Consider the following 72,089-nt stretch of genomic DNA (forward strand, 5'->3'; position numbering starts at 1 on the left):
AAATTAGGAACTAAAAGGTGTTAGCATAAATTCAAACTACAGTAAGTTTCGGATTGTAGCATCGGTAAATTGTAATCAAATAAAAAAGAAATTGTAAAAAGCAAAAAATGTTGGGTGTAAATTTCTTTTACAGAGGGACCCAAAAGAAAAAGGGTAAAAGTTTTATAAGGAGCCCACACGTATGTTGAATAGTGAAAAGGTCACAGATGGCCCTACTGACAGTTGGGGAAAAGATACAGTCACACGTCTTTTCAAAGATTGTGTCTTAAACAAACCAATTAGAAACCGGCCAAGTGTCCCCTCCAAAACACCAATCATTCTCCACTCGCAGTCACTGAGGACCTATCAAATACGTGGGCTGTTAACACACTCACCACTTGTGCAAACAACATATGTCTAATTAAATTTAATTATGATAATTTTTAAAAATAAATAAATAAATAAATATATATATATATATCTCGTAATATTATTTATTTATTGTATAAATGAATACGGTTTTAAAATTTCTTCCCGGTCACTCGCTGTCACTCATTCATCGTTTTACCGGTGCGCTTATCATCACCCATTCAGCACTTATCATCACTCACGAGTCACGGTCGCCGTTACCTTTCCCTTCCAGTACGTTCTCGCAAAATGGACCCCGCAGGGATCCAAACAAATCTAAAAGTTTTTGCTGTCACCTGATTTTGCCACGTATAAAGTGCTTTAACACGTTTCACGCTCCCCTTCTCGCCTTCACTCGTGTCAGCTCGTACGTGCGGTCCAATGAGACTTAAGGAAAATTTAAAATGTGAAAAAGGTGAATTAACAATGAGCCCCTATATTTTGACCAAATTGTAAGAATAAGGTTTGCGCTTTTCTTTTCTCTGGAATCATCGGTAACTAGGAGTGATAATTGTAAAGTAGAGATGATCTAAAATTTTAAGTGAGGAGTTCAACTATAACGCGATTAAATATTGAAGTAATTATGACCTATTAACTTATTAATAATATATTAGAATTATCATATTTTCTAAAAAATATTTAGTTTTGTTGGAATAAAAATTGATCCAAATTTAATCACATAACATTATGAAATAGTTTTAAAAAAGTATATTAATGTAGCGATAATTGGTGACACACTAATGACTCTATTTAATTTATTTAAAAGCGATGTTACGCTCACAAAGTTAGGATCCAAAGTTTATGTTTTGGATAATATAATAGTATTGAGATGAGTTGATAATTACTCCTTATTATTGTATTGAGTTTATATTTTAATTTCGATCCTACTAATAAACATGTCATATATGTTTTGACACATCATGCTAACTTGAATTATCACTTTTATTATTGTCAAATTTTATTATTTTATTACTAATTAATACTTTAAATGTTATATTTCTGAAATTAGCTTATTCAGAGGTCCATTTGTTTTAAAACTTTTAGGAGTATAACAGTTAAATCTTCAATTTTATTGATAGAATATAGATTCGTCTTTTGGAGACTCATATGAAAGAAACGTATAAACCATGTCTTTACCTTGTGGTTCCATTACAAATTAGGGAGCCAAATACAATTACTCCAAACAAAAGCAGTCCCTTGGTCTATTATTTTGCATGGTCAAGCTTCACTAGGAACCTAGCACCAATAATAGCATTGAGCGGGGGCCACAGCCCACTCTCTTCTCGCCACGTGTCGCTCCAACTTCCCATTTTCTCTATATATACATGCCATTGGTGCGGAGAAATCATGCACAGATTACCAAGCTAGTTTCGAAAGTTAAAAGAGTGTTGAGTCGAGTGGGAAGTGAGAATTGAGAAGGAGAGTCGAGTTCGGAGACAGCAAGACGAAACAGCTCTTCTTCCAATAAATCTCAAAGCATTTGTTTGGTTTTATTTAAAGCAATTTTCTCAGCAAACTCTTCTTCTAATAAATTTTAAAGCATTTGTTTGGTTTTTATTTAAAGCAATTTTCTCAGCGAAGTTTTCAATTTTTTCTCTAAAATTTTCCTGGGAAAATGTTTATCGAAAATTTCAAGGTTGAGAGCCCAAATGTGAAGTACACAGATAATGAGATTCACTCTGTGTACGATTATGAAACCACTGAGCTTGTTCATGAGAACAGAAATGGCACTTATCAGTGGATTGTCAAGCCCAAAACTGTCAAATATGAGTTCAAAACCGATGTTCATGTCCCTAAACTTGGGTATGTTAGAGAAAAAAAAAAAAATCTAATTTTTTAATGTAAAAGATTTTTTGTTTTCGTTATCATGCGGTTTATTTTGGTGGGTCAATTTCAAAACTAATTTTTTTCATACATTTTTTTATGATTTTGATAGGGTTATGCTTGTGGGTTGGGGTGGAAACAACGGCTCAACTCTCACGGGTGGTGTTATCGCGAATCGAGAGTGAGTTTATTCTTAAATTTTTTTTACCTATTCTTAATAGCTTTTGCATGTCAACATTTTTATCGATGTAATTGTTGTTCTCAGGGGAATCTCCTGGGCCACAAAGGACACAGTGCAACAAGCCAATTATTTTGGTTCACTTACCCAAGCATCAGCAATTAGAGTTGGGTCTTACAATGGAGAGGAGATTTATGCTCCATTCAAGAGCATTCTCCCTATGGTAATTTTGTGAAAATGAACTGTGTTTGCTGTTATTTTTTCATAATTGGTTATAGATTAAGTTAAAATTTCTATTTTAATTTGCTTGTAAATTCAGGTGAACCCAGATGACATTGTGTTTGGAGGATGGGACATTAGTGACATGAACTTGGCTGATGCCATGGCCAGGGCTAGAGTGTTTGATATTGATCTTCAAAAGCAACTTAGGCCTTACATGGAATCAATGGTCCCACTTCCTGGAATCTATGACCTTGATTTCATTGCTGCCAATCAAGGGTCCCGTGCCAACAACGTGATCAAAGGAACCAAGAAAGAACAAATGCTACAAATCATCAAAGATATTAGGTACACGTAGTTAGTGAATTACTTGTTTTGGCTACAAGGGCTTTAATTGATTTTAAGGCATTGATTTGTGTTTGTTTGCGTTGATTAGAGAGTTTAAGGAGAAAAACAAGGTGGATAGGGTTGTTGTACTGTGGACTGCTAACACTGAGAGGTACAGTAATGTGATTGTTGGGCTAAATGACACAGTGGAGAACCTTCTTGCTTCACTGGACAAAAACGAAGCTGAGATTTCTCCTTCCACCTTGTATGCTATTGCTTGTGTTCTTGAAAATATCCCTTTCATCAATGGAAGCCCCCAAAACACCTTTGTACCAGGTTCTAAAGCTTTGTGATCTTTGGTTGGTTCAGTTAGTTTCATAGGGAAGTATGAGGTTATGCTTTAGTTTGTTATCCTAAATTGGGTTGTGTTTGCAGGGCTTATTGACTTGGCTATTAGGAGGAACTGTTTGATTGGTGGAGATGACTTCAAGAGTGGGCAGACTAAGATGAAATCTGTTTTGGTTGATTTCCTTGTTGGGGCAGGAATCAAGGTATATAAGGAGATTTCATTCTAATGCCCCTGTTAATTTAATATTGCTTTAACTTTATTGAAAAGCTACCTAGGAAAGTGATTTCTTAGTGATTTTTCTGTATGATGATGATATTGACTGGTTGCTTTGTCTGATTAATGTTGATATGGTACACAGCCAACATCAATTGTTAGCTACAACCACTTGGGAAACAATGATGGAATGAATCTTTCAGCCCCTCAAACCTTCCGCTCCAAGGAGATTTCCAAAAGTAATGTTGTTGATGACATGGTCTCCAGCAATGGTATCCTTTATGGGCCTGGTGAACACCCCGACCACGTTGTGGTCATCAAGGTAATTTCACCTTGATTAATAAGTGAAATGTTTATTGCAGTCATGTATATGCATGTCCTTAAATATTGTGACCAAGTGTGGCCAGCAGAGTTCTTGTCACATTGTATTGTAAATACTTCATTACTTTGTTAGTTGGTGGGTCTGACTGTTGTGTGGTGGGGTATTTGTGTTTCTATAGTATGTGCCATATGTTGGCGATAGCAAGAGAGCCATGGATGAGTACACATCAGAAATTTTCATGGGTGGCAAGAACACCATTGTGCTGCACAACACGTGTGAGGACTCTCTTTTGGCTGCTCCAATCGTTCTAGATTTGGTTCTGCTGGCTGAACTCAGCACCAGGATCCAGCTCAAAGCTGAAGGAGAGGTTTGTTTATTGCATACTTCAATTTTTTGTTTCCTCAACATTAGAATTGTATAGTATCATGGATCTTTGCTTTCGGATTGTTACTGGTTGTGATGAAGTAATAAAAGAAAATATATTATAATTTGGTGTTGAATTTTTTCAGGGCAAATTCCACTCTTTCCACCCTGTGGCTACAATTCTCAGCTACCTCACCAAGGCTCCTCTGGTAGGTGTTCGATCACCCTTCTTGGAAGAATTACATAATGCTCTTTTCTTTATATTAGTCATAAAACTTGATGAGTAATTAGTAAGCAAACTTCATTTCTTCTGGGAATTCAGGTCCCTCCAGGCACACCAGTGGTGAATGCGCTGTCGAAGCAGCGTGCAATGCTTGAGAACATTCTGAGGGCTTGCGTTGGCTTGGCTCCTGAGAACAACATGATTTTGGAATACAAGTGAAGAACTTGCAGGGGAGAAAAGTGGAAGAACCGGTTTTCCCTTTCTCTGTCACCAATCAAAGCTGTGGTGGTCCATTTAATTACTGATTGTAATGTCTTGTGTCATGAAATTGTGGTTAATATTAGTGTGTCCTGTATGTTTGCTCTTTTATTTTTTTAATGAAGGTGCTGGAGTGTAGCCCATTGCCTTTGTAGCTCATTTCGGAGCATGAAATCTCTTGTATTGCAAGTAGATAATATATGGAAGTTCATAAATAACTGTATTGCGGCAAATTTGAATCTCATCTAAATCCTTACTTCTTAACTGAATGATCAGCCAACATAATGTTCATCATTCATCAGCCTCTAGTCTTGATGACGATCAATCACTTGAGTAGAATAGACTGAACTATTTGATGATGATTTTGATTGATCAACTTTGAATGGTCTCTAATTGAAAAGGGAAAGCGCACTACAATGGTCCCATCATATCTCTTCCTCCATTTCCTGCAAGCATGTGGGGAGCTCATTATTTTTTGTAAGTGGACAAAACTGAAGAGGGGCCATAAATCTGTTCGCAAGCATGCTGATGACAAATTTAAGACAGTGCCCTACATTATTAATTTATTGAGTGTAGGACAGTGGTCCCTTGGAAATTTTGGAGTCTGATGTCGTTACATGGTTATTATGATCGGTAAATTTTGATAATCAGGTGCCACAGTATTCCCATATAATTTTCAGCCAATACTCCCAGACCAAAAAGTACCCGAATATGGTCCAGCTTCTTGTTTGCTTCCGCTTCAGGTTACACGAGCTAAATTATGGAGCCACAATAATTGAAGTGTTGTTTGGTCAGTGTTGAATAGTACATTATTGTATTGCTGTAAAACCTGCTGTATTTCTATGTATTACTGCAAGACAAATACTACGTTATTCCAGTCAAAATATGGATGCCTGTGGGACACAACTTTGTATAAACCCCATAGCTTTTTTTTAATGGCCAGAATACATTTTTTATATTCACTTCTGTCAAACTGTGCACATAAATTGAATGTGGCAATCATGGACTTCTAGATCTTTCCTGTTAAGTGAAATTTTCGGATACAGAACAGTGGCTGTTCAGGATTCTACGTTCTGATTGGAACCGTATGCATAACTATAGGATTACATTTTGGCCATACGCGGCACACTTGTGGATGTAAATTTTCTGCCACTATTTTGAGTATGAAAATTATTTGCTTTAATTCAAAACTTCGGGCCTGCTACTGGCTTCTGCTTCAGATGAGAGCTTGCATTTTTGCTTGGGGTTGCATAGTGTAAGCTGATTGGGATGGATCGGGCACAAGCTGGGCTCGAAAATGTTTGGATTTGTACAGCCTAAAATGGACAGACTTGCCCATTGGTTGGGCTGGGCTATACCGTTGGAAAAAGAAGATTTATGTACAAGTGCAATCTCTGAATTATTTAATATTTTACTTGCACCCCTTCCACCATAAGTAATGAATATTAAATGTTTTGGGACAATGATTTTTACAATCAAACATCAAATAGGATTACCAGGTAATATTATGGTATAGTCCATATTTCTATCTTCATTATTAGAAGGATATCTATCTCTACAAATTTTTTTATGGAGAGAGAAATAATAGAGTTCCCAAGCCTTTCGACCAAGGTTTTGCGGGTGAATAAAATAATGTTTATATATATATAAATCCTTTTAGCAAATTAAATTTTTTGGTAATTATTTCTTCATGTGAATTTTCATTAATTAATTAGTTAATTGTGGGAGATTTGTATTTTTTATCTTAAAACAAAATAATTTTATTTGTAGTTTTATTGAAACAAGTGACAGAATGACAAATAAGCGACGACACTACTTGATGAATTATTTAATTGTCTTTAATGTTCAAATTTTAGTCTTTTTTTTTTTACTTTTTTCATAAATGATCATGCTAGAGCGAGAAATTTATTGAAAATAAAATAACACAAAAAACAACAATTTACTGTTTCTTGATATTATTTTTTTCTTTAGAATGGTTTGGTTTGCCAAATTTAAATTAATTTTTAACGCTTTACATCATCTAACGTCCAAACTCTAGTGGCCAATTAAAAAAAAAAAAAAAAACTCAATCCCATGGGGACTTGTTTGCTTTATTGTTGCATTTGTTATTAATTTAGCAACTTCGTTAACATAAACATTGACAAACGATTGTTGAAAGATACCTTTTTATTAGTTCTGAACTGATACAATTCTAAGAAGGAGATGATAGTAGAATTGGTATGAAACAAAGAGGATATGAAATAGGAAGAAAATCGGGGGCCATCTTCTTCTTCATTAATGTGAATTATATATAGACACTATAAAGAAGGGGGGATGATAGTGGAGCATTACTGGATAGTGCAATGGGCGTCAAGTTGGAATTCCAGGTTGGAATCCACAAATGGTGGAATCCATCAAAACTTGCATTTATAACACTCCTCATTGGATTCACTATTTAGGTATTATTATATGTGTTTAATATTGTCTCGTTAAAACCTTGCCAATAAAACACAGTGGAACAAAACTTGGTTGAAGGAAAAATAGTATAATGCACAATTATCTCACATGGCTGCATAGTTCTTCTCTTCAAAATATACTCCTCCTAATGATGTTTGACGTGACTTTAAATTACCTCATTAAAAAACATTACCAGTAAAAACCCAATGAGAAAACCTGGTAAAAAAAAAAAGAGTATAGTGCACATGTGTCCAATATTACTGTGATTCTTCCCTTGTAAGATTGCACTTTTCTTGATAAATGCTCTTTCTGATGAGTATTCCTCCTGATCACAATATTTATTAGTTTGATAATTTGTTGAAGTAATGCATGCCGGTGCCATATACAATTTTTTCAAAAATAACGTAGGTAAAGCTTTTATAAATATGTTAGCTAAGTTATCTGTGGAGCGTAATTGTCTGATATCAATCTTCTTGTTTTGTTGGAGCTCATGAGTGTAGATTTGGGTGAAATATATTTTGTGCTGTCCCCTTTAATGTATCATCTTCTGAGTTGAGCTATACATGCAACATTATCTTCATATATCACTATTGGGATGTTTGAACTTAAAGATATTCTACAAGACTTTGAATATGATAGATTATAAATCGCAACCATATGCATTCTCGACTAGTTTCATATAGTGCAAGAATTTCAAAGTGGTTGGAGGATGTTGTGACAAGAGTATGTTTTGTAGACTTTCAAGAAATTGATGTGCCATTAAAAGTAAAAACATATCCTGTTTATGAACAAGCTTTATGGGAATTAGACAAATAACCTGCGTAAGGCTAACCAACTAGACCTAAATTTTTTGTTAGTTCATTAGAATAAAATAAACCTAATCAATTGTTCCTTGAAGATAACGAAAAATGTGTTTAACATCATCTTATTGTTTTCTACTTGGTTAGGAGCTGAATCGAGCTAACATGTTAATAGAAAATGCTATGTTTGGTCTAGTACATTGTGTTAAATACATTAAAGCACTAATTATATTTAGATATGATATTTCAGGATCAAATATCTATTCATTATCCTCTTTAGGATGGAAAGGATCCTTTTTAGGATCAAGTGACCACACTATCATTAGAGTACTCCATGGGTAAGTTTTATCCATATTAAAACGTTTCAAAAATTTTTAAGTATAAGTTGACTGATGGATAAAAATATCATTAAGTCTGTGCTCGATCTGTAACTTGAGACAATACCTAGTTTTCTCAAATTTTTTATTTATTCATTTTCAGACAGTCAATAGTCTTTTGTAGCCCGGATAGTGGAGGGGGTGTCAAGTTGAAATTCCAATTTGGAATCCACAAATGGTGGAATCCATCAAAGCTTGCATTTATAACGGCATTTGTTTAATATTGGCTTATTGTTGAATTTGTTGAGAGAATTATAGAAAATTAGAGATAATACAAAAATATTTGCTGTCAATTTTTGTGTTTTAATTTCTTTTTTCATAAAAATAAATCTATATTTTTACATATTTGTGAAAATATAAAACAATAATATTTTCATGAAAGTATTAAATTATATAATTTTAATTTTGATTATTTTCTTTTTACTATTTAACAAATAGGAGCAACAACAATTATTGCACTAACATTTTACTACTAATGAATTACAAAATCTTGTATTTTACTACTTTCCGTTAGTTGACATACAAAATATCAAATTTTCCCTAACTTTAAGGAAAAAATTATTAATTATCTATAAAAATAAATTATTAGTTAAGTATAAATCACCATACTAAACAATTTTTCATTGAATTAAATAAATTTAAATTTAATTATTAATTATCAATAAAAATTAAAAAATAAAAAACTATAATTTGTATGTTATCAATTAAATATAAACTTTATTATTTAATATTTGAAATGTCTGTGAGTTTATATATTTATGTATGCATGTGTTTGTATATATGTTTGTTTGTTAATTTTATTGATAATTAATAATTAAAAACTAAGTTGACATTTAATTAAATGAAAAATTATTGTAATGTATTACAATAAACCTTAGGTTACCGGTTATTTTTTTGTTGTTGGTATAAATATAAACTTTTATTTTATATTTTAGACTTTTGATACAATAGTGAAAATTGTTAGTTTTTATTAGAATTTGTGTATTTTTTTCTTAAAGTAAAGGAAAAATTATTATTTTATAGGTCAACTAATAATCAACTAACAAAAAAAAAATGTAGCAAAATGTAATATTTTATAACTGTTTAGTACTAAAGTATTGTGGTGCAATATTCATTGTACTTAATTGTTGTTTCACAATAATTTAAGTAGTAAAATAAAATAATCTTTTTAGTCATAATTAAATTTTCAATGCATTTAAAATGACAGTAGTTGTAGATATGTCCTTGTTATGAGGGTAAATGTTCTTTTCTTCTCTATTGTAAGAATAAATTACTTCCTTGTATTTTCAATCTAAAATGTTGCAAATCTATTAATTTCCAATTAAAATTCACTTAATTATTCACCACTCTTCACATGCTGCATTGAATTACAAGTAATATAATATCAAATTAATTATATAGTTTTAAAGGTAGAATGATGCCGTCATTCTGATAATTTTTCTAGACATATATATATAGTACTCTTAAGAATATATATTCACAACTTTATTAGCATTTCCACATTAATTAACTCTTCAATAATTTCTCTCCTCTTTTGTCTTTCACAATGGTTGATGCGATCATTTCCGTTGTATTGGAGCAGCTGATTTCGATGCTGAAGAGGCAAAAGAATAATTGAGGCTTGTAACTGGTGTCGTAAAACAAGTGAAAAAGGTTACCAGGAATCTTCGAGTCATTCAAACTGCGCTGGTTGATGCTGAGCAAGAGTGTCGGATTCTATCTGGATCAGCTCAAAGACGCCTTATACGACATGGATGATATGTTGGATGAGTGGATCACTACTAGGCTCAAATTGCTGTAAAGACAGGGAGTTTATGATGTCAGTGCTGCTGCTCCCAAGAAGCCGGTATGTTCGTTCTTTCTCTCCCCTTGCTCTGGTTTCAAACAAGTCGTTTAGGGTCGGGATACATAGTACTGCCCTGATTAATATATCTGATACACGTGGCTGATACGAAGAGAAGACTGTTCTAAAGAGCAAGTTGTTATGTGATAACAGTCAACAACAAAATGCCATTCATATCATCTCTCCTGTCAGGATGGGTGGTATCGACAAGGCGATTCTTGCTCAATTTGCTTACAATGATAATGATATGTAATAAATAATTTCGAGAAAAGAATTGTGGGTGTCTATATCAAACTTTTTGATGAGTTTAGGATTGCAAAAACGATCATTGAAGTTTTATCTCCCAAATTTAGGTGAATTAAATTCACTTATAGAACACATACACATCTATATGAAGAATTTGATTGATTTGCAACTATCGTTTGAAAAGGAAAAGCAAATATCTTATACGCTTGCAAGGCTGCAGTGGATGGATGATGAAATTGAAGCAAGCTATGAAGCAATGGGTGAAGCTGGAGGAAAACCTCAAAATCTAGGGTCATTACAAATAGATTTCTATAACGGCAAGTTCTCCAGTTGGATAATGTCATTAAACAAGAAGCTAAGTCTTGAAGATTGTAGACCTAAGATTATACCTCCTTTGGGAAAATAGTGAGATATGTACATTCTGCAAATAGTGGGTGACGAATTTTTGGCATACAGAGTAATCATATTCAGGCCACATCTTTATGTTCATCAATTACTCTATTTCTTGAATTGAAAAAACTCAAACTTATGTGTATTTGTTTTCATTTGAGAGCAGTGAGATTGTCGAAAAAGAAGATGTTACAATCATGCTCAATTGAAGTGTCATCACCCAATTCGGACTTGGCAAGATATTGCCCGCTTTGAACCTTATTAAGGCCCGCACGATTTTATTCCTGGGGCGCCCATACACCCTAAAACGCGTCTTACCAATTAAGGTGCGGATCACCCCTTATAAACCTAGCATCTCTCCTGTAGTTTGCCAATTTGGGATTCGCCTAGGGTGTTACATACACCCTCCTTAGAGATTCAACATCGTCGCTGAGGTTTGCCCTACTATTGCTCAAGAGGACACGTAGAGCCGCTCTGATACCATCTGTCATGACTAAACCCAGACCTGACAAGATATTGTCCGCTTTGGGCCTTAACAAGGCCTGCACAGTTTTATTTCTACAGCGCCCATACACTCCAAAATGCTATAAAATCAGTCTCGTGCTTTATTGATGTGGTATTTGCTTAGGGTGTTATATACACCATCCTTAAGGACTCAGCATTCTTGATGAGGTTTGCCCCATCATCGCTTAAAAAGACACGTGGAGCCACTCTAATACCATCTGTCATGACCCAACTCCGACCTGGGAAGATATTGTCTGCTTTGGGCTTTAACAATACCCGCACGATTTTGTTTTTAGGGCGCTCATGCACCCTAAAACGCATCTTTTCAATTAAGGTGTGGACCACCTCTTATAAACCCAACATCTCTCTCGTGCTTTGTCAATGTGAGATTTGGTTAGGGTGTTACATACACCCCTCTTAGGGTCTCAACATCCTCGCTGAAATTTGCCCAACTATCGCTTAAAAGGACACACGGAGCCGCTTTGATATCATCTGTCATGAACCAACCCTGACCTGGCATGATATTGTCCGCTTTGGACCTTAACAAGGCCCTCACGGTTTTGTTCCTTGGGTGCCCTTACATTATAAAGCGTGTCTTGCCAATTAATGTGTGGATCATCTCTTATAAACCTAGCATCTCTTTTGTACTTTGCTAATATGGGATTCACCTAGGGTGTTATATACACCCTCCTTAGGGACTCGTTGTCCTCGCTGAGGTTTGCCCCACCATCGCTCAAGAGGATATGCTAAGCCACTCTGATACTATCTGTCATGACTTAACCCAGACCTAGCAATATATTGTCAGTTTTACGCACGAGATTTTGTTTCTAGGGTGATGGTACACCCAAAACGTGTCTTGCTAATTAAGGTGTGGATAACCTCTTATAAACCTAGCATCTCTCCCATGTTTTGTTGATGTGGGATTTGCCTAGGGTGTTACATACACCCCTTTTAAGGACTCAGTATCCTCATTGAGGTTTATCTCACCATTACTTAAGAGGAGATGTGGAGCCGTTTTGATACCATCTGTCGTGACCTAACCTAAACCTGATAAAATATTGTATGCTTTGGGCATTTAACAAGGCCCGTACGATTTTAAAATTTATATTTTTCTTTGAAGGAAAGAAGTAAATAAGAAGGGCTCCTTATAGAATTGATAGTGCACTAATATTGAAAGATATATGGTGCTATTGTGATCAAGCAACAAAATGGGGTTGAAAAAGCCATTAAACCTATCAAGTCAACCCACAACTTGTTCTGATCAAGCCCCAAAAGTCTCTCGACAATTTTTTTTTTCAAATCTTTATTAGATATGAAGAATTGTCTCCACTTTATGCTGGCCATTTGCAACTGTTTATATTAAGTAATATCAGGACCAATTTCAGGATTTCGGGAAGGTTTATCTAGCTGATGATGAAACCTTGAAGATAATGGAAAGGGAGACATCCGATTAAAATTGCCAAATTAGACTATATGAAAGCTACAAGGAGTGAGACACATTCTTGGCCTTAAAAAGGAATTTGATCTCCTTGGGATCACTTGATGAAGAGAGTTACTATACAACCTTCTCAGGTTGTGAATGGAAGATTATGTTAGTTAGTTGCACTTAAGACTGCAAAGCTATTCATGTTTTGAATAATTGTTTTATGTTTCAGTTGTTATTAAATTAAGTTTTTCCTAGTCTTTAGGAAGTTGTTAGTTTGCTCAACACGTATCAGCTCATGGCTTGATTCTCGGTCACTTAGTTTGTCAATTTTTATTATATATTGTAAGCTTAATGCATTAAAGAAATATAAATTTCCAGTTTCGTATTCCCGCATATCTTTCACAAGAATTATATCCTTTAAGACAACCAAGTCTATATGGAATATGCAGGAGATGAAAAGATAAAAGGAATACAAAATTGGAAATTCATATTTCGTTTATGCATTAAGCTTACAATATATAATAAAAATTGACAAACTAAGTGACCGAGAATCAAGCCATGAGCCGATACATGTTGAACAAACTAACAACTTCCTAAAGACTAGGACAAACTTAATTTAATAACAACTGAAACATAAAACAATTATCCAAAACGTGAATAGCTTTGCAGTCCTAAGTACAGCTAAATAACACTCCTTGATGCACTAGGAGCTGCAAACTCCAAATCTTTGTGAATCTTCATCCTCTTAATCTGCAACTTGGGCTTCAACTTCTTGTTGCTGAAGTTTTTCTTTGCAAATTGGTGCTTCATGTCCAGTCTGATTGCATTTGGAATATTTTACATCGGGTCTCCTCCAACATTTGAATGGAGGGTGGCCTTTTCTTCCACATTGATGGCAAGGAAGGTATTTACCCTTGAAATTTCCATTTTTGCTTTTGTTGTGAATTTCCCTCTTGGGCTTTCTTCTTGTTTTTGTCGGCTCCATGATGTTTTTCAAGTAGCAGTTCAACTGAAAATTGGTTAATTGACAGCGGCTGTACCAACCATATGACCAATGACAAGGAACTCTTTATAAATTTGAGGCTAACTGACATTACTAAAGTCAAAATCGGCAATGGTAATTATATTTCTGTCAAAGGGAAAAGAACAATCACCATAACTAGCGCTGAAGGTACAAAGAGAATCTCTGATGTCCTCTACGTACTAGAAATTGACCAAAATTTGTTGAGTGTAGGTCAATTGATTGAAAGGCTTTAAAGTGATATTTGAAGATAGTTTCTATCGCATTCAAGATGTCACTGGTCAGGAAATTCTCAAAATGAGAATGAAAGGAAAAAGTTTTTCTTTTGATCCCATCAAGGAAGAACTTGTTGCATTTTCCACCAAAGCTAGGAAGACCAAAATGTGGCATAAGAGACTTGGTCATTGTCACTTACAAAAGATGCAGTTGATGAAGACAAAGGAGCTCACAGTTGGCTTACCAACCTTTGAAGATCACTTACCAAATTGTCAAGCTTGTCCGTACGAAAAACAAAAAAGGAGGCCATTCCCGAAGACAACCTGGAGAGCTACTCGTAAGTTACAGCTTGTCCACACAGATGTATCGGGTCCTCAAAGAACTCCATCCTTAGTAGGTAGTCGGTATTATATTGTTTTCATTGATGATTTTACAAGATTGTGCTGGATTTTTTTTTTTTTCTAAAATTCAAGTCAGAAATAGCTGGAATGTTTTGGAAGTTCAAGAAAATAGTGGAAAACCAAAGCGACTGCAATATCCAAGTTCTAAAGTCCAATAATGGAAAAGAATACACCTTAGAAGAATTTAATTTGTTTTGCTAAAAAGCGGGCATAGAACACCAGCTTACTGCTCCCTACACTCCACAACAAAATGAAGTTAGTGAAAGGAGAAACAGATACATAATGGAGATGACCAGATGTATGCTTCATGACAAGGAGTTGCCAAAGAATTTTTGGGCTGAGGTGGCTAGTACTGCAATTTTTTTGCAAAACAGATTACTTACCAAGGCATTGAGGGATAAAATTCCATTTGAGGCATGGTATTGCTATAAACCTTCACCAAACTTTCTTAGAGTGTTCGGTTGTGTGTGTTTCTCTTACATTCCACAGGTTAAGCATGATAAACTTGATAAGAAGTCAGAATATTGCATCTTTGTCGGTTACAGTTCTTCTTCTAAAGCCTATAAAGTTTATCAACCTCAAACAAGGAAGATAATTGTCAGTAGAGACGTGTTCTTCAATGAAGATGAGAAGTGGAACTGGGAATTGAAAGAAAACTTAAGCCGTTTGTTTTGAAAGAAAAATTGCAGAGAAAAATTTTATTTCATTGAATCTGGACAATTATCAAAGTCACTTTACAACTGAATTAATCACAGCTTATATACTCATGAGTTAGTTATACACACAAGAATTATTAATAACAGACTTTAACACCTTGTGCTGACTTGCTATTTCATAACTAACTCTGATAACTTGGCACTGCTGAGCTGGCATGATTGACTAACTTCACTTGCTGAAACTAACGGCTTCTTCACCTTTCTATTCTTCATAAGCTCAGCACAATGAGCTTCCTTAACAGCCCCCCTCAAACTCAAGGGACACATCTGCACATTGAGTTTGTCTCTAAGGTAGTTAAAGTGAATAAATGAGAGAGGCTTGGTCATGATATCAGCTATCTGTTCTGCACTAGGAATATACTGAATTTGTAGCTCTCCAGCAATCACTTTGTCTCTGATGAAGTGTAAGTCAATCTCAATATGTTTAGTTCTTGAATGGATAACAGGATTGCGAGCTAATTCAGTGGCACTGATGTTGTCACACTAGACAGTAGGAGTTTCTGTACAGCTTAAACCAATTTAAGAAAACAGAGATTGTAACCAACTTATCTCTGCACTAGCTGAAGCTAAGGCTCTATATTCACTTTCAGCACTTGATCTGGCAATGACTAACTGCTTTTTAGATGACCATGATATTAGATTGTTTCCCAAGTAAATGCAGTAAGCACCCACAGACTTTCTGTCATCAAGATCACAGGCCCAATCTGCATCAGTGAATCCTGTGATCTTCATCTCTCCATGCTGAACAAATTTAAGTCCATAATCTTGAGTAGACTTCAAGTATATGAGCACTCTCTTACAAGCTACCAAATGCTGCAATGTAGGAGTGGAAACATACTAGCTTAACTTGTTGACAACAAATGCAATTTCTGGTCTTGTTAGGATCAGATACTGCATTCCCCCCACAATGCTTCTATAATGTGTAGGATCAGTGATATACTGACCAAGATGACCTGAAGTTTCCTTTGTAGCTTTATTTCAGTGCTCATAGGTGTATCAATTCATTTGCATTCAAGTAGTTGAACTTTGGATAATAAGTCTCTTATGTATTTCCTTTGTGACAGATAGATGCAACCTGCATCATACAAAACTTCAATGCCCAGAAAATAAGACAAATTACCCAAATCTTTCAAGGCAAAAACTTTGCTCAGTTCAGTTATAAAGGTTTCCAATGCTGCACTATCTAGTCCTGTAATTAAGATATCATCCACATAAATCAACACAATTATCATAAAGTTGCTTGTTTTCTTTATGAATAAAGAAGAGTCTGCTCTTGAGTTTATAAAACCCCACTGTAACAAGCAGCTTTTTAACTTCTCATACCAGGCCCTTGGAGCTTGTTTAAGGCCATAGAGAGACTTGTGGAGTTTGCACACAAAATCTGGTTTCTGATTATTGACAAAGTCTGCTGGTTGATCCATAAACACCTCTTCTGTCAGCTCTCCATTAAGAAAAGTATTATTTATATCAACTTGCCTTATCTCTCATTGTTTCATGATAGCTAGACTAATCACCACTTTGACAGTAGCTGACTTTACTACAGGGCTAAATGTCTTAAAATAATTAACCCCTTCAATCTACTGAAACCTCAAAGCTACTAGCCTGGCTTTATACTTGGCCAACCTTCCATCTGAATTTTGTTTGACCCTAAATACCCACTTGTTGCCAACAATTTTCTAACCAGCTGATCTTGGAACCAGAGACCATATTTTGTTACTCATTAGAGTATTGTACTCATCCTTCATGGCTGCAAACCATTTAGGATTCTCCATAGCTTCTTTGACAGATTCTGGTTCTTTATTAACAAGTGTGACATTGTAGAGTTTTGGTTTAAAAATCCCAGCTTTGCTTCTAGTGATCATGGAATGTGTGTTTACTGGTGTAGTAATGTGTTGTGTATGTTTTGGGGTTGAGATAGATGGAATAATGTTTAGTGATATTTGATCATGAGGAGAAATATAAGGCTCTGGCTCTGTATGTGGTTGAATTGTTTGTGAAGAAGAGTGAGGATCAATGTTGTATGCAGAATTACCTGAGTGATGAGAAGTGCTACTGGTAGGTCTTGCAGAATCATGATTATAGTAGTTGCTGTCATATGATATTGGAGATATTAACAAAGTGGATAGATGATACACTTGTTGAGGAGTAAATGGTAGGTTTGAACATGAATTTGATGAGTTTGAAGTGAAAGCAAAATCTGATGAGTAAGGAAACAAATTCTCATAAAAAACAACATGTCTAGCTATATAGGTTTGACCAGATGGATGTAAACACTTGTACCCTTTATGAGAAGGGTTGTAACCTATGAAAATACATTTACTAGAATGATATGCAAACTTATGCTTGTTGTAATCTCTCAAATAAGGATAGCATGCACAACCAAAGCATTTGAGTATATTGTAATCTGGTTTATGACTGAAAAGCTTTTCATATGGTGTAAGAAATTTCAAAGTTGCAGAAGGCAACCTGTTAATATAATAAACAGCAGTTTGGAAAGCTTCCCACCAAAATTGTAAGGGTAATTTAGTTTGACCTAAAAGTGTAAGACCTATCTCAACTACATGCCTATGCTTTCTCTCAACTACCCTTTTTTGATGATGTGTATAGTGACATGAGTGCCTGAAAATAATGCCATTTTGATTCAAGAATTCTGTAAATGCTCGGTACTCTCCCCCCCAGTCAGATTACAACTTCTTAATTGGACATTGAAACTGTTTTTCAACTTGCAATCTGAATAATTTGAAAATTTATAAGGCTTCTGATTTCAACTTTAATGGGTAAATCCAAGTATATCGGTTAAAATCATCAACAAAGCTGATATAATAGATATGACCAGCTCTAGAAGGTGTAGGTGAGGGTCCCCACAAATCAGTATGAATGAGTTCAAGTATGTGAGAAGTTTTGGTTTTAGTAATAGGAAAATGCAATCTATGAACCTTGCCCATTTGATATGCCTCACATATTTGCTGTGCAGATTGTTTGATAAGATTGGTAGAGAGATTGATAGTTTTATCATTCTTAAGCAAATGTATTAGTACATCATGATGAGGATGACCAAATCTTCTATTAAACAAACTGATTTTATTAACTGATGCATTACAAGGAGAGACAATAGTTTGATAACAAACCATAGAAGTTGAATAATTATTTTGAGCACCAATTGTAATAGGAAATGAAAGATGACAAGTAGATAGCATAGACAAAGGCTTATTTGAAGAAACTTGACTCAAGAAAGAAGAGGGTGATGTCTGAGATGACTTTAACAACAACTTGTATAATCCTTTTTCAGCAAGACCTTGCAAAAGCACCTGTCCCTTCAGTGAATTCTTTACATAACACACATTACCAACAAGGAAAGGTTATTATCAGTTGTCAACTTAAATATACTTTTTAAGTTCTTAGTAATTGAAGGAACTAATAAGATATCTTTAAGTGTTATAGGTGTGTGTTAGCAGGCAGTATGAAGACATTTATAGTTAAAGCAAGCATCACCAATATGAGTAATGATCAAACCTTGTCCATTTCCAATAGTAAGCTGGTCTAAACCTTTGAATTCTTCTCGTACATGCATGTTTGCCATGTTATTTGTAATGTGATGTGTGGCACCACTGTCCAGATACCACTTTTCATCTGATGAATCTTCCAGATTTGCAACATAAGCTTCAGGCAGAGTAAATGCTTCTGATGAATAAGAAGAAACAGGGGAGTAATAGATTGGTTAACAGTTGGAGTTGACACCAGACAATTCATAAGGATCTTCAATAGCTGACTGGTGGTATGAGAATGGCTCAAAATTAATCATATATGCTGCTTTAGGTCCCATAATTTTTCCTCTACCAAATTGTTTTGGAGAATGAGAGTAATTATCACCATATTTATACCAGCAAGCATTAGCAGTATGACCTTCTTTGTGACATATTTGACACACAGGTATTGACTCATTAGATTCACCAGTAGAAATGCTTGAGTTCATTCCAGGTAAAAATATATTCCTCACATGTGGTGACATAGGAGGATGTGTAAACTGTTGATTCCTTCCAAAGCTTGCAGCATGTCCTCTGCTAAAACCACCAGTAGTACTACTACCAGCTGGAAAACCTCTAAGATAAGAGTTAAAGAACATGCCTCGACAAAAATTTTGACTTCTTCCTCCAAATTGACCAAAGGATCCATTATCATAAGTATTTCTCTTAGGAATTCCCCTCATATGTGAATCGTTTGCATTCATCATACTGTGATTAGCATTAAACATGGCCTGAGAATTCTGAGAATTCTGATTTTGTTCCAATCTAGCCTCATGAGTCAACAAAAGTGCATATGCATCATCATGGCTTATTTTATTTGCTGTAATTATTGAAGCTAAATCCAGATAGCCAGATCCTAATCCATTAAGAGTTCTTATTAGCAGATCTTTTTCAGTTATATTATCACCAGCACAGGCAAGCTTATTAGCAAGTATCTTTATTTTTTAGCAATATTCTTCAATCGACATTGATTCTTTTCTTAAGGTATCTAATTCATATCGAAGTTGCATTACTTTGCTTTAGATTGAACTCCAAATTGCTTTTCAATCGATTTCCAGACATCAAATGAAGTATCATAATTGAGAACTGTGCTTAGAATACCTTCACTTATAGTTGAAAAGAGCCAGCTCAACAGAGTCTGATCCTGGGCTCTCCAATTGACATATGTTGGATTCTTAGTTCTCTCCACAGATCCCTCAGTTCGAGCTTGAGACAAATACTGTTATGGATTATTTTGATTTTCTGAGATAAATCCTTCAAGTCTATTTCCTCTAATCGAAGTCAGAACTTGCTTACGCCAGAGAAGAAAATTAGATCGATCAAGCTTGACGGTTGTAGCAAAAGTAAATGAAATTTGATGAGATTGAGTTTGATGAACAATCAAATGATTTTGAATGGTTGTACTGGAACTAGCCATTGTGGCTTTGATACTATGAAAGAAAACTTGAGCTGTTTGTTTTGAAAGAAAAGTTACAGAGAAAATTTTATTTCATTGAATCTGGACAATTATCAAAGTCACTTTACAACTGAATTAATCACAGCTTATATACTAACGAGTTAGTTATACACACAAGAGTTATTAATAACAGACTTTAACACCTTGTGCTGACTTGCTATTTCATAACTAACTTTGATGACTTGGCACTGCTGGGCTGGCATGATTGACTAACTTCACTTGCTGAAACTAACGGCTTCTTCACCTTTCTATTCTTCATAAGCTCAGCACAATGAGCTTCCTTAACAAGAACAAACAAAAAGTCCATCCTTCAGCAAGCAAAAATCACGTACTCCCTTTCAAACAATGGAAGAGCACGCATCAGAATAGTGGCAAGAAGAATTACAAGATGATCCACTAATCCGTGGAACAAGACTGCTCTCTAATATCTATCAAAGCTGCAATATGGCCATTTGTGAACCTGCAGGTTATGAACAAGCTATTAAAGATAAAAAATGGAAGAAGGCAATAGAGGGGGAGTTGTCAATGATAAAAAAAGAGCTAGACTTGGAAGCTAGTTGATAGACCGAAGGATAGAAAAATTATTGGAGTAAAATGGGTGTTTAGAACCAAGCTAAATCCACATGGAAGCATTAACAAACATAAAGCTAGGCTTGTTGTCAAGGGTTATGCTCAAGTTTTTGGAGTGGATTACTCGGATACATTTGCTCCTGTTGCTAGATTAGACATTATTCGGCTGGTGCTAGCTGTAGCAGCTCAAAATGTGTGGAAAGTGTTTCAACTAAATGAAAAATCTGCATTCTTGAATGGTACTTTGCAAGCAGAAATTTATGTTGAACAGCCCGAAGGATTCGTGGAACAAGGTCAAGAGGAGAAGGTTTACTTGCTTAAAAAGACTCTATACAGCTTGAAACAAGCACCTAGAGCATGGTATAGCAAGATAGATAAGTATATGTCAAGCCTAGGATTTGTAAAAAGCATGTCAGAGGCTACTCTTTATATGAAATGTAAAAGAGATGATCTACTTATAGTCTCTCTTTATGTTGATGATCTCTTAATCACAGGTGGTAACACCAAGCTTGTTGAAGAGTTTAAAAGGGAAATAATGCAGATCTTTGAAATGACAAAAAATTGGACTAATGACATACTTTCTGGGAATGGAGATTAAGCAGTTAGAAGGTGAAGTTTTTATTTGTCAAAAGAAGTACGCCAAGGAAATCCTTAAGAAGTTTCATATGGAGGATTGCAAGGTAATAACTACTCCAATGAATCACAAGGAAAGCTTAAATAAGGAGGACGGCACAGACAAAGTTGATGAAGGCTATTTTAGAAGCAATGGTTGGGTGTTTAATGTACCTAACTACAATCAGGCCAGATATTGTTTTTGCTGTGAGTATTCTCTCTCATTTCATGCATTGTGCCAGTGAAGTGCATCTTAGAGCAGCAAAAAGAGTCATTAGATACATCAAAGGAACTATTACTTTGGTGTAAAATTCAAGAAGTGTCAAAACTTCAAGTTGTTGGGATTTTCTGACAGTGATTGGGGTGGATTCGTAGATGACATGAAGAGTACATATGGCTATTGTTTCAGTCTTGGATCAGGAGTTTTCTCATGGTGCTGCAAGAAACAAGAGATTGTAGCTCAGTCTACTGCAGAGGCCGAATTTGTTGCTGCCACAACAGCAGTGAATCAGGCATTGTGGCTGAGGAAATTGTTATGTGATTTAAACTTGAAGCAATTGAATGATACAGAGGTATTTATGGACAATCAGGCAGCAATTGCAATCTCCCACAATCCAGTTTTTCATGGAAAAACTAAACATTTCAAGATCAAATTCTTCTTTTTAAGGGAAGTGCAGAAGGAAGGAGAAGTGAGCCTCATTTATTGCAGATCTGAAGATCAGCTCGCAGATATTTTTACAAAATCTTTGCCAGCAAACAAGTTCCAGCTTCTTAGGGAAAGACTTGGAGTTTGCAGCTCCTAGTGCATGGAGGAGTGTGTGTTAGCTGCACTTAGGACTGCAAAACTATTCAAGTTTTGGATAATTGTTTTATGTTTCAGTTGTTATTAAATTAAGTTTGTCCTAGTATTTAGGAAGTTGTTAGTTTGTTCAACATGTATCAGCTCATGGCTGATTCTCGGTCACTTAGTTTGTCAATTTTTATTATATATTGTAAGCTTAATGCATAAAAGAAATATGAATTTCCAGTTTTGCATTCCCGCATATCTTTCTTTGTTCTTCCTCAAAACTCTTTAATCCTCTGTTTTTATCTTTCAAAATTAACAGATTATTAAAGAAGCACTTGCAATTGCTCATGATAAAAAGACTGGTACTCTCTACATAACCTCAAACTTATGGAATATCATTACAGTAGCAGATGTTGATGGAAAATCAGACCTATAGCACCGAAGGCTTGGCTGTAAAAGCAAGAAAAGGATTATGACACTTCTGTCAAAAGGGACTGATGCTTTTCATCTAACCCTGCTGCATTCAATCCAGTGAGGATAGGGAAGATTGAGTGTGGTGGTTGGGACCATTGATTTTAACAGGTGTTGGCTTATAGATGAAGTTACAGAAAGGCAATTAATTTTATTTCTTAATTGAGTTCTTAGATTTTACACGGCTCAACTGTATTCAGTTTTTAAATTAGGAGTACTGTTATGTTGAAATTGTTTACTGTGAAGCCAAATAGTTAGTTATAATCTGTTATAAGTTTGCTGAGCTGGCTGATGAGCTGGATTTAGTGGGATCCAAATATTGATTAAGCAGTTAGTCAATTAGTGGAAACACACGTGTGAAAAAGCAATACATATATGCTATTTTCTGAAGCTCATTACAGAGAGAGAGAGAGATACGACTGCTGTATTACAAGAGAGAAAAGTTTAGCTTTGAGAGCTTGTAATCAGTATTGTGAAATCTTTGTAACCAGCCATTCTTGATCAAATAAATTCTCTGCCCTTGCTGGCATTTGCAGCCGTGGATGTAGGTTCCTTTGTGGAGCTGAACCACGTTAGATTCTTGGCTTGTTTGAGAGTTCTTGATTTTGCTCTGTGTTTTCTTGTGGTTTCGTATCTAATCTTGCATTTATCAATTCCGGTGTCTTGAGTTGCTTAGTTCTAAGACTCAAAGAAGTCTGGTCTAAGCACGTTTGCCATAACAAACTGGTATCAGAGCTTGGTGTTGGTTGGAATCAGACTCAAAGATGGCGAGCACCAGAGTTGATCTTGAAAAGTTCAATGGAGATAATGATTTCTATCTCTGGAGTCTGAAGATGAGAGCAATTCTCATTCAACAGGGGCTTGACAGTGCCCTTGATGATACAGAAGATACGATGGCCAAGAAAGAGAAGGCAGAAGGTTCTTCAAGCTTTGGTGCAGATCAGAGGATTATAAACAATAAAGCTCATAGCACCATTATCTTGCATCTCTCTGATGAAGTCTTGAGAGAAGTATCCAAAGAAAGATCTGCAGCTGGTTTGTGGGCCAAGTTAGAAGAAATGTTCTTGAGGAAATCATTGGCAAAGAGACTGTATATGAAGAGGAGGTTATACACATTCTCGATGAAAGATGGAGTAGCCATGAAAGATCATGTGGATGAGTTCAATAAGCTCATTCTTGATCTCGAGAATGTCAACATAATTCTTGAAGATGAAGACAGGGCACTCATCTTGTTAAGTTCCCTTCCAGAATCTCATGAGCACTTTGTAGATACTCTCCTCTATGGCAGACAAACCCTCTCATTGAAGGATGTCAAAGATGCTCTAGAATCCAAGGATTTGAAGAAAAGGGCAGAATTAAAAGATCAAAGCAATGCAGAAGGTCTAGTTGCCAAAGGAAAGCCAGAAAAGAAATACAACAAACAGAAGAAGAACAATAGCCAGAAAGATAAAGCTGAAAAGAAAAAGAAGAAGAGAAAGTGTTACTTCTGTTAAAAGGAGGGGCACTATATCAAGGATTGCTTCGAGAAAAAGAAACTAGAGGAACTGCAAAAGAAATCAAATGGAAAGGCTGCTGTTGCCTCTGAAGATGAATGTGACTATGATGAAGCAAATGTCCTGGTAGCTGCAGAAAGGCACCCAACTGGTGAGTGGATTCTGGACTCTGGTTGTTCATTCCACATGTGTCCAAATAAGAGTTTCTTTAAGACCTTTGAAAGTGTAAATGGAGGGAAGGTATTATTAGGAAATAACCTAGCTTGCAAGGTGGCTGGAATAGGAACCATTAGCTTGAAGTTACATGATGGTGTCACTAGAGACTTGCACCAAGTGAGATATGTCCCTGATCTGAAAAGAAACTTAATATCTCTAGGAATGGTTGACCAATCAGGCTGTACCATTAAGGCAGAAAATTAAGAAATATAGATCTTTGATCAAGGTAAAATTGTAATGAAAGGGGTTAGAAAGAATGAGCTGTACATACTGGTTGGCTCCTCATCTATGCAAGGAATCTCAGCTAGTGTGACCAGAGATAAAACCAAGCTCTGGCACATGAGACTAGCTCATATTAGTGAGAGGGGTCTCAAGGAGCTAAGCAATCAAGGTTTGCTTGGTAATGACAAAGTTACTTCTTTAAAATTCTGTGAGAAATGTGTGTTTGGGAAGGCCACAAGACTGAAATTCAGTTCAGGGAGAAAAGAAACCAAACATACTCTAGATTACATCCACTCAGACCTTTGGGGGCCATCACAAGTTCCATCTTTAGGTGGAGCTAGGTATTTTGTGTCCTTTATAGATGACTTCTCAAGGAAGGTTTGGATTTATGTCCTCAAACACAAAGGTGAAGCACTAGAGAGGTTTAAAGAGTGGATAACTCTCATAGAAAACCAAACTGATAAGAAAATCAAGAGACTTAGAACAGACAATGGGTTGGAGTATTGCAGCAAAGAATTTGAAGATTTCTGCAAATCAAAAGGCATTGCAAGGCATAGAACTGTCACTTACACTCCACAGCAAAATGGGATAGCAGAAAGGATGAACAAAACCATAATAGAAAGGGTAAGGTGTATGCTGCTGAATGCAAACTTATCAAAAGGTTTTTGGGCTGAAGTTGTAACTACAGCTGCTTATCTGACAAATAGAAGTCCATCCTCAGCTCTAGGTTTCAAGACACCTCAGGAGCTTTGGTCAAGGAAGCCTCCAGACTTGAGAAATCTGAGGATCTTTGGATGTCCAGCTTATGCTCACATAAAACAAGGAAAGCTTGAACCGAGGGCTATTAAAGGGTATTTTATGGGTTATCCAGAGGGCATAAAAGGATTCAAAATATGGACCCTCAGTGGGAAACCATCCAGAATACTAATCAGCAGGGATGTCACCTTTGATGAAGAGCATATGCTTCAGTCAAAGGTAGAAACTGAGATTGAAGCTACTGAAATAGAGGAAGAGGATAATGTTGGACAGAAGGTGGAGCATTCTGATAGTGGTAAGACTTCTGAGCAGCCATCGGACCATTCCAAGGAAAGAAAGAATCCATCAGAACTAGAAACATATCAGCTTGCTAGAGATAGAGAGAGGAGAGCTATCAAAATGCCAAAGAAGTATGGCATAGCTGACCTAATTTCCTATGCACTGACAGTAGCTGATGAGGTGAATGATGGAGAGCCTTTGAGCTATAAAGAAGCTATGAGATGTGGGGATAAGCTGAAATGGTATGCTGCAATGCAGGATGAAATAATCTCTTTAAAGAAGAATAATACCTGGATCTTGGTGGACAGACCATCTAACAAGAAACTAGTTGGCAGCAAGTGGATTTTCAAGTTGAAGGCTGGAGCTTCAGAGAATGAACCACCAAGACATAAAGCCAGACTTGTGGCAAAGGGATTCACACAGAGAGAGGGAGTGGACTTCAATGAAGTGTTCTCACCTGTAGTCAAATACAGCTCAATTAGGTTGCTGCTGGCCCTCTTTGCATTTCATGACCTGGAGCTGGAGCAAATGGATGTCAAGACTACCTTCTTACATGGCAGCCTTGATGAAGAAATTTTCATGGCACAACCAGAAGGGTTCATTGAGAAAGGGTCAGAGGACAAGGTGTGCCTATTGAAGAAGAGCTTGTATGGTCTCAAGCAATCCCCAAGGCAATGGTATTTGAAGTTTGATGAGTTTATGATAAGCCATGGGTACTGCAGAAGTAGATTTGATAACTGTGTGTATTATAAACTCTCTTCAAGTGGTGGAGGCATCTATTTGCTTCTTTATGTGGATGACATGCTTATTGCTTGCAGCCAAAAGGAAGAAATAAAGAAGCTTAAGGTAGAGCTTAGCACTGAATTTGAAATGAAAGATTTGGGTGCAGCTACAAAAATTCTAGGTATGCAGATAATAAGAGACAGGAAATTCAAAGTTCTGTCTCTATCACAAGCTGATTATGTGAAGAAGGTGTTAACCAGGTTTAACATGGAAGATTCAAAACCTGTTTCAACACCTTTGTCAGCTCACTTCCAATTATCTAAGTCACTGGAACCTACAACAGATGATGATTTTAACTACATGAGGGAGATACCTTACTCCAGTGCAGTTGGCAGCATCATGTATGCCATGGTATGCACCAGACCTGACTTAGCTCATGCAATTGGAGTCATCAGTAGGTTTATGGGAAATCCAGGGAAGGGTCACTGGAATGCAGTGAAATGGGTACTAAGATATCTTCAAGGGTCTACTGTCACTGCCATCATGTTTGGAAAAACAAGTGAAGCATCACCTGAAGTGGCTGGGTTTGTGGACTCAGACTATGCAGCAGACAAAGATAGAAGGAGGTCCATAACAGGTTTTGTGTTTACTATGTGTGGAGGTGCCATAAGCTGGAAGTCCTCTCTTCAATCAGTGGTTGCTCTCTCAACAACAGAAGCTGAGTATATAGCACTTACAGAAGCTATTAAAGAAGCAATATGGCTAAAGGGGCTGGTTACTGAATTGGGGTTTGAGCAAGAAATTGTTAGAGTTAGCTGTGATAGCTCTAGTGCCATTCAGCTAAGTAAAAATCCTAAGTACCATGAGAGAACTAAACATATTGATGTCAGAATGCATTTCATAGGGGATGAAATCAGCAAAGGAGTAGTGAATGTGGTTAAGGTGCCAACTGAAGTAAATCCAGCTGACATGTTAACCAAGCCTTTGCCATCAGTCAGATTGAGGAATTTACTGAGTCTGATTGGGTGTGTTAGCTTGTGAAACAAGCTTAATGATGCTGTAGCAGTGAAGGGAGAAGCATAAGCAGATTAGAACTAAGGTGGAGATTTGTGAAGCCAAATAGTTAGTTATAATCTGTTATAAGTTTGCTGAGCTGGCTGATGAGCTGGATTTAGTGGGATCCAAATATTGATTAAGCAGTTAGTCAATTAGTGGAAACACACGTGTGAAAAAGCAATACATATATGCTGTTTTCTGAAGCTCATTACAGAGAGAGAGAGAGATACGACTGCTGTATTACAAGAGAGAAAAGTTTAACTTTGAGAGCTTGTAATCAGTATTGTGAAATCTTTGTAACCAGCCATTCTTGATCAAATAAATTCTCTGCCCTTGCTGGCATTTGCAGCCGTGGATGTAGGTTCCTTTGTGGAGCTGAACCACGTTAGATTCTTGGCTTGTTTGAGAGTTCTTGATTTTGCTCTGTGTTTTCTTGTGGTTTCGTATCTAATCTTGCATTTATCAATTCTGGTGTCTTGAGTTGCTTAGTTCTAAGACTCAAAGAAGTCTGTTCTAAGCACGTTTGCCATAACATTTACATTTTCTTTGAACGAAAAGAAGTAAATAGGAAAGGGCTCCTACTAGAGTAGACACTGTATTACTGAAAGATGTGGCTGCTATTACGAAGCTATTAAGTTATTGCACAACTTGGTCAGATCAAGCCCAAGAGTCTCTTGACAATACTTCTTCTTCTTTTTAAATTTTTTTAAAATCTTTATTAAGTAAGAAGAAGTGTCTCCACTTTGCACTAGCTGTTTGCTGTTGTTTATATAAAGCAAGTAATGTTTCCCAGTTTTTGATTTTTTGGAGTAAATTTTTTTAGAGAGATGTGGAAGGTTGGATGATGAAATATAACTTTGGAGGCTCAAGTTGTATTTGAGTCAACAGGGGCTTGCTTTCAATGAGATCGCACTAACTTTGTAGAACAAGAAGTAATCCAGTTACTTTTGAGAATCCATCGAACAGAAAACTATTTGGCCTCTTATATTTTCCTTGAAGTATTTTTAAAATGACAGCTGAAAATGAGTAAATTTTCTGTTCCAACGAAGCTTAGGATAAGTGTTGATGCTGCGGATCAACTATGTATAAAGCAGAAAGTGCATATTGACCGACACTTAGAATGGGGCAGTACTTGAAATCTTAGCATTTGCTTGATGAAGCAAGGGAGGTGGCTAATGTATATGTATACACAAACGTTTAGGTGGATAAGTCAGCCCAAGGACCCTCTGCCTCCGATAAGCTTTAAACCCTCTTTCCAATTGTGTAAAAAGTTAAATTATTAAGTTGAATTTGTCAAATCATCAACGATTTTCAAGAATATGAGTTCAATGTGTTCATTCACAATAAAAGTGGGCAAGGAGGTGGATTTGGGTAGAAGTTTACATCCTTTTGCTCACAAGTTAATGTTACGCAACATGAATCATGATTTCGGTGACAAGTAAAAGCTCATTTGATTTTCTTTATGCAAATGTTCATATAAGCAAAAACAAAAAAGCAATTGAGTGACTTCTTATTTTTCTTTGTAAGTTTCAGGTTCCTCACCAGTGGTGAATGTGCTGTCGCAGCAGAGTGCGATGCTTGAGAACATTCTGAGGGCGTGCATCGGGCTTAGCTCCTCACAACAAAATGATTTTGGAGCACAAGTGAAGAAATTCCTAAGGAGAAAAGAGGAAGGAACCACGTTCCTGTTTTCCATCACCAATTAAAGCTGTGGTCAATAACGATCATTCTAATTGCAGAATGTAGTGTGGAGTCATGAATTTATGGTTACTATATATAAGTGTCATGTATATTTGCTCTTCTATTTTTCTGATGAAGTTGCTTTTGTCCAGCCCATTGCCTTCGTAGCTCATTTTGGAGCAGGCAATCTCTTGCATTGCTAAACGCAAGTAGATATTAGATAACATATGAAGGTTCATATATATGTTTTCTAGCAGCAAATTTGAATATTATATGAATCTTTATTTCCGGAGAACCTTATATTAAATAGGGAGCAATTTCACGATGCGATAACTGAATGATCAAATAGTTCACGAGCTTGCTGACGAATAATTTAGGACGTAGCCCTTCGTTATTATTGTGTGTATAGGACAGTGGTCCTGCACTCATGTAATTTTAGTGTATGATGTTGAATCATTGTTATTATGATTAACAAAAGTTGTTCTTTGCTTCTGCTTCAGATTACACGAGCTGAAATATTGAGCCACAATAATTGGAGTGATGCTGGGCATGGTTCAGTTTCTATTAATTAAAATTTTTCCGTTTGAACGTTGAACTGAGAAAATAAATATTAGAAAACTATTTGGAAACCATCTGGCAAAGTTATGCAGACTGACTGAAGTCCATGCATAATACTTGATTTCATTTCTCCTATGGTCTTTGTAATTGTGGAAATTTCTTGCCTAAAGTAGGAAATGATACTGCTCACCACGTCACTTCCCTTGAAGCTAATAAAACTGAGTCTGCTTTAATTTTCCACAGAAACTACCCATGATTTGCCTCGAAAATTCTAAACAAATTAATAAATTCGATAGTTTTAACATTTTTTTTCTTTTGAAAAGTTTCCTTTGAAATACCAATCCAGTCAAATGAGACTTTGATTTTGCAGAAATCAAGAGAATTAATTAAAAACTCCCAAGGACAAATGGAAAAGGAAAGCAGAGTACAACTGGTTTTCCGCATTAGCTTTTGGACTATTAACACAAGTTAATGATACATGCGTGACTGTTTAACTTTCCAATTATTCATAGGGAAGACGACAATTCCATCATATTCCGCTTGCCCCAACTTTCCAATTATTCATAGGCCCGTGGGGACTCCATCAAATATTTCAGCAGTCTGAAAATTCAAAGGATGATCAGATATCGCATGATTACCACAAAAAGCACACAATATTTAACTTACCAAGAATAACTCCTCTTCTCTCATACAATATTTTCCACCCTTCAGCATGGTTGATGCAATTGTTTCCCCTCTCCTGGAGCAGCTGATTTCGATCTCTCTTGAAGAGGCAAGAGAACAAATGAAGTTAGTTGTGGGTATCGACAATGAAGTGGCAAAGCTCAAGCATAATTTTCTAGCCATTCAGGCTGTGCTCGTTGATGCAGAGCAAAGGCAATTTAAGGAGGAAACTGTTAGACTTTGGCTTGATCAGCTCAAAGACGTATCTTACTACATGGGAGATGTGCTGGATGAGTGGAACACTGCTAGGCTCAAATTGCGAATCGAGGGCGTTGATGCTCTTGTTCCTCAGAGGAAGGTATGTTCCTTCTTACCTGCTGCCTCTTGCTTTGGCTTCAGTCAAACTTTTCAACGCCGTGATATTGCTGTAAAGATAAAAGCAATCAACGGAAAACTAGACGATATTGCCAAACAGAAAGATATGTATAATTTTAACGTCATTAGAAGTGCTGAGAACTCTGAGAGGATACAAAGTACTTCCTTAATTGATGTGTCTGAGATACGTGGTCGTGATGAGGAAAAGAGTAGTCTTAAGAGCAAATTGTTATGTGAGAGTAGTGAAGAAATAATAAATGATATCCAGATCATCACCATAGTAGGGATGGGTGGTATTGGCAAGACCACTCTTGCTCAATTTGCCTACAATGATAGTGATGTGTTCGAGTATTTTGATAAAAGGATGTGGGTGTGTGTATCGGACCCTTTTGATGAGTTAAGGATTGCAAAAGCAATTATTGAAGCCTTAGAAGGTTTTGTCCCTACTTTTGGTGAATTGAATTCTCTTTTGGAGTCGATACGGGCATCTCTGGTAGGAAAAAAATTTCTTCTCATCTTGGATGATATGTGGACTGATGATTATAGTAAATGGGAACCATTCCACTATTGTCTAAAGAATGGGGTTCGTGGAAGTAAGATTTTGGTTACCACTCGTAAGGAAACAGTTGCTCGAATGATGGAGTCAATTCATGTTATCTCTATTAAGGAATTGTCTGAACAAGAATGTTGGTCATTGTTTAAAGGGATAATTTTGTCCTGCACCCAACTGTTTCAACATTTTTCACCACACACCCATATGTTTCGAAAATACTCACTCCACACCCAATTCCGTTAATTTGACCGTTTATTCTAACGGTCAAAGGGTAAATTTGGAAATTCATATCCTAAATATTATTTGATGATGATAAATTAAATTTATTTGATAATTTCATTGATGAAATTATTATTAATTACCTTTAAATAAAATTTTTTAATGTAAACATTAATTATTAAATTAATATTTTATCTCATTTTATTTTTCTCTAATTCAAGATAAGGGGTATTTTGGACATTTACTTAAATTTCAAATAGCTCCGTTAAACATAACGGTCAAATTAACGGAATTGGGTGTGGAGTGAGTATTTTCGAAACATATGGGTGTGTGGCGAAAAATGTTGAAACAGTTGGGGGCAGGACAAAATTAACCCTTGTTTAAACGATTTGCCTTTTTTGGAAGACCTCATTCTGATTGTGAACAATTAGAAGAAATTGGTAAAAAAATTACTGGCAGGTGTAAGGGTTTGCCACTTGCAGCCAAAACTATAGGGAGTCTCTTGCGCTTTAAAAGAACTAGAGAAGAATGGGAAAGTATTTTAGATAGTGAGTTGTGGCAGTTAGAAGAGTTTGAAAAAGGTCTCTTAGCTCCTCTACTATTAAGTTACAATGATTTGCCCCCCATGATAAAACGGTGTTTTCAATACTGTTCTGTCTATCCAAAAGACTCATATTTAGAGAGAGATGAATTAATTAAATTATGGATGGCTCAAGATTATATTATGCCAGAAGGAAATAAAGAGTTGGAGATAATTGGTGAGGAGTATTTTGATTACTTGGCTAACAGATCTTTCTTCCAAGAGTTTTTCAAAGATAATGAAGGCGTTGTTGTAAGATGTAAAATGCATGACATAGTGCATGATTTCGCACAGTTTCTTACTAAAAATGAATGCATTGCAATAGAAGTTGATGATGATGAAGAACCATTATCCTTGATAAATACTTATCAAGAGAAACTTCGTCATTCGATGTTGGTGCTTGGCTACGAGGCTTCATTTCCTATTTCCATATTTAAAGCCAAAAATTTACGAAGTCTTTTTATTAATAATACCCTAATTCAACTGTCTTTAACACATGTCTTGCAAAGCTTATTTGATCAGTTGAAATGTTTAAGGGCATTAAGAATAGCCACATTAATGAATACTTGGGATGTCAATTCAACCAATAAAATTTTGAAGGGGATAGAAAAATTGATTCATTTAAGATACCTTCGATTAGTTGGGTTGGGGACAGAAGAATTGCCTGAGACATGTTGTGAGTTACTTAATTTGCAAGTCTTAGAGATCGAGCAATGTACTAGTTTGAAGAGATTACCTCTAGGAATAGGGAAGTTAGTCAATCTGAGGCATTTAACATATGATGATAGTTGTTTAGAATTCATTCCAAAAGGAATACAGAGATTAACTAATCTTAGGACATTGAGTGAGTTTGTTGTTGTGAGAGGTGGTAGCAAATATGGTAGCAAAGCATGTAACCTTGAAGGTTTGAGATACTTGAACCACCTTCGAGGATCTTTTAAAATCCGAGGGTTGGGGAATGTGAGAAATTTTGATGAACCTAAAATTGCAAATCTTGAGAAAAAGAAGAAACTCGTTCGTTTGGAATTTGATATGGAAGGAGGGAGGGAGGAGATAAACGAGGAAAACGAAGCAAACCATCTAGCAATTTGCGAAGCCTTAAGACCACCTACAAATCTACAAGAATTAGAAATGCATCACTATAAAGGCAAGACTGCATTTCCCAGTTGGTTAATTTCATTAAACAAGCTGAAGAAGTTAATTCTCTCATTCTGCACTGAGTGTGAGATTTTGCCTCCTTTAGGAAAATTGCCATCCCTTGAAATACTCAAAATATTAGGAATGTTTAGATTGAAAAGAGTGGGTAATGAATTTTTGGGGATAGAAATCAGTGATCATATTCACGCAACATCTTCATCCTCAACTTCATCAGTTATTGCCTTTCCTAAATTGAAAAATCTCTCATTCATGGGTTTGAATGAATGGGAAGAGTGGGAATTTGCAAACCAAGGTGTTACAATCATGCCTCAACTCAATTACTTGCATATTAGCAATTGTAGCAAATTGAAGATGCTGCCAAACCAACTTCTGTGGAGCAAAACACTTGTGGAATTGAAGATTGATGATTGTCCTCTTTTACAAGAGCGTTTCATCAAAATTGATGAACAATATGTACAAGGAGGTCCCCGTCGAATACAATAATAGCAGCAACACTATTGATTCACTGCAAGCCACTGGTATATTTTCTTCACTTCCTTTTAAATAACAGAAGAATTATACTTTTTACCGCTTATCATTTTTTAACTAAAGCCTCCTTGGCTTAAATATTGTAGTTGCATTGAAATCAATTGAAAGACTTAATTTATGATTAAGCTTTAAGCCACTGAAGTCTTAACTTGTGCAGGTATGAGCAAAAGTTTCTACCAATATATTGTGAATGTGTTCAAAGTACAGTTTTCTCAAGCAACTAGCAGCAGTTACCATCGCTATTCCCAGGTATTTTCTTCTCATTCTTCTCTTTCATTATCAAATTTTGTATCATATTACCATATTTGAGTATATTATCTTTGTTTTGCTACCAAAATACTAAGATATAATATCCTCTGCACTCAAGGTAGAATCTTTTGGACCAAATCTATCAGCATTTTGTTTCATATAATTTTTCAATAATGTGTATTACATTCTGTACTAATGGGAAAACCAGATACTTCCCAAAAGCACATTAGACGAAAAGAATCTTTTCTTTTTGGTCTCTTAATGAATCGCATGCTTCTCAGACAGGATTCTATGATACGAGAGAAGTTATATTAAAGATTCAATAATATGCATGTTTTAAAATGTTTGTTAATTAACCTCATTGGCTCTTTTAATTTCTTGTCGATGGTCAACAAAGTTGAAGTTTGTGCCTTTATCAAAGAAATCAAAGTATTATTTAAACTACTATATTTTTGGGCTTATCGTTATCATAATGCTCTGTTTCTTATCATTTGAAGTTTACATGATTAATTGTACAGTGGGGGTAGCTTGTCACAGTCAGCAATGGAGAAAAAGATTTTGGTTCATTTCTTTGCTGACACTGCATGTAACACCCTAGGCGAATTCCACATCGGCAAAGCACGGGAGAGATGCTGGGTTTATAAGGGGTGATCCACATCTTAATTGGCAAGACGCGTTTTGGGGTGTATGGGCGCCCCAAGAACAAATCCGTGCGGGCCTTGTTAAGGCCCAAAGCGGACAATATCTTGCTAGGTCTGGGTTGGGTCATGACACTGCAACCAGTCAGCGATGGAGAGCAAAAGCTACCTGAATGATGAGAACCTCAGCGAGGACGCTGAGTCCCCAAGGGGGGGTGTATGTAACACCCTAGGCGAATCCCACATCGGCAAAGCACGGGAGAGATGCTGGGTTTATAAGGGGTGATCCACACCTTAATTGGCAAGACGCGTTTTGGGGTGTATGGGCGCCCCAAGAACAAATCCATGGCTCAACTGTCACTGGTTATGTCATATAACAAATAGAGAGTGAGTTTCTTCTTAATTTTTTTACCAACTCTTAATTCGTGATGAATCTCTTTTTTTTTTTTTTCATTAAATTGTTGTTCTCAGAGGCATCTCCTGGTTACAAAGGACAAGCTGCAACAAGCCAAATATTATGGCTCATCTTACTCAAGCATCTACATGTTGAGTTGGATCTTACAACGGAGAAGAGATTTATGCCTACTCAAGAGCATTCTTCCTATGGTAATTTTTGTTACAAGCAACTGGATTACTGTTAATTTTTCATAATTGCTTCTAAATTGAAGTTAAAATTCCAATTTAATTTTCTTATAAATTCAGGTGAACCAATATGACATTATGTTTGGAGGACAGGACACAAGTGACAAGAACTTGGCTGATGCAATGGCTAGGGCTAAAGTGTTTGATGTTGATCTTTGAAAACAATCAAGGAACCCACTTCCTGAATCTATGACTCCCATTTCATTGCTGCCAATCAAGGATCGTGTGTGCCATCAATGTGAAGAACAGATGCTACAAATCATCAAATATATTAGGTACCTATAGATAATTACATGCTTTGGCTACAAGGGTTTTAATTAATTTCTTTCCTTGGTAGAAAAGATTGTTGTACTGTGGTTTATGCTAACACTTAGAGGTACAATTATGTGATTTTGGGGCTAAATGATACAATGGAGAACCTCCTTGCTGCTGCACTGGAGAAAATTGAAGCTGATTCTCAATGGAAAAAGAACCTCGTATGCTATTGCTTGTGCTCTTTAAAGTGTTCCTTTCTTCAATGGAAGCCCACAAAATACATATGGTCAAGGATCTTAAACTTTATAATCTTTCCCTTGATTAATTAGCTTTGTTGGTTCAGTTGAAGTTTTGTAGAGACATCTGTGATTGTGCTTTTGTTTTCTTAAATTGGGTTTTTGTTTGCAGGGTTGATTGATTTGCAATTAACCGGAAATTTTTTATTGGTGGAGATGGGTTTAAGAGTGGCCAGAGTAAGATGAAATCCGTATAATTAGATTCTTAGAAGTGCTTTAAAATTATAGAAAAAAGCCATTAATTTCGTATTGTGATGATATTGACTGGTTGCTGGGTGCCAATTGCCAAATCTGTTGTAAGGTACATACACTTGGGAATTGATAATGGCATTAATCCATCAGCCTCTAGAACCTTCTACTTCAAGGAGATCTCCAAAAGCAATGTTGTTGGTGACATGGTCTCCTGCAAATGATATCTTTTATGAGCCCAGTGAACATCCCTCAACCACATTGTGGTCAACAAGGTAATGACATTACCTCGATTATTAAGAGAAATGTTAATATCAGACCAGTAGTGTGTATACAATGTATTGAATGTCCTACATTTTTCAAGGAATGTAGCAAAGCTCTTACTGAACAGTAATTTTGAATACTTTGTTTTGTAGCTTTGTCAATTGGTTTGACTCTTGTTCTGTTGTGGGAGTATTTGTGTTCATAAGGCATTTGCCATAAGTGGGAGATAGCAAGAGAGCCATGGATGAGTACACATAATAAATTTCATTGGTGATAAGAACACCATAGTGCTGCACAATACATGCCTGGGGTCTCTTTTTGCTGCTCCAGTCTTCCTAGATTGGTTCTTACTTGTTGAACTTGGCAACCATTATCCAGCTTAAACCTGAAAGAGAGGTTTGTCAAGTTGCTCCGTAGAAAGAATTTTATAGTTTTATAAATGCTTTGCGGACTATATTCTTGGTTGACTCTATAATAAACCACTGCAAGAAATATTTAATCATTTGTTGTTCAATTTTTCAGGGCAAATTCTACTCTTTCCACCTTTGAGACTACAATTGTTAGTGACCTCACTAATGACTCTCGTGTAAGTATTAAATACCTTTCTTTCTTTAACTACTCTTTACTTTTTCAAGCGCAATAGAGTTAAATTTGAGCCAAATTATTGATGAGCTTATTATAAATGGGTTCGTCCACACAATAAGAGTGGAAGGAGATGAATTTGGGTTAAACCTTACATGCCTTTAGTCAAAGATAAATTCTTTTGCTCTGTGTATAATGATAATATAAGCAAAAACGGATTAAAAATTGGTAACATCACTTATTTTTCTCAGCAAATTTCGGATTCCTCCAGGCACAATGGTGGAGAATGCACTGTGAAAGCAGCATTTAGTGCTTGAGAACATTGTGAGGGCTTGCATTGGCTTGGCTTCTGAGAACAACATGATTTTGGAATACAAATGAAGAACTTGCATGCCAAGGAGAAAAGTGGAAGGAACCATGTACCCTTTCTACACACCAATCAATGGTGTGGCTAACTAATATTTTTTATTTTACTGATTGTAGTGTCGTGTTATGAATTTGCTGTTAATAAATGTTAATGGGTCCTGTATGTTTGTTCTGTTTATTTATTTATTTATGAAGGTGCTATTGTGTTGCCCATTGCCACGGTAGTTTATTTTGGAGCAGGCAAGGCAATCTCAGAATCTTGTGCTGGAAGTAAATATCTAACATAAGAAACTTCGTATTTTATTTATAGCAGCATATTTGAAACCTCAAAAATCTCATTTCAATCGTTGCTTCTTCAGAATATTACATTTAGTGAAGCAATTTCACCAGAATGGTCGCGAATTTTTTGATGATGATCAATATTCATTATTCACTTGATTGAACTATTCCAGTATGATTGAAATATTTCTAAAGAAAATTACGTTACTAAAATAAAAGAGCTGGTTAAATTACATTTAACGTGACTTACTTTAAATACAATAATAATAATATGTCTTATTATTGTATATTATCGCTGTGTTTGGAGTAAATCATCGTTAAACGTAACTTAAGCATAGCCTAAAATAAAATGCTTCCAATTCCATATTTCACATTGACCTTTTTGGCAAGCATTTAATATCTCATTCCGACTCAAATTACTTTTATAAAAGGAGTCGCCTACGTTGCAACAGTTGCAACGTACCAGGATTTTTGGTTTTTTTTTACTTCAGCTCTTCACTATCCGATTTATTAGAAAAGCAGCGTCCATGGTAAAGGATGTGTCTATTTGGTACTTAATGTTACGGTCCTTATTTTTAAAAAAATTCAAAAACATTAAAGAGTTACAACTTTTAATAAGTTTAAATTGTCTTAAAATTGTAAATAATTAGACAATTAAAATGAGGAGAAATCTCATAAATATTTTCACTGTTAAAAATACAAAATAAATAAAAAATAATAATTAAATTTAATTTTTGAATAAAATTAAAATTTAAAGTATTAAAAATTAATTTAAAAATCATTCCCAATTTCTTCATCTCGTCCATCTCATGTACCATGAATTGCAACTGAAAGTAATTGAAAAAAAAATAATCATAGAATGAAATAATAGATATCGTCAGTTCAAGTTAAAAAAATATTAACCAATTACTCTTTTCATTGGCCTAAGCCATTAATTTGGTTTAGTACTTGGAGGTTGGAACTTCAACGTAAAATAAAAAAAAATGCAATTCCATATTACTAATTTAAGTTTCAACCCAAATTATAGTGAAATTTCTCAATTATTACTATTTTTTATGATATATTAGTATGTCAATGTTTAATATTCAAAATAGTAAGAATATGTTTAATATATTAACATTTGCAAAAGAGTAGAAGAATAAAATTCATAATTATGATACTTCAATTCTAATAAAATTATATTGATACGAATTAGTTCAATAAGCCTATACACACTCAAATAAGCTAAATACTAGGAGCTTTACTATTCCTAAGTTATATATTGTAGATTATTATAACAATAGTAGATTATTATAACTTTAACATTCTCAAATAGCTAATTAAAACTCTTTTGCCAATAAAGTCGGTAGAAAAAATTGAATCCCAATCGGAATCCCAAATCTCATACGAAACAGTACATGATACGGTATATGACTTAAAAAATAATTAAAATAAATAGAAATTTGAGATTAAATTTATTCTCATTAAAACTCAAAACTAGTCAGGACTACAATCGGAATCCCAATGGAATCCTAATTATAGCAAATTATTTTAATTTTCTAATTAAATTAAAATGTTAAAATTTTTTCAAAATTTGACTAAAGCCCAAATTCAATGCTTGCTTTGTACTCCTTTAGACGAATTATTAATAGTTTATGGTGTATATTTTTTTATTCTTTAGGTTATTTTAATTAAAATAAAAATTAAGCAAATAATAATAATAATAATATGTCAAGTTGGTTCTTGTTGATTAATGATTTGAAAATGGAAAAACAATTGGGCTACCTATGGAGTGGAGGGAAAAAATGAAAGAAGAAAAAAAAATTACAGTTAAAAATTAATTAAAAAAACTAAGGGTCAAATGAAATTTTACCTTGCAACTGTTGCAAGGTAGCTGGATCCTTTATCAAAATTCCAAGGACGAGCCCACTTTCACCCCCAAAACACGTCTAATATAATCAAATTATTGTCTCATTTTAAGTCTTCAAATATCACAATGGTTGATGCGATTGTTTCCGCTGTCTTAGAGCAGTTGATTTCAGTAGCTGCTAAAGAAGCAAACGAAGGGGTGAGGCTTGCAGTGGGTGTCGGACAAGAAGTGGAGAAGCTAAAACGCAATTTTCAAGCCATTCAAGCTGTGCTGCATGATGCAGAACACAGGCAAGTGAGGGAGGAAGGTGTCAGACTCTGGCTGGATCAGCTCAAAGACGCGTCCTACAACATGGAGGATGTGTTGGATGAGTGGATCACTGCTAGGCTCAAACGCCAAACTGAGGGAGTTGATCATGACAACGCTCTTGTTCGTGACAAGAAGAAGAAGAAGAAGAAGAAGAAGAAGGTATGTTCCTTCTTTCCGGCTTCCTCATGCTTCGGTTTCAAACAAGTCTTTCTGCATCGTGACATTGCTCTCAAAATAAAAGCAATCAACCAAACACTAGATGATATTGCCGAACAGAAAGATATGTTCAGTTTTAATGTCATCAATAGCCGTGGAAAATCTGAGGGGATGCAAAGTACTTCTTTGATCGATGTGTCTGAGGTACGTGGTCGAGATGAGGAGATGAGAAGTATAAAGAGCATGTTGTTGTGTCAGGGTAGTGATCAACAAACTAATACCGTCCAAATCATCTCCATGGTAGGGATGGGCGGAATTGGGAAGACCACTCTCGCTCAATTGGCCTACAATGATAATGATGTGATAAACAATTTTGAGATAAGAGTCCGGGTGTGTGTATCAGACCCTTTTGATGAGTTTAATGTTGCAAAAGCGACTATTGAAGAATTAGAAGGCTCTGCCATTGATTTACATGAATTGAATTCACTTCTTCGACGCATTGGTGCGAATATTGCGGGACAAAAGTTTTTTATGGTCTTAGATAATTTGTGGACGGATGATTACAGAAAATGGGAACCATTTCGCAATTGCTTAATGAATGGACTTCGTGGAAGTAAGATTTTAATTACCACTCGTAAGGAGACAGTTGCTCGAATGATGGAGTCGACTGATATTGTCTATGTTCAAGGACTATCTGAGCTAGAATGTTGGTCGTTGTTCAGACGGTTTGCTTTGTCTGGCAGAACTCCTTCAGAGTGTGACCAATTAGAAGGAATTGGTAGGGGAATTGTAAGAAAGTGTAAGGGTTTGCCACTTGCGGCGAAAACAATTGGGAGTCTATTGCAGTTTAAAAGAACTAAAGAAGAGTGGCAGAGTGCATTAGATAGTGAAATGTGGCAGCTAGAAGAGTTTGAGGGAGGTCTTTCAGCTCCCTTATTCCTGAGTTATAATGATTTGCCCTTTGAAATAAAGCGGTGTTTTTCATATTGTGCTATCTTTCCGAAAAGCTCATATTTGAAGAAAGATGAATTGGTTAAATTATGGATGGCTCAAGGTTATATTGTGCTGAAAGGAAATAATGAGATGAAAGTGATTGGTCTGGAATATTTTGACTGCTTAGCCTCAAGATCTTTCTACCAACAGTTTGTTAAAGATGATGATAATATGGTTATAGGATGTACAATGCATGATGTAGTACATGATTTTGCACAATCTCTCACCAACAATGAATGTGTTGCACTAGAAGTTCATGGTGATGAAGAACCATTGTCTTTGATAAATAATTCTCAGGATAAACTCCGTCATTCGATATCAGTTCTTGACAAAGTTGCTTCGTTTCCCGTTTCCATATTTAATGCCAAGAAATTACGGAGCCTTTTAATTCGTAGCCCATTGGAAGTCTTGTCACCGGTCCTAAAAGGCTTATTTGATCAACTAACATGTTTAAGGACATTCAAAATAGATGGAGAGGATGATGGGGGTGAAAATACAGTTCATGATATTCCAAGAGAGATAGAAAAATTAATACATTTAAGATCCCTTAGACTGGCTGGGCTAAAGATAGAAGAATTGCCTGAGACATGTTGTAAGTTGTTTAATTTGCAAACATTGGACATCAACGAATGTTACAGGTTGAAGAGATTACCTCAAGGAGTAGGAAGCTTAGTCAATCTGAGGCATTTAGTGGTATCTCTTAATGGTGACTTAGATTACCTGCCAAAAGGATTAGAAAGGTTAACTAGTCTTAGGACATTAAGGGAGTTTGTTGTGAGTAGTACGGGTGGAAAATATGGTACTAAAGCATGTATGGTTGAGGGTCTGAGACAGTTGAATCACCTCCGTGGGACTCTTAGAATGCGAGGGTTGGGGAATGTCACAGATGTTGAAGAGGCTGAAAAAGCAGATCTTGAGAAAAAGAAGAATATTGTTGGTTTGGAATTAAGGTTTGACAAGGAAGAAGATGCGACAGAGGGGATAAATGAGGAAAATGAGATAAACCATCAAGCAATCAGTGAAGCCTTACGACCACCCCCAGATCTTGAGGCATTAGAAATAATGCACTATAAAGGCAAGACTGCGTTCCCTAGTTGGATAGTGTCCTTAAATAAGCTGAAGAAATTAAAACTCTCTTCTTGTTGTAAGTGTGAGATTATGCCTCCTTTAGGAGAATTGCCATCTTTTGAAATCCTCCAAATAGAGCGGATGGAGAGTGTGAAAAGAGTTGGTGTTGAATTTTTGGGAATAGAAAGCTTCAATGATTATGCCCCATCTTCATCTTTATCACTTACTGCCTTTCCTAAATTAAAAGAACTCACTCTTTTCCATTTGGATGGATGTGAAGAGTGGGACTTTGGAAAAGAAGACGTTACAATCATGCCACAACTATGTTATTTGGATATCAGATATTGTAGAAAACTGAAGTCGCTGCCAGACCAACTTCTTCAGAGCTCAACACTAGAGAAATTAAGGATTATTCGTGCTCCTATTTTGAGAGAACGTTTCAAAAAGGACACAGGAGAGGACTGGTCAAAGATATCTCACATTCGTGACATTCAAATTGATCATGAATATGGGCAAGGATTTGGATTCGATAACAGAACCACAGGTATTTTCTTCTCTTTCTTCTTTAATATATTAGTTATTTGAAATTGAAAACCTTAAAATAGCAAATTCTGAATCAATTTCTGTCACATGACATAGTCTGGACTCTGGAAGCGGCTGCAGTTTTTATTTTAATTGTTTGAATCTCTGCTTTCATCCAATTATTTCTATCATGATCTTGAAGATGTGTAACTATTTGCATTAATATTAATTTTTGGTGTTCACAACAAAATACCTTACAACAATGTTAGTTTGTTTGGTATATTATTGTTCTGTTAAGTGAAAGAGTTTATGCTATCTAAGTCCTAGCCTAGTTGCATGTGTAGGGTTTTGGGTTCAATTTTCATTCGTGTAGGGTTTTGTTTTCAATTTTCATTCATGGCTATAAAAGAGTTGAAAATGTACAGAGTACTTCATCTTCAAGATCCAAATTTGAAGTTCTACTTTACTGTCATTGCAACACTTTTGTAGGTACGAGCAGAAGTATCCAAGTGTTAAAAAGATAGTCTTCATAAGAAAAATGTTTTTGCAGGTACTCTCTTCTCTTGCTTCATTTTTGTTATCAAATTCTGTATCATATGTGTTATCTTGTCAAGAATATGCAACGGTGCTTTCTAATAACTTAAGCAGTGATTATTTTAGTTTTTCTACCAAATACTGAAGATAAGATCTTTTGCACCTATTCTATCTGTATTCAGTTTCATATGATTTCCCATTAATATAGAGAAAGATTAGCCCTAAAAGATTTCAGCAATAAGTTTAATTAGTTTCATTCTGTACTAATGGATAAACCCCATGCTTCTGTGACAGGGTTCCTTGTTATTTGAGTTCTATTAAAGTTTATGCATGTTTTCAAATGTTAGTTAACCTTTTTGGCTTTCTCAAAATCTTGCCTTTGATCAACAGTGTTGGACTGTACTAAGACTCCACGGATTGTGCTTTTACCAATGTATTATTACAGACAGTTAAAAAGTATTTTTGTTTTTCCATGATTCGGGTGGCTGCTAAATATAGAACATTCTGGAAATTAAGTTGGCTGCGAAACTTGTGCAGCTCTCTTATAACCATATTGTCAGTATGTCATTGTAGAAAACAAATTGTTGTACAATGAAAATATTCTTCAACCATTTCAATCACTGAGATTATTTATTATTTCTCCTTAATATCTATTTTGCTGCCAGGGATTTTATGTGGAACAATATAAATGGCATCATATCAAATGAGATGGGCAAATCTGCTTTAAGTTAGAGTTTCGTGGTTCAGACTTGTTGTCAAATATTCATTTTGTTGATTAAAGCTTTAACTAATATTTTCATAAAGGATTCTTAATGCACAATGAGTATTGTTTGTACTTTAAGCTGGTGGCAAGCCGTGCTTAATTTTTTAACTGCAGTTATATGAACAACAATTTCAATCAGTGGTCAAATCTAGTGGAGCTTTCAGCATTAACTGAACTTCAACACTTTTGAGTTTAATAATACTTTTCTTCTGTTGTTTTCTTCAATACAGTTGAAATTTAGCATCTTTTATTTTCTTCCACTAGAATTTTCTTACAGATACCTGTGAAGCCAAGATTAGTTATAATCTGTTATGGACATGCTGAGGTGTCATATGAGCTGGCATAAGTGAGATCCTAGTCAAGAGTTAGTTAGTTAGTTAATCAACTGACTGACTCATTGCAAGTGGAAACACACGTGAGAAGCTTACATATATAAGTTGTCTCTAAGCTAGTGATACAGGAGGAATTTTACAAAGAGGAAAGATTCTATAAGTTTTAAATCTGTAAATTGGTGACTCGGTTGTAACCATCTTCTTCTTGTTGTTCAATAAAGTTTCTGCCCTTGCTGGGTCTTACAGCAGTGGATGTAGGTTCCTTTGTGGAGCTGAACCACGTTAGTTCTTGGTGTAGTGTATCTTTTGATTCTTTGATACTTAGTTTGTTCTGTTCTTAATCTTGTTTCTGTAAGCTCTGGTTTTGTGGGTTGCTTAATTCTTGTTCAAGAGAGGGAAGTAATACGTTTTGCCATAACAATACCAAAGCTGAAGCTTGTCGGCATTAACTGAACATCAACACTTTAATACAGTTGAAATTAATATTAATTTTCCGCTGTTGTTTTCTTTAATACAGTTGAAATTTAGCATCTTCTATTTTCTTCCAGCAGAATTTTCTATCAGATACTGAAGCTGAAGCTTTTCTATGCTTCCTGTTTCTTGAAGTATTATTATCTTCTTATGAAACAATTGTACATTATCTTTTGCATTTCCTTAATGCTCCAAGAAGCATGGTTATGAAGAAAACTAGTCCTTGGTGCAGTATATTCTGGTCACTAGCAGTTCAAAAAGTTAGTTGATATGATGTGATATTCAAGTTGTGTATAAAAGAATGTAACAGGCTAAATCTTTTGGGCCAAATATTTCTGTAATATTTAATGTCATTTTACAGGTTATCCCTGGTGGAACCTTTTTTTTTTTTATAATTTTTAAATCCAGTATCACAATAAGCATGATTTGGTTTTCTTGAGAAATTCATGTCTAATGTTGACATGAACAAGGTAATAAGTTGTAGGAAAACTTGTTGCTAATTATTTTTATCATGACAATTAGTATTGTGTCAGTTCAAATTTACTTGCTCATTATCATGAATTAATCTTACATAGGACTGGCAGCTTGTGCGCTGTGTGGTTTGTGCCAGCCACATATGAACTAGTTTTTCTGTTCATGATAGCTGTGCTGAGAAATGTTTAACGACAGAGAGAGAACCATGTATGAGTACAAATCAGAGATTTCATGGGTGGCAAAAACACCATGGTGCTGCACAACACTCGTAGGGACTCTATTTTTTCAATAATTAGGCTTTTGTTATCTGTATTTATTTACTCTAAGTGCTAACCCTCTGATTATGCTTTCTGTGGCACATTGTAGGCAGGGCATACTACATTCGTTTAGCAATGCTTCCGGAAAGAGAATGGCCAAAATGGTGCTGGACTTGTGCCAGTAGTTGACTCAGCTACAGCTCTCTTCGCCTTCGAGTTCTCATTAGTGATGAAATGCTTGTTGTAAGGGCTTACAATTACTGTATTTACTAAAAGCTTGTGTTAGAGTTGATATTTGGAATATTGTATTAGTTTCATGTAAATTTGAATTATACTTTTCACTCTTCATATTTCTTGCATCTGACATTATTTTATTTAATTCTTCTCTCATCTAAATATATTTTTCTGTTTACTGATGATAGAGCAGTTCGAGCAATGGTTGGGACCGTTGATCTTAACTAGCATCTAGGCTTCCAGATGAAGTAACGGGAAGAAACCTGAGCTAATTAAGCATATTTTGATATTATGTTCATAGATGTTACATGGCTGAACTGAAGTCAGATCAACTATATCCTGTCTTTAAATTGGGATTAGAGATATGTTGAAATAAATTTTCTTTGAGGGAAAACAAGTAAATAGGAAAGGGCTCCGGATAGAGTAGATGGTGGATGCATTGAAAGAAGTTAATAAGAAAGAGTCATATCGTGATGAAGCAACAAAATAGGACTACAGAAGCAGCCAGTGAACCTATCAAGTCATATAACTATTGTTCAGATGAAGCCCAAGAGTCTCTCAATAATATCCTTTTTAACTGGTATGAAGAGATGTGTCCACTTTGTACTTTTTGCTATTCTTTAGATTAAGCAAGCATTGAACTTTAGTTATTGGTTTTTGGAAAGCAGGTATTGAATTTTTTAGTTATTGGTTTTTGGAAACCTTTTGTACTATCAAATGGTACTTTTGAGGAAGTTGTATTCGAGTGAACAAGGGCTTTCTCTTAATAAGAAGCACATCAACACTGTCAGTCCTCAAGGCAAGTAATCTCAAGTCTCGGCGGAACAAGAAGCAACCCAGTTACTTGTGAGAATTCACCAAATAGGAATCCTTTTGAGCTCTTATCCTTTATTTGAAAATAAGTAAATTTTCTGTTTCAATGAAACTTAGGAGGGGCATTGATGCGGCAGATGCAGAACAACTATTTGAGGCGTATGTGCATATTGATGGGCACTTTCAATTGAGTAATTCATGAAATTCTCATCATATGATGTCCAGTTTTTTGAAATCCAGTATCATAATTAGTATGACCTGGTTTTCTTGAGTAATTCATATGTGATGTTGATGTATGAAATATGAGCAACTTAATATATTGTGGGAATACCTATTGGTGCTTATTTTCAGCATAAGCAGAAATTTTCAACATGATGATTGGCTTTGTTTCATTTCAGGTATACTTGCTAATTATCATGAATTAATCTTACACAGGACTGACAGCTTCTCAGGGTGGGTGTAGTGGTTTGTAGGTACATGATAGTCCAATGTGACCAGCTTGAAGTGAGAAGAAGTTTTTAATTGTTACATTTCTGAGTTAAGAAGTCTTTAACTGTTACGTTTCTGAGTTATGTGATTTGGCTTTGATCCTCGGCTCTTTGCTTTATCTTGGGAAGATCAACATATTTTTTGATATAAGGTATTTGGATAAATTTGAAATCATCCAATATATATATATATATAAGACCATTAATTTTTTTTATTTTTTTAGGTTTGAAAATAATGCTCTCAGCACAAGGATCCTGTCAAAGCCGAAGGAGAGGTTTGCTTATTGCCTACATTTTTGTCTCTTCAACTTTGGAATTCCATAATTTAATATCTCTGCATTCTGAACTGCTTATTGTAGGGAAAATTCCAATTTACCCACCATGTGGCTACTATTCTCAGCGACCTGAACTGAGGCTCCTCTTGTATGTATAAAATGATCCTCCATTCTTTCACCATTCTTTTCATTTTCAAAGCTGTATAAAGTTAAATTTAGGCTAAAGTCATTGATGATCTTCATGAGAATAACAGTGGGAAAGGAGATGGATTTAAATTAAAATTTATGCTATTGGACAGAGGAACGGTGATCAAAACACCTTAATCTTGATGTTGATGTTGAGTAATAAATGTCACCCCCGATGGACAATTGGTAAATGAACTATTTTTTTTTCTTTTCCTTCGGAAATTCAGGTTCATCAGGACACAGCTGTGGTGAATTTTACAGTCAAAACAAATCATGAAATGTATCATGCAATGTGACCAACTTCAATTGTGAATTTGAAAACGAATATTTATTGTCTCAGTGCAGACTGCCCTATTTTGCGAAATGGAAAAGTACATTGAAGATTGTTATGCTGCCGGCTAGAGATGGAGAGAAGAATCCATCTGAATAACGAGTCTTTGTTACTTTGATGACGGTAATTTCCAGAAGAATAAAAGCCAGCAGGAGAGTGGCAGAGAGGATTAAAATGGTGTATCTCAAGGGCCAAAAAATCAAATTGGTGAGTTTTGGTTCGTCACACCTCTCGGTAGTTCATCTTTCAAAATTTGTTCGTGTTCAGTGAAAAGCACATCATCATATATCAATGTCTGATTTCTTATGTTGCTGTTCTGAATATGCAGACCTGATTTTGCTACTCATGTCAGCTATGCTGAGAATTCAAAAGCTTTATTGTTAATCACCAGAGGAATGAACTAAGGCCGCCGAAGCATGCATGGAAATATATGGCAGTGGTCCTCAAAGTAGTCCCACCTCCATAAATAAGAGAATGTTAACAACGGTTGCTTGAATTGAGTTTCTTACATTTGTGTTTAAACTTCGCCACTTTGGTTAGCAGAGCTGTTAAAAGTGATACAAGTACTTTGAAGTTTTGCTAATGGAGGTGACAAGCATTATGATTTGTGTGGTGGGTTATTTGCATTTGTATTTGTATAGTATGTGCCACGCATAGAAGACTAACAGCAATGTTCATTGAAGAAGATGCAGCACATTTTTCCTTTCTCGATTATGTGATCAGCTGCCTCGCAGTACCTTTGCCTGATCTGCTTATCAGGTTCTCTAGCACGGCCTCTTTCAATTCTCCACCATAATTTATGCAACAATCTTTGCAGCACAATGACAAATTCTGTAAAAGGCCACAACTTATTTTGCTGTCTCAAAATTTTTTTTTCCACATATAGATCTTTTACATTACTTTTGGACAGAACCCTTCGAAAGCATATGAAATTAAGTAATTAGTTTGCTCTGCCCCTCTATATTGCTTGTAAGAATTGTTAATGCTGTGTAAACTATTGTGTTTGATTATATAAAGGATAAGGGTGTTTGTACTCTAAAAATTACATTAAACGTTTTAATTTTAATAAAAACTTTAAAATAAAAATACATATCATATGAATTACAATTAAGGATAATTTATTATAAGTCAATATTTTATAATTATTTCAAATATTCATATAGCACAGTAATTATTCACTGTATATAATTCTTATGCTTTAAACTTTAAAACTTTTCTTTGCAACATCTTAATCAATACTTAGATGAATAATGATGAAATCAATATTTTTATTTTTCCATAAATAAAATAAATTTTGCACTAATTTTTTTATTTTTTTCAAAAATAAAGTAAACAAAATTATTGTGAAGCATCTTTTTTTTTTTTTTTTTGCTTTTGACCCCTTGTTTTTCTTCTTCTTCGTCTTCTACTTCTCCTTCTTCCTCTTTTTTTTTATAGTATTTATCAAGTATTTCTTATTATTATTTTCTCATTGCAAGCTATTTTGGGTGCAAAATTAATATTAAACATAAATAAACAAAAAAATTTATAACTAAAGTTTTGTTAAATAATTTGTTTACTACTTAACTTGATTATATCATTGTAAAAATTTGTTAAATCTCTTAAAACTGGTGTATTGAATAATTTTATTAGTATTTTAAGTAAATAAATTAATTAGTTTAAATAGTTTGAGTAAGGATCTTTTTAGAATTTTAAAAAGTATATAAAGTAAAACTTACTTTTTAAAATAAGTGTACAAGATAATAGTGTTTAAAATAAACTTCAGAGTAAAAACAGCCCAACCTTAAATAAAACAGCGTTAAATCTCTTTCCTATTTCATGATGAATTGGATATGTAATCCAATTAATGGATGTTTAATTTAATTTCTCAATTAAAATGATAAAACTGATGCTTATTCACAATATTGCTACTTCCTACTTCTATTAGCTCCATGGTTATAAATTAAATTGCTCTTAATTGTTCATTTGTCTATGATGTTGTCGTAAGTCTTTCTCAAAACCTTCCAAAAAGCTTAAAGAAATTAATTTGTAATTAATATAGAAAGATGACCTTTATATTTTCCTCTTTTTTTTCATTATTTTTCTTAATAACCACTAACCAGTTAATCGTGGAAGATGAGAATTGCTGATTAAACCCAATTGAATTTATATGGTCAACAAGGGAGGTAATTGGCCAAATAGCTGATTGAACGTTAACGACGTTTTCCCAAGAGACTCCATCAAAGTGATCTGGCAGTCATCAATTAATTGAATCTTAATAAACAAGTCATTCGGCATAAATTACACAAACTTGTTATGTAATAGAACAAAATCTCTTAGGATATTACTTCAGAAAAGTCAACCATTATTGTTTTAATTATAATTTCCCAATCAGCTTCAATGCACAAAAGTATGTCTCTTAAAAATTTGAAAGATTTAAAGTCTTATATAGTATCTTAAAAATTTAGGATAGTGCATTACGTGGAATTATCATTTGAGATAAGGTTTAGCGTCATCAAATGTATTTTTTTTTTAAATTCGTGCAAGAAATCATTGAATCATTTTTCACTCAATTATTGAATGATAAATCAATACAAGTGACGGAAATACATGATTTAAATAAGAAAAAAGTCAATATTTAAAAAATGTATCTAGAATGATGGGGAAAATGGAAAAAAAACAACAAATAGAATAACATCATTATCATTATGAGCAAGCCTAAAGTCATTGTAAATATAGCCAATCAGTAGTTCCCAATCACGGGGTGAAAGGGATCTGATACATAAATCAATTACGAAAAGAATCGAAAAGGCTTTTATTGTGCCTCTTAAATTATATAAGAATTTTTTAAGCCAACAGCTAAGAGTAAAAAGTTCTTCACTACATACAATAGAATAACCACTTAGAATAACGAAGCAGATTGTATTTGTTGAGAAGTGAAAAATCGTATTGATATGATCCTCATCATGCATCTTGATTAATTGGATTGTTTCTTTGTAGAGTCCTATACAAAGCTTTTCTAGACGTCTTTCCATAAATTCTTTTATCATTTCGTCCTGGAGGAATGATTCATCGAATTCTATGAATTTTTCTGGAGTAGCCTTTTCTTGAATATCATTCAAAATGGTTTCAGATTGACTAGTATTCCATCAATTAGTAACCGAGATTTCATACTTTTATTAAATGAGAGAGGGATCCACTGAGGTAAAATTACTACAAATACTATAGATGAAAGATATCCAAGATTATTATCTTTACAACGTAACAAGGACCAAAAATTCTTAAATTATTAAAATAAGATACCAATTACGTGTTATCCACCAGAAAATGATGCACATTGTTTCTAGTCAATTGTGCTCAACATTGTTTATTCTAGTTTAACTATTAATTCGCATGGGATAAAATAAAATATTCTGTAATTGTGGACCATGGGCGGCTACCCTTGGAGAATCTAGGCAATTGTCGAGAGCTACACGACAATATTGTATGTGTATTTTAAATAATTTGTAAGGGTAGTCTATTTTTTTTTTAATTTATGTATTTAAAAGCAAGTTCTAGTTGACATCAGCCAACGCCAACGGCCATGAAATGCGGAAGAACGTTCGGTATTAAAAAAATTGCACTAATCTTTTAACCAGTTTATTAGCAGGTCAACAAAATACTTGTCTAAAAAATCAAAGTCGCTGATAAATAATCCTGAATTGACACATTTGTCAATCGCTTCTAGTATAAGAATTGACATAGTTATATTAGCCACTTTCAGCAATTTTTGCGATAACTCTGTAACAACGTATTGTCTTCAATTAATTAATTTCCCTTGTTGCAGCATGGTTGACGCATTTGTTTCGGTTGTCTTGGAGCAGCTGATTTCAGTGGCTGTTGAAGAGGCAAAAAAAGAAGTGAGGCTAGTTGATGGTGTTGACCAAGAAGTGGAAAAGCTTACCAGCAATTTTCGAGCCATTCAAGCTGTGATTGTTGATGCTGAGCAAAGGCAAATTAAGGAGGAAAGCGTTAGACTTTGGCTGGATCAGCTCAAACACACATCCTACGACATGGAAGATGTGTTGGATGAGTGGAACACTGCAAGGCTCAAATTGCAAATCGAGGGGGTTGACCAGAATGCTCTTGTTCCTCAGAAGAAGAAGAAGGTATGTTCCTTCTTTCCTGCCACCGCTTGCTTTGGCTTCAAACAAGTCTTTCTGCGTCGTGACATTGCTCTAAAGATAAAAGCAATCAACGACAAACTAAATGATATTGTCAAGCAGAAAGATATTTTTAATTTTCACGTCATTAGAGGTACTGAGAAACCTGAGAGGATACAAAGTACTGCCTTAATTAATGTCTCTGAAGTACGTGGTCGAGATGAGGAGAAGAATACTTTAAAGACCAAGTTGTTGTGCGAGAACAGTGAAGAACAAAATGCCGTCCAAGTCATCTCTATGGTAGGGATGGGTGGAATAGGCAAGACCACTCTTGCTCAATTTGTCTACAATGACAATGATGTGATAAACAATTTTGAGAAAAGGATATGGGTGTCTGTATCAGACCCTTTTGATGAGTATAGGGTTGCAAAAGCTATTATTGAAGCTTTAGAAGGTTCTGCCCCTAATTTAGGTGAATTGAATTCACTTCTTCAACACATATGTTTATCTATTACAGGAAAGAAATTTCTTCTTGTTTTAGATGATGTGTGGACAGAAGATTACAGTAAATGGGAACCATTTCACAATTGTTTAATGAATTGTCTTCATGGAAGTAAGATTCTGGTTACCACTCGTAAGGAGACAGTTGCTCGAATGATGGAGTCAATTGATATTCTCATAATTAAGGAATTGTCTGAACTAGAATGTTGGTCATTGTTCAAACGATTTGCCTTTTTTGGCAGATCTCCTTTTGAATGTAAACAATTAGAAGAAATTGGTAGAAAAATTGTAGGAAAGTGTAAGGGACTGCCACTTGCTGCCAAAACTATTGGGAGCCTATTGCGGTTTAAAAGAACTACTGAAGAGTGGCAAAATATATTAGATAGTGAGATGTGGCAATTAGAAGAGTTTGAAAAAGATCTATTAGCCCCTCTGTTACTAAGTTATACTGATTTGCCCTCTAGAATAAAGCGTTGTTTCTTATATTGTGCTGTTTTTCCAAAAAATTACAATATAAAGAAAGATGAATTGATTAAGTTATGGGCAGCTCAAGGTTGTATTGGAACAAAAGGAAACAAAGAGATGGAGATGATTGGTGAGGAGTACTTTGATTACTTAGCCACAAGATCTTTCTTCCAGGAGTTCGTCGAAGTGGATATAATATATAAAATGCATGATATAGTGCATGACTTTGCACAATTTCTCACTAAAAACGAATGTTTTGCAAAAGAAATTGATGGTGTTGAAGGGTCATTATGGATAAACACTTCTGAAGAGGAACTTCGGCATTCAATGTTGGTGTTTGGGAACGAGGCTTCATTTCCTGTTTTCATGTTTAATGCCAAAAAGTTACGTAGCCTTTTAATCCATAATATCCCCATTGAAGTCTCTTCATCGCCGGTGCTTCAAGTCTTATTCAATCAATTTACATGTTTAAGGGCATTAAAGATAACTAGGAATAGTAAGGAGAATTCGATATATGAAATCCCAAAAGAGATACAAAAATTGATACATTTAAGATACTTTAAATTGCACTGGCTGGAAATAAAAGAATTGCCTGACACATGTTGTGAGTTATTTAATTTACAAACCATAGAGATTGAAGGATGTTACAATTTGAATAGATTACCTCAGGGAGTTGGAAAGTTGGTTAATCTGAGGCATTTAATATTTGATGTCAACTTTGTAGAGTATATGCCAAAAGGAATAGAGAGACTAACCTGTCTTCGGACATTGAGTGAGTTTGTTGTTGTGAGTCGCAGTGACAAATATGGTAATAAAGCATGTAACCTGGGAGGTCTAAGACAACTGAATCATCTCCGAGGGTCTCTTAGAATTCGAGGGTTGAGGAATGTCACTGATGTTCATGAGGCTAAAATTGTAGAGCTTGAGAAAAAGAAGAATCTCCTCCATTTGTCATTAAGTTTTGTTAAGAGAACAGATGAAGAAGATGAAGAAGAAGAAGTGACGGAGGGGAAAAATGAAGTTAGCCATGAAGCAATTTGTGAAGCCTTGCGACCACCTCCAAATCTAGAGTCATTAGATGTCTGGAAATATAGAGGCGAGACCTTGCCCAGTTGGATAATGTCATTAAACAAGTTGAAGAAGTTGGAGCTCTCATTCTGCAATAAGTTTGAAATAATGCCTCCTCTCGGAAAATTGCCATCCCTTGAATTACTCGAAGTATTCGCTCTGCAAAGTGTGAAAAGAGTGGGTGATGAATTTTTGGGAATTGAAAGTGATCATATGCATGCCACATCTTCATCTTCAACAGTTGTTGCCTTTCCTAAATTAAAACATCTCATATTTGTGGATTTGGACGAATGGGAAGAGTGGGAAAATGAAAAAAATGACATTACAATCATGCCCCAACTCAATTCCTTGGAAATTAGAGATTGTCACAAATTGAAGTCGCTGCCACACCAAATTCTTGGGAACACAACACTGCAGATGTTGAAGATTTACAATTGTCGTATTCTGGAAGAACGTTTCGACGAGGAAACAGGAGAGGATTGGTCAAAGATCTCTCACGTTCCTAATTTCAAAACCGTTTCACCCCTACCAGCTCCCCCGAATAGTCCGAATACAAGTCCTTGATGTTGAATTCCGTTGACCCGAAGGTATGTTGTTCGCTTTCTTTCTTTAATATTTCATAATCATCTTAGTTTCTTTATTTGTTAGATTCTAAGCTATCATGATCCTGAAGACGTCTGCATATCTGATCTGATCTTGCATTAATATTGCTGGTGTTTGCAGTTGTATATAAAAAAGGGGCTTTCTGCTTTGTAAATGTTCAAGCTGCTAGAGATTGTCACCACCATTCCTATACTATTGGAATGTTCAATTCAATAGTAAAATATCACTAGTTGGATTTGTCAGGATTAACGTGGAGACTTGAACATCAGAACATCAACTTTACTGTCAGGGGCCAAGACAAGGTATGAAGGTTTTAATCCAAATGTATTAATTCAGTCTGATCTATCTTTATGGTGTATTTTACACAGATGATAGAGTTGTTTCCCCTCTACGAGTGTTTCAAATTGTAAGGGTTGAAGATGAGTAAAAGCATTTTTATAGTATAGATTTAAGTATTATTTTGTTTCGCCTCTTGTGATTTTCTTAATGGAGCCTATTTTGCTTAAACTCTATCATTTTCTACATATTAATTATATTTCTGATGAAATCACTTGAAAGACTTCTTTATCAAGAATGTTGTCTGGTTAGCGTATGCAACAGTTTAATATGCTGGTCAGAACTATGTTTTATTATGAACGGAGGATGATTACACTCATAGAATAAAGAACAACGAAGACAATGAGACTTAGCTCAATCTCTAATTCTCTTCACACAGAAAGAGATAATGATTCTTAGATGTCTATCTCACCAGCTGCCAGGCCTCTGCTTTTATACTCAGACTATCAAGCAGTTGCAGAGTTGTAACCAACTTAACTAATTCTACACAACTGGTCTGCCATGTCAGCTTTAAACGTCATCATCCCAAAAAACCAATTTCATCCATTTTTGAGTCATAATTAGAGTTCAATTTTGCAGGGCAAATTCTACTCTTTCGACCGGCTATAATTCTCAGCTACCTCACCAAGACTCTTCTTGTAAGTGTTAAATTTGATCCAGTGACCCTTCATTCTTTCACCATTCTTTAATTTTGCATATTGTATAAAGTTAAAATTTGGGCAAAAATCATTGATGCTTTCATGAGAATGGTCATTAACACAACAAAAGGGAATCAGAGATGATTTAGATCATAAGTTTACATGATTTTGGTCACAAGAATGTTGGTCTAATGATCACATTATTCATGCTGTTGGCGTTGAGAAAAAGTCACCCTTGATGACCAATGTACAATAGTTGGTAAATGATCTTCATTTCCGATGGAAATTCAGGTTTCTCAGGGCACACCAGTGGTGAATGTATACAGCTGAAGCAGAATGACCAGCTTAAATTGTTGACTCGAAAACAAATACCTCTTGTCTCAGCGAACCATTCTGCGGATTGGAAAAGTACATTGAAGGTTGTTATGCAACCAGCAAGAGATGGAGAGAAGAAGTTGTTTGAATGATGAGTCTTTCTTAATTTCAGATTGACAATTATAGTCTTTTCCAAAAGAATAAAAGGTTAGCTGTAAATACGGAACTCTTTCCATTCACTCGATCCAATGTAGAAGCAGAGTGCTGGAGAGGATTCAAACGGTCTATCCCTTTCGTGCACTAAAAATCAAATTGGTTAGTTATGGTTTATTACTGCTCTCTTTATTCTTCATATTTTTGTTGATTTTCAATGAAAAGCGCATCATTATATCAACGTCGTTTGTAGAGACCCTGGCCTAACCCCACTTGTTGTTGGCAGCCTTTCAAGATCTTGGTCTTGGATTTTAGTCTCATGTAGTGTACATGTGTGTTTAATTAATAATTAGTTTTTTAGAATATCAATATTGTCTAATTTCTTTTGTTGTTTTACTTAATATGCAGAACTGGTTTTGCTACGAATGCTAATGAAAGCTAAGCTTACAATTCAAAAGCCTATTATTAATCACCAAGGCCAAAGCATGCATGGAAAATGCGGTCTTAGTTATCAAGGTACTCCTACATAGATAAACAAAGATAAATTTTAACAACAATGGCTTGTGTACATGCATTGAATGTCCTACATTTTTATATAAAATTAGCGAGTGTTGCTGGTCACTGGTTGGCAGAGCTAACTAACATAAGTTGTTTGTACTCTTGTAAATCAAGCTGACTAGTATTGTGTGATGGGGCATTTGTCTTTGAAGTTGTACAGTGTGTATGTGCCGTGTGATGGAGACAGCAATGTTTATGAGAACCGTTTGGTTGTTAAAGGTGTATCGGGTAGTTCCACACCAAGACAACCAGCTCCTGCATCAAGGTCATTGAGGCAGCACATTTTCTCTTCTCTTAATTTCGCAGTACCTCTGTGTGATCAACTTAGTGAGTTCTCCTGCATTGCCAATTTCGTGCTCCCGCACTCAACATGATTGGGCTGAAATTCAACTATGATCTTCTTTGAATTGGGAGTACATTTGTGTTGAAGAAATTTGCATTTTCTTTGAAGGTAAAGAAGAAAATAGGAAAGGGATCAGGATAGAGCAGATCATTGAAAGATATGCCTATCGTGATGAAGCAACAAAAGAGGGCTGGAGAAGCTTTCAAGTAAACGCAACTATTGTCAGATGGAGCCCATGCGTCCCCTGACAATTCTTTTTCTATCTTTACTAGGTATGACTAAATGTCTCCACTTTTTGTAAAATTTGCTATTTTATAGATCAAGCAAGTACTGATTTTTTTTTATGGGGTAAATTTTGGATGGAGATGTGGATGATTGGACGATCAAGTAGCACTTTTGAGGCTAACATTTGAGTCAAGAAGGGCTTGCTTTAAATGAGAAGCTCCTCCAACACTGTCAGGTCTCAAGGCAATTAATTTCAAGTCTCCAAAGAGCATGGAACAACACAATTACTGGTGAGAAGCTAGGGATAGGCGTTGATGGGGTGGATGTAAAATAACGGAGATAGACTGTTTGGTTCAAAGGAAAATCTCTGAGAAAATGAAACTATGAAAATTCCAGTGAATTCATTTCTTATTATTTGTTTACAAGCTCACGTTTATATACAAAGTTCTCACACGTGATTTCTACTTGTAATTAACAAACTTTACATAACGAACTATGAGCTGTATAACGACATTCTTAACCAACTCAGCTGAACTTCTACATTTCACTAATAACCTTCTGCTGACGTGGCTTCACTGAACTGCTCGAATAGTGAGCTACCTTCACAGCCCCCCTCAAACTCAAGGAACATGGGAGGATGTTGAGTTTGGCTCTCAAATAGTTGAACTTTATGAATGAAAGTGGTTTTGTCATTATATCAGCTACTTGCTCCTCACTTGGTACATACTTGATGCTCAATTCTCCAGCAAGTACTTTGTCTCTAACATAATGTATGTCAATCTCAATATGTTTCGTTCTTGGATGAAAAACTGGATTGTGAGCCAGTTCAGTTGCACTAAGATTATCACACCAAATGACAGGTTTTTCTGTGCATTGTAACTTTAACTCAGAGAACAGAGACTGCAACCAACTTATCTCTGCATTTGCTGCAGCTAGTGATCTGTATTCACTTTCAGTACTTGATCTAGCAATGACTGGTTGCTTCTTGGATGACCAAGATATCAGATTGTGACCCAAGTAAACACAATAAGCACCAACTGACTTCCTGTCATCTAAGTCCCCTACCCAATCTGCATCTGTGAAGCATGTCAACTTCATATCACCCTCTTTAACAAATTTGAGTCCATAATTCTGTGTTGCTTTCAGATACCTCAGCACCCGTTTGCATGCCATGAGATGCTGCAATGTTGGTGCAGAAACATATTGACTTAGTTTATGTACATTGAAGGCAATCTCTGGTCTTGTCAGAACCAAATACTGCATTCCACCAACGATGCTTCTATAATGTGTAACATCTTCAACATAATGACCAAGGCTTCCTTGAGCTTCTTTCTGCAGTTTCAATCATGTACTCATAGGAGTTTCAACATCTTTGCAATTTATCATCTCAACCTTTGATAACAAGTCCCTTATATACTTCCTTTGTGATAAGTATACACAATATGTGTCATACAACACTTCGATTCCTAAAAAGTAAGAGAGAGCTCCAAGATCCTTTAGAGCAAACATTGTGCTGAACTCAGCAATAAAGCTTTCTAGTTCAGAGCTATTTGGCCATGTTATTAGAATGTCATCAACATAAATGAGGATTAAGATCAGAGATGACTTACTTCTTTTTAGAAATAAAGAAGTATTTGAACTGAAATTCATAAATCCCCACAGTAACAGACATCCTCTCAACTTATCATACCAAGCTCTTAGAGCTTGTTTAAGGCCATATAGAGACTTATGAAGCTTACACACATATTCTGGTTTTTCAACATCAACAAACCCCTCTGGCTGATCCATGAACACTTCCTCAGTCAACTCTCCATTGAGAAAAGCATTATTCACATCAACTTGTCTTATCTTCCACAGCCAAACTTAGAATTACCCTTACAGTAGCTGGTTTTATGACAGAGCTGAATGTTTCAAAACAATTGACTCTCATAATAGCTACTAACCTAGCTTTGTATTTGGCCACACTTCCATCAGTGTTATATTTCACCCTGTACACCCATTTATTCCCAACTACCTTTTGATAAGCTATTCTTGGCACTAGGGACCATGTACCATTCTGTATTAAGGCTGCATACTCTTCTTTCATGGCTGTAAGCCACTTTGGATTTTGCATGGCCTCATACACTGAATCAGGTTCTTTGTGAATGAGAGCTGCAGTATATAGTTTAGGTTTGAAGATACCAGATTTGCTTCGGGTAGTCATGGAATGAATATTAGGTTGAATAGATGATGATGGATAAGGTACAGGTTGTGGTATTTGAGTATTTGGTTCTGTAGATAGTTCTATGGATGGTTCTGTAGATGGTTCACTAGTTGATATGTGTTGCTATAAATGAAGGTTTTGGTTATCAGTATGAGATGAATTGTCTGAACTCTGAGAGCTACCGCTGATAGAACTTGCAGAGTGTGGATTATATGAGCTGTCAGTAACTGAAACTAGTAATGTTGACAAATGGTATACTTGTTGAGGTGTGAAAGATTGACTTGAATGAGAAGATGATTCAATAGAATAAAAAACTGAATCTTTGGAATAAGGAAAAGTATATTCATAAAAAACAACATGTCTGACTATGTATATTTGACTTGAGGGATGCATACACTTGTATCCTTTATGAGATGGACTATAACCAATGAAAATACACTTACTTGAGTGATAATCGAATTTATGCTTATTGTAATCTCTTAAGTAAGGATAGCATGTACAACCAAAGCACTTGAGCATACTATAATCAGGTTTGTGATTGAATACTTTCTCATATGGAGTAATAAGTTTCAAGGCTGTAAATGGTAGTCTGTTAATGTGATACACAACTGTATGAAAAGCATCCCACCAAAACTTGAAAGGTAACTTGGCTTGTGCCAATAAGGTGAGTCCTAACTCAACAGTACGTCTATGTTTCCTTTCAACTACTCCATTTTAGTTATGTATGTATGGACAAGAGTGTCTAAAAATGATTCCACACTGGTTTAAGAAATGAGTGAATGCTCTATACTCTCCCCCCTAGTTAGATTGCAGGTGCTTAATGGTGGTGCTAAGTTAGTTTTCAACTTGCAATTTGAATAGTTTGAAGACCTCTAATGCCTCTGATTTCAGTTTGAGGGGATAGATCCAAGTATAATGACTGAAATCATTCACAAAGCTTATGTAGTAAGTATATCCATCTCTAGATAGGATGGGTGAGGTCCCCACAAGTCTGTGTGAATAAGTTCAAGAGCCTTAGTTGTTTTGATTTCTGTAATGGGGAAATGAAGTTTATGAGATTTGCCCATCTGGCAGGCTTCACAAATTTGATTCAGTGCTTGTTCCATGCTATTACTTGAGAGATTAACAAAAGCATCATTTTTCAGCAAATGCATTAGTGTTTGAGAGTTAGGATGACCAAAACGTCTGTGTCTAAGGAGTGCTTTATTATTCAATTCATTACAAGATGAATTTTGACTGGAAACTTTATTATCTGATGCATTACAAAGAGAAACAGAACTGAAATTATTATTCTGAGTGTTATTTAAAACATGAGGACCAAGAGAACATGCAGATAGCATTGACAATAGTTGAATATGAGAGGTTTGGCACAGGAAGAATGAAGGAACAGACTCAGATGGCTTGAGAATTAGCTTATACAATCCTTTTTCAGCAAGTCCTTTCAGAAGCACTTGCCTCGTCAGAGAATCCTTCACATAGCAGACATCATCAATAAATTAAATGAACAAGTTATTATCAGTGGTCAGTTTTGATATGCTTAGCAAATTCTTTGTGATATCAGGCACTAATAACATATCTTTGAGCAAAATATGTGTTGATTTATAAGCAGCATTTGATCTCTTATAAGTAAAGCATGCATCACCAACATGAGTTATAGACAAACCTTGACCATTGCCAATAACAAGCTGATTTGATCCCTTGAATTCTTCTCTGAAATTCATGTTACCCATATTATTGGTCAAGTGATGCGTGGCACCACTGTCTAGATACCATCAATCATCAGCAAGCCCTTCATAATTGGTAAGATAAGCTTCAGGAGCATTAAACTCTGTAGATGGATAAGATGAGTGATACATGAGATTAAAGCCAGAGTAAAAAGAAGCAGCATAGTTGTCTTCCACTGTTGGAGCAGCATAATTTGTAAATGAATCGAAATTAGCCATATAACCAGCCTTGGACCCAAATGATCTACCCCTTCCAAAGTGTTTGGGTAATGGTGTATGACTATCATCATATTTGTGCCAACATTCATCTACTGTATGCCCTTGCTTATGACATATCTGACATATTGGTGGTGATTCATTAGAGGGTATGTTAGCTGAAGGATGATAAGCTGAAGGAGGATAATTTGGTCTCACAAATTGCCTTAGAAATTGCATTGTTTGTCCTCTGCCATAGCCTCCAAAATTTGCAACACCAGTAGGAGATCCTCTAGGATATGAATTATGAAATACACCTCTTCCACCATTAAAACTTCTATTACCAGAATGACCATAATATCCATTACCAAATGTGCCTCTTCTAAAATTTCCTCTCATGTAAGAGTGATTAACATTCATTGAACTGTAATTTGCATTAAGCATGGTTTTGGTACCTTGACTCTGTCCAAGTCTAGCTTCATGTGTCAACAATAAGGCATATGCATCATCATAACTCATCTTATTTACAGTAATGATTGAAGCCAGATCTAAATAGCCAGAACCTAAACCATTTAAAATCCTCATCAACAGATCTTTTTCAGTAATGATATCACCAGCACATGCAAGTTTGTTTGCGAGTAGCTTCATTTTTTCACAATATTCCTCAATATTCATTGAATCTGTAGTGAATTAGGTGCTTTAGAAAACAACGAACAACCCAATACACTGCCCAAGATCACAAATCAGACCAACAAGATGCTAAGATCCTAAACAATGAAGCTTTAAGTGTTAACAGAACCTTTAACGAAAATGGTTGTAATAAAAAAGACACCAAGAACCAGAATTAGAAGCTAATCAAACTCAGAAGCAAGAAAGAGTTTTACGTGGTTCGATTGTGCAGTTACGTGGTTCGATTGTGCAAAAGAGCACAATCTACATCCACGGGAAAAGCTCACAGAGCAAGCTTTATTGATGATTCAAGCAAACTTTACAGTGTAATACAAGAGCTAATTACTAGGATCAAGACTCAACTTTCTCTCTATTTTAACTCTCTTTATCACGCTCTCAGATCAGTGCTGAAACTGCTCCATTAACCAGCTTATATAACAACTGATAATGAACCCAGAAAACACAGATCTCTGCCACCTGGACTAACAGCTTTCTTAACGACTTTGATTCTCCACCTCATGTGCACTCCACATGTTCCACTTAAGCCTTAGATCAAAACATCACAAGCTTCTGCCGTTTTGAACTTAAGTGACCCACATGCCAAACTCGTGACTCCTGAGTTATATTAAACTTAGCCAAAACGTTGTTGTTTAACAAGCTCAAGTTTTGGATTCACCATTTTAGTCCACAGAATCTTTCCTTAAGATATTCATTTCATAACGAAGTTGCATGATCTTAGCTTCATATTGAACTCCAAATTATTTTTCAATAGATTTCCACACATCAAAAGAAGTATCATAGTTAAGGACTGAACTTAGAATACCTTCACTTATGGTTGATAGCAGCCAACCAAGAAGTGTTTGATCCAATGCTCTCCAGTTGACATAAGCTGGATTTTCAACGTTCTCTCCAGATCCATCAGTTGTTGCATTCGACAGATATTGCTCTGGAATAATTTGTGGTTCTGAAATAAATTTTTCCAGGCGATTTCCTCTGATTGAAGTCAAGACTTGTTTTTGCCAAAGCAGAAAATTAGATCGATCTAATTTCACAGTAGCTGCGAAAGTAAATGAAGTTTGTGATGGTTGATTTAAATTCATGATCAATTGATTTGAAGTTGCAGTACTTGAATTAGCCATTGTGGCTCTGATACCATGTAAATTAACGGAGATAAACTGTTTGGTTCAAAGGAAAATCTCTGAGAAAATGAAACTATGAAAATTCCAGTGAATTCATTTCTTATTATTTGTTGACAAGCTCACGTTTATATACAAAGTTCTCAGTGGAACAACTACATACTGAGACAGAAGATGCATATTGACCTGCACTTTTAATCGCAATCCTGGTATTTGCTTGATGAAGTAAGAGAGGAAGAGCCAAGGCAATATCAGGATCAATCCCAAGACGAGGCAACATGAGGTTGCTTTTATACTCTCACAACTAGGAGGAGATGTCAGCCCAAGGTCTCTCTTCTAAGCATTAAACCTCTTTCAGGGTGTGTAAAGTTAAATTTGTGGAAAAATCATTATCGATTTTCATGAAAATGGGTTCATTCACAAATAAAATTAGGACAGCAGATAGGTTTGGTTAAAGTTATTACATGAATCGCGATAATGGTGATGAGTAAAGCTCATTCTTTTGCTCTATAAAAAATGATCATATTAACAGAAATGGATGAGCAATTGGTAACGTGACTTATTTTCTCTGGAAATTTCAGGTTCCTCTAGAAACACCAGCACTTGAATGTGAAATTCATGCCACATCTTCAACTTGATCACTTATAGTCTTTTCTAAATAAAAGAACTCACGCTTTTGCATTTGGATGGATGTGAAGAGTGGGATTTTGGAAATGAAGATGTTACGATCATGCCACAACTACGTAACTTGCATAACAGACATTGTAGAAAACTGAAGTCGCAGCCAGACCAACTTCTTCGGGGCTTGACAGAACTGGAGAAATTACTGATTATTTGTGCTCCTATTTTAGGAGAACGTTTCGAAAAGGACACAGGAGAGGATTGGTAAAAGATCTCTCACATTCCTGACATTCAAATTGATCATGAATATGTCCAAGAATTTGAATTCAATAACAGACCTACAGGTATTTTCTACTCTTTCTTTTTAATTTATTGATTATTTGCAATTGAGGAAATTAAAATAACAAAATCTGGATCTATTTCTATCACATTACATAGTCTGGACCCTGGAGGCTGCTGCAGTTTTTAATCTAATTGTTTGAATCTCTGCTTTCTTCAAGCCAATCATTTCTACCCTGATCTTGTAGATATGCAAACTATTTGCATTAATATTGTTGGTGTTCGCAACAATGCTTATTTTGTTGAGTTGACAGAGACTTACCTACAATGCTGCTCTTCAAACCAGTTAACCAATTGAAGCATTTTATTGTTTTACCAAAAATAAAGCCTCTTTGGCTTAGATTCTTTCATTTTTCTGTATATTACAGTTATGTTAAATCAAGTGAAAGACTTTATCCTATCGAAGTTCTGCCAGTAGTTGACGCTCTTGTTGCCTTGGAATTCTCCCATTAGTGGTGAAATGCTGCTTGTAAGGGCTTACAGTTATTGTATTTACTGTATTAGTTTCTTGTAAATCTGAATTTAACGTTTCAATCTATTCATTTCTTGCAATTTGAATCGCCTTTTCACTCGTTTCATTTCTTGCACTTGACACTATTATTTAATTCTTCTTTCATCTAACTCGGTTATTTTCAGTTTACTGATGATAGAGCAGTTCAACCGGTGGTTCGGACCCTTGATCGTAACTAGCGTCTAGGCTTCTAGATGAAGCAAATGGAAGAAACTTGAGCTAAGAGAACATATTTTGATATTATGTTCTTAGATGTTACATGGAAATCAGTTCAACCGTGTCCTGTCTTTAAGCTGGGAGTGCAGATATGTTGAAATAGATTTCCTTTGAAGGAAAAGAAATAGGAAACGGCTCAGGATAGAGTAGATAGAGGATTCGTTGAAAGAAGTCAATAAGAAATCCTCGTATTGTGATGAAGCAATAAATAGGACTACAGAAGCAGCCATTGAAGCTATCAAGTCATACAACAGTTGTTCAGATCAAGCCCAAGAGTCTCTTGATAATATCCTTTTTCAATAGGTATGAAGAAATGTCTCCACTTTGTACTATTTGCTATTCTTTAGATTAAGCAAGTACTGAATTTTAGTTCTTGGATTTTGAAAACCTTTTGTACTATCAAATAGAACTTTTGAGGAAGTTGTACTCCAGTCAACCAGGGCTTTCCTTCGATAAGAAGCATATCAATAGTGTCGGTTCTCAAGGCAAGTAACCTCAAGTCTCAGCAGAACCCGAAGCAAGCCAGTTACTAGTGAGAATTCACGGGATAGAAATCTTTTTGACCTCTTATCCATTATTTGAAAATAATTAAATTTTCTGTTTCAACGAAACTTAGAAAGGGCGTTGATGCAGAAGATGCAGCACAACTATTTGAGGCATATGTGCATATTGACGGCCACTTCGAATATAGTAATTCTTTCCGAATCCAGTATCATAACTTGCATGACTTGGTTTTCTTGACTAATTCATACCTGATACTGATGTATGAAATATGAACAAGTTAATATATTGTGGGAAAACTTATTGGAAACTATTTTCGGCATAAGTAGAGATTTTCGTCATGATGATCAGCTTTGTTTCATATCAGGTTTACTTGCTAATTACCATGAATAAATCTTACACAGGGCCAATAGCTTCTCGGAGTGGGTCCTCTTGTAAATATATTTCATAGTGTAATATCTCTGCATTCTGAACTGCTTATTGTAGGGAAAATTCCACCTTATCCACCATTTGGCTACTATTCTCACCAAGGCCCCTCTTGTAAATATAAAATGATCCTCTATTCTTTCTCCGTTCTTTTCATTTTCAAAGCTGTATAAAGTTAAATTTGTGCTAAAGTCATTGATGATCTTCATAAGAATAACAGTGGAAAGGAGATGGATATAAATTAAAATTTATGCTGTTGGACGGAGGAATAATGATAAAACACCTTCATCGTGATGTTGATGTTGAAATAAAAGTCACCCCTGATGGACAATTGGTAAATGAACTTTTTTTTTCTTCCTTCGGAAATTCAGGTTCATCAGGGCACAGCTGTGGTGAATTTCACGGTCAAAGCAAATCATGAAATGTATCATGCAATGTGACCAACTTCAATTGTGAATTTGAAAACAAATATGTCCTGTCTCAGTGCAGACTGTCCTATTTCGGGAAATGGAAAAGTACATTGAAGATTTTTATGCTGCCGGCTAGAGATGGAGAGAAGAATCCATCTGAATGATGAGTCTTTGTTACTTTGATGACGGTCATTTCCAGAAGAATAAATGCCAGCAGGAGAGTGGCAGAGAGGATTCAAATGGTGTATCTCAAGGGCTAAAAATCAAATTGGTGAGTTTTGGTTTGTCACAGCTCTCGCTATTTCATCATCTTTTAAATTTGTTCGTGTTCAGTGAAAAGCAAATCATCATATATCAATGTCTGATTTCTTATGTTGCTTTTCTCAATATGCAGACCTGATTTTGCTACTCATGTCAGCTATGCTGAGAATTCAAAAGCTTTTTGTTAATCACCAGAGAAATGAACAAAGGCCGCCGAAGCATGCATGGAAATATATGGTGGTGGTCCTCGAAGTAGTTCCACCTCCATAAATAAGAGAAAGTTAACAACTGTTGCTTGAAGTTTTGCTAATGGAGGTGACAAGCATTATGATTTGTGTGGTGGGTTATTTGCATTTGTATTTGTATAGTATGTGCCACGCATAGAAGACTAACAGCAATGTTCATTGACGAAGATGCAGCACATTTTTCCTTTCTCGATTATGTGATCAGCTGCCTCACAGAACCTTTGCCTGATCTACTTATCAGGTTGTTCAGCATTGCCTCTTTCAATTCTCCACCATAACTTTGCAGCACAGTGACAAATTCTGTAGACGGCCACAACTTATTTTGCTGTCTCAATTTTTTTTTTTCCACTTATAGATCTTTTACATTACTTTTGAACAGAACCCTTTGTTAGGAAATTGATGGGTGAAGCAGGACCGCAGCTAAAATGAAATTTGAGATAAAATAAAGAACAAGCACAATAAAGGACACCAAAAATTACGTGGTTCGGCTTTTAGCCTACATCCACGGGCGAAGACAGAAGGAAATATTTTACTAGTGAAAAGGAGTTACAAGTATTGTAGTATTTTAGCTCACTACCTAAAACCCCAATACACCCAAACTCTTAAATTACTAAAATAAGAGCTTATAAATGCAAGCTCTTAAACTCTCTCTCAACTCCCTAAATTGCTCTCTCAAGATTGGATGCATAAACTCTTCATCTGCACTTCTATTTATAGCAAACTAGTGGCCAAGAAAATCAAAGCCGTGTTCACCAAATTCTTCATCAAAACCGTGTGCATCAAATTCAATCTTCAAACTTGTTGCAAGCTAACCATTCTTGTCAAAGCTTCTAGATGCAGCCATGCCAAACACTTCTAGATGCAGTCATGCCAAACACTTCTAGATGCAGCCAACTTTGACATTCTCCCACTTGGAGATTAAATTAAAAAACAATCAATCTCCACACCATCCTTTTTGCTTCGCCATAAACATGTTGCCTACGTTTCTGCTAGGCCACAAGAGGATCTACTCCAGACAAACTTATCAGTATTTATCGGCTTGGTCAAAACATCTGCTAGGTTCTCTTTGGTATGGATTTTCTGCAAATCCACACTTCCATCTTCCACTACTTCTCGAACGAAGTGATACTGAACTCCTATGTGCTTTGTCCTGGAATGAAAAGTTGGATTCCTTGCAATGTGCAAGGCACTCTGACTGTCACAAAACACAGGAATTTTCTGTTGTTTGTGCCCGAGCTCCTCCAATAATCTTTGTATCCAGATAGCTTCCTTGCAAGCTTGTGTAGCTGCTATGTATTCTGCTTCTGTTGTAAATAAAGCCACAACGGTCTGCAGTTTCGAAACCCAGCTTACAGCTGCTCCCGCAAGTGTAAACACATAACCAGTAGTGGATTTCCTTTTATCAAGATCTCCTGCAAAATCTGAATCCACATAACCTCTGACAGTAAACTCTGATCCTCCATAACATAATGCAACATCTGAGGTTCCTCTGATGTATCTCAGAATCCTCTTCACAGTTATCCAATGCTCTCCACCAGGATTTGCCATGTATCGACTGACTGCTCTCACTGCTTGTGCAATGTCCGGTCTTGTACATATCATAGCGAACATTAAACTTCCCACTGCTGATGCATACGGTACTCGAGACGTCTCCTTCCTCTCTGCTTCATTACTAGGACACATACTTGAGGATAATTTGAAATTAACAGGAAGTGGGGTAGAAATTGACTTACAATCTTGCATGTTGAAGCGTCGCAAGATTTTCTTCAAGTAATTCTTCTGTAAGAGCCAAATCTTCCTGTTATTTCTGTCTCGGTGAATTTGCATCTCTAGAATCTTGTTTGCTGGTCCCAAGTCCTTCATTTCAAACTCCCTAGCCAACTGTGCCTTCAATTCTTGGATTCGATCTTTGTTGGGACCTGCTACCAACATGTCGTCCACATACAACAGCAAAATGATGAAATCATTATCTTCAAACCTCTTGTAATATGTACAATGATCTGAACTGAGTCTGTTGTATCCAAGGCTCATGATGAATGAATCAAATCTCTTATACCAACACCTCGGCGCCTGTTTGAGACCGTATAGAGATTTGTTCAACCTGCAAACCAAGTTCTCTTTTCCTTTTTCTGCAAAACCTTCTGGTTGGAGCATATATATTTCTTCTTCAAGTTCTCCATGAAGAAATGCAGTTTTCACATCCAACTGCTCAATATGTAAGTCAAATGTAGCACACATCGCCAAGACTACTCTGACTGTTGTGAGTCGAACCACCGGAGAAAATATCTCGTTGAAGTCAATACATTCTTTCTGAGCATATCCTTTCACCACCAATCTCGCACGATACCGCTCCACTTGATCATTACCATCACGTTTGATCTTGTAGACCCATTTGTTTCCAATGGCTTTTCTTCCGTGTGGTAGTGGTACAAGTTCCCATGTCTTGTTCTTGTGTAGAGCTTCAATTTCTTCTTGCATTGTTGTCATCCACAAAGCAACATCTAAGCTGTTTAAAGCTTCATGGAAAGTTGAAGGCTCTCCATCCTCTGTTAGAAGACAGTATGCAACGTTGATCTCTGTGACATACTCCGAGTGCCACGCTGGCAGTCGTCTCTCACGAGTTGACCGACGAACTTCTGGAGCCTCAGACTCGACTAGTTCTTGTTCTTCGTGCTCTGGTGCTGCTTCCGAAGAATCTGAATCTTCTGGATTATTTTCTACATATACCGGCACAATCTCTGACTTTTCTTTTACAGTGCCATCATCTCCATCTTTCATTTGCAGTTGATTTTCTACAAAAATAACATCTCTGCTGATGACGATCTTGTGGGCAGTGGGGTCCCACAGACGATACCCCTTTACTCCATCAGCATACCCCAAGAAGATACATCTTCTAGATTTTGGAACCAGCTTTGTTCTTTCTTGGGCATTGTACATCACGTACACAGGACATCCAAATGCATATAGGTAGGAATAATCAGTTGGCTTTCCAGTCCACATCTCCATCGCCGTCTTCAACCCAATAGCTGTAGATGGCGACCGATTTACTATATAACATGCAGTTTTGGCTGCTTCTGCCCAGAATGAATTGGGTAGACCAGCAGTCCTCAACATAGCTCTTATTCTTTCTGTAAGAGTTCTGTTCATCCGCTCCGCCACTCCGTTTTATTGAGGAGTGTATGCCACTGTGAACTGCCTCTGAATACATTCTTGCTTACAGAAAGCAAGAAACTCGTTTTCTGTATACTCTCCACCATTATCTGTCCTCAAGCACTTGATCTTTTTACTAGATTCAAGTTCCACCCGCGCTTTGTATTCTTTAAACACAGGAAATACATCTGACTTTTTCTTAATTGGATACACCCAACATCTTCTGGAATAATCATCAATAAAAGTCACCATGTACTTTGCACCTCCCATGGATATATCCGGTGATTCCCAAACATCAGAATGAATCAAGTCTAGAATGCATTTACTTCTAGCAATAGATTTACTGAATTTTAATCTATGCTGCTTACTTGTAACACAATGCTCGCAAAATGGTAAACTTACCGATTTGAGCCCCGGAAGTAATTTTCGCTCAGAGAGAATCTTCAAGCCTTGTTCTGACATGTGGCCAAGTTTGAGATGCCACATCATCGTTGACTCTTCTCCATTTGGTGTGACACACGCATCAGCCTCCTGTAGTGTTTCTCCTTTAAGCATGAATAGATTAGCACCGATCTTTTCTGCCTTCATCAATACAAGCGCTTCTTTAACGATCTTCATAATTCCATTCTCCACATGAGTTTTGCACCCATGATTGTCTATTTGTCCCAAAGACAATAGATTTTTCTTCAGGCCGTTGACATGTTGTACCTCCCCAATTGTGCGAATTGTACCATCAAACATTTTTATTTTGATAGTACCAATACCAGCGTTCTCTAAGGCATGATTGTTACCCATATATACAGATACTCCTGAGATAGGTTCATATGTGTGGAACCATTCTCTCCTAGAGGTCATGTGCCAGGTAGCTCCTGAGTCTATAAGCCAGACATCAGAAAGTCGTTTTCTTCCTTCTGAAACAGTTGTTGCCTCACTGTAGAGAATTTCGCCATCATCCGAGGTACTTGCTACACACCCCTGAGCATTTGATGACTCAGGTTCTTTGCCCTCTCTTCTCTTCTGGTTACTCCAACATTCTTTCTTGACGTGCCCTTTCTTGCCACAGCATTTAACATTCTTCTTACTTCTGAATTTTGATCTACCCTGATTTTTACTCCCACTGGGGCCACGTTCCGTTGATCTCCCTCTCGTCACCGATAGCGCCTCCGCTTGCTGCGAACTTACTTGTCTGTTTTCCTTATTTTTCCGCCTGCTCTCCTCATTTAATACGGAGGCTGCAACATCGTCGAAAACTAGACTCTCCACTGGATTGTTGTTCGTCAGATTGATGATGAGTTGATCATACGAATCTGGTAGACTTTGAAGTAGAAGCTCTGCACGTTCATTTTCCTCTATATTATGACCCAACGTTGTGAGTTGTGAAAATAGAGTCTTCAATGTGTTGATGTGGTCGGTCACCATTGTAGATTCTGCCATTCGAAGAGTATAGAGTTTTCTCTTCAAGAAGATTTTGTTGTGTAGTGACTTGGCCTCATACAATTTTGTGAGAGTATCTCATATTTCCTTCGCCATATTTTTCTCTGCCACACTAGATAATACTCCATCCACAAGTGCCAAGTGTATATCAGAAATGGCGTTACCGTCTACCTCGTTCCACTTGTCATCAGTTATCTCCATGGGCCTTTCTCCAATTGCTGCCAAACAATTATTTTTCCTCAATACAACTTTCATCTTCATTTTCCACAACGAAAAATTATTTTCGTTAAACTTCTCAATTTCATACTTTGCCGCCATTTTGTTGATAAATACTGCACACAAGCTAGTATACCACCTTGAATAGTTGTGAGTATGTGTGAGAATGCACACCAGGAAAGTTCCCAGGAAAGACTGGAGGGGTCACAATGGTCCCACTTAAAACCCAGACTCCTTAAGCTCTTATCGCCTTTGTGACAGAACTTTCCTAGACATGTACAAAACCACAGTTGCTTTTCTCACACTACTATTCCCTGCTTTGCACCGGAAAATTCTTGGATCGCTTCCACCGTTTCACGTGAATAGTATCGTATACGTGAACAGTACCGTATATGTGAACAATACAGTATACATGAATAGTGTCTTATACGTGTACAGTGCCGTATACGTGAATAGTACCCCTTACGTGAACAGTTCCCGACTCCAAAAATACAACCAATAGCTCTGATACCACTGTTAGGAAATTGGTGGGTGAAGCAGGACCGCAGCTAAAATGAAATTGGAAATAAAATAAAGAACAAGCACAATAGAGGACACCAGAAATTACGTGGTTCGGCTTTTAGCCTACATCCACGGGCGAAGACAGAAAGAAATATTTTACTAGTGAAAAGGAGTTACAAGTGTTGTAGTATTTTAGCTCACTACCCAAAACCCCAATACACCCAAACTCTCAAATTACTAAAATAAGAGCTTATAAATGCAAGCTCTTAAACTCTCTCTCAACTCCCTAAATTGCTCTCTCAAGATTGGATGCATAAACTCTTCATCTGCACTTCTATTTATAGCAAACTAGTGGCCAAGAAAATCAAAGCCGTGTTCACCAAATTCTTCATCAAAACCGTGTGCATCAAATTCAATCTTCAAACTTGTTGCAAGCTGACCATTCTTGTCAAAGCTTCTAGATGCAGCCATGCCAAACACTTCTAGATGCAGTCATGCTAAACACTTCTAGATGCAGCCAACTTTGACACCCTTCGAAAGCATATGAAATTAAGTAATTCGTTTGCTCTGCCCCTCTATATTGCTTGTAAGAATGGTTAATGTTGTGTAAATTATTGTGTTTGATTATATAAAGGATGAAGTTATTTGTACTCTAAAAATTACATTAAATGT

At 35.9% G+C, this 72,089-nt stretch overlaps 5 protein-coding genes, 1 long non-coding RNA gene and 1 pseudogene across 7 annotated transcripts; all 7 read left to right on the top strand.

Moving 5' to 3' along the window:
- Positions 1-1,955: 1,955 nt before the first annotated feature.
- Positions 1,956-4,927, top strand: LOC18035848 (inositol-3-phosphate synthase). Its single transcript, XM_006428086.2, has 10 exons — positions 1,956-2,190; positions 2,324-2,392; positions 2,477-2,612; positions 2,709-2,956; positions 3,045-3,271; positions 3,371-3,486; positions 3,643-3,819; positions 3,998-4,186; positions 4,329-4,391; positions 4,505-4,927. The coding sequence occupies exons 1-10, from the start codon at positions 2,003-2,005 to the stop codon at positions 4,622-4,624; spliced, it is 1,533 nt and encodes a 510-aa protein (XP_006428149.1). The 5' UTR covers positions 1,956-2,002; the 3' UTR covers positions 4,625-4,927.
- A 25,227-nt stretch (positions 4,928-30,154) lies between these two features.
- Positions 30,155-31,276, top strand: LOC112097039 (putative disease resistance protein RGA3). Its single transcript, XM_024181295.1, has one exon. It carries the CDS (start codon positions 30,155-30,157, stop codon positions 31,274-31,276), a length of 1,122 nt encoding a protein of 373 aa, XP_024037063.1.
- Positions 31,277-31,958: 682 nt separating this feature from the next.
- LOC112097040 (putative disease resistance protein At3g14460) lies at positions 31,959-33,473 on the top strand. The gene has a single exon (XM_024181296.1). The coding sequence runs from the start codon at positions 31,959-31,961 to the stop codon at positions 33,471-33,473; it is 1,515 nt and encodes a 504-aa protein (XP_024037064.1).
- A 1,419-nt stretch (positions 33,474-34,892) lies between these two features.
- On the top strand, positions 34,893-35,795 carry LOC112097041 (annotated as a pseudogene).
- A 418-nt stretch (positions 35,796-36,213) lies between these two features.
- Positions 36,214-36,937, top strand: LOC18036119. 2 transcript variants are annotated; one of them, XR_002904624.1, is made up of 3 exons: positions 36,214-36,447; positions 36,574-36,637; positions 36,905-36,937. It is a non-coding gene; the product is annotated as an uncharacterized LOC18036119 (long non-coding RNA). The 2 variants fall into 2 exon arrangements; XR_002904625.1 differs by lacking the exon at positions 36,905-36,937 and adding an exon at positions 36,885-36,901.
- A 2,316-nt stretch (positions 36,938-39,253) lies between these two features.
- LOC112097042 (putative disease resistance protein RGA3) lies at positions 39,254-47,737 on the top strand. The gene is made up of 3 exons (XM_024181297.1): positions 39,254-42,197; positions 46,901-46,964; positions 47,662-47,737. Exons 1-3 carry the CDS (start codon positions 39,254-39,256, stop codon positions 47,735-47,737), a joined length of 3,084 nt encoding a protein of 1,027 aa, XP_024037065.1.
- Positions 47,738-51,139: 3,402 nt separating this feature from the next.
- LOC112097043 (putative disease resistance protein RGA3) lies at positions 51,140-54,052 on the top strand. Its single transcript, XM_024181298.1, has one exon. It carries the CDS (start codon positions 51,140-51,142, stop codon positions 54,050-54,052), a length of 2,913 nt encoding a protein of 970 aa, XP_024037066.1.
- Positions 54,053-72,089: the final 18,037 nt, after the last annotated feature.

The sequence above is a fragment of the Citrus clementina genome, unplaced genomic scaffold, assembly GCF_000493195.1.
Source record: "Citrus clementina cultivar Clemenules unplaced genomic scaffold, Citrus_clementina_v1.0 scaffold_7, whole genome shotgun sequence".
Taxonomy (NCBI): domain Eukaryota; kingdom Viridiplantae; phylum Streptophyta; class Magnoliopsida; order Sapindales; family Rutaceae; genus Citrus; species Citrus x clementina.

Bases quoted from the DNA above. Each gene is read 5' to 3' on its own strand.
- LOC18035848 (XM_006428086.2), top strand. From the start codon at position 2,003: ATGTTTATCGAAAATTTCAAGGTTGAGAGCCCAAATGTGAAGTACACA. The intron at 2,191-2,323 runs GTATGTTAGAGA...TGATTTTGATAG, and splicing joins GTTCATGTCCCTAAACTTGG to GGTTATGCTTGTGGGTTGGG. The intron at 2,393-2,476 runs GTGAGTTTATTC...TGTTGTTCTCAG, and splicing joins GGTGTTATCGCGAATCGAGA to GGGAATCTCCTGGGCCACAA.
- LOC112097039 (XM_024181295.1), top strand. From the start codon at position 30,155: ATGGTTGATGCAATTGTTTCCCCTCTCCTGGAGCAGCTGATTTCGATC.
- LOC112097040 (XM_024181296.1), top strand. From the start codon at position 31,959: ATGGCTCAAGATTATATTATGCCAGAAGGAAATAAAGAGTTGGAGATA.
- LOC112097042 (XM_024181297.1), top strand. From the start codon at position 39,254: ATGGTTGATGCGATTGTTTCCGCTGTCTTAGAGCAGTTGATTTCAGTA. The intron at 42,198-46,900 runs GTATTTTCTTCT...TGCTTATTGTAG, and splicing joins ATTCGATAACAGAACCACAG to GGAAAATTCCAATTTACCCA. The intron at 46,965-47,661 runs GTATGTATAAAA...CTGAATATGCAG, and splicing joins CCTGAACTGAGGCTCCTCTT to ACCTGATTTTGCTACTCATG.
- LOC112097043 (XM_024181298.1), top strand. From the start codon at position 51,140: ATGGTTGACGCATTTGTTTCGGTTGTCTTGGAGCAGCTGATTTCAGTG.